This window comes from Rana temporaria, chromosome 2 (assembly GCF_905171775.1).
Source record: "Rana temporaria chromosome 2, aRanTem1.1, whole genome shotgun sequence".
NCBI classification, from domain to species: Eukaryota; Metazoa; Chordata; class Amphibia; order Anura; family Ranidae; genus Rana; species Rana temporaria.
The window spans coordinates 51,099,988-51,172,076 of NC_053490.1; positions in this window are offsets into that span (position 1 = coordinate 51,099,988).

Consider the following 72,089-nt stretch of genomic DNA (forward strand, 5'->3'; position numbering starts at 1 on the left):
CACGCTGTACCGCACCACCAGGGAGAGCCACGCTGTACGGCACCACCAGGGAGAGCCACGCTGTACCGCACCACCAGGGTGAGCCACGCTGTACCGCACCACCAGGGAGAGCCACGCTGTACCGCACCACCAGGGAGAGCCACGCTGTACCGCACCACCAGGGAGAGCCACGCTGTACCGCACCACCAGTGAGAGCCACGCTGTACCGCACCACCAGGGAGAGCCACGCTGTACCGCACCACCAGAGAGAGCCACGCTGTACCCACACCACCAGAGAGCCACGCTGTACCCACACCACCAGAGAACCACGCTGTACCCACACCACCAGAGAACCATGCTGTGCAGTACCACACCACCAGAGAGAGAGCCACACTGTTCCTGCACCACCAGAGAGAGAGCCACACTGTTCCTGCACCACCAGAGAGAGAGAGAGCCACGCTGTACCGCACCACCAAAAAGAGAGCAGGTCAGTGTCACTGGGCAGTGTGGGCACAATAGGAGACAGACAGTACTAGCATTGCATGGCCACAATAGGACTGGGACAGTGTAATATAAAGGGGACTGCACTGTAATCATTGCAGTGCCCCTTTACAATGCAGTTCCCGTTATATTACAGTGTTTCCTGTACATTACAGTGTGGAGGGCAGGGCCGACACCAGCCACCCACGAATGTCTACCGCGCCCCCCTCCCCCCACCCGGGGCCCTGGAAAAATTGGCTGCTCAGTCTAAAATGCCCGGGCCTATTTTTTGTCCCAGTCCGGGCCTGCTCACGACCAAACATGTCTGCTGAAACTGGTCCGCAGACCAGTTTCAGCAGACATGTTTGGCCGTGTGTTGGCCCGAGCGGACCATTTTGGGACGGATCAGACAGGTTTCCAGCGGACAACTGTTTCCCGGACTTGTTTTAAAACAGTCCGCTGGAAACCTGTCCGCCCGGACATGTACGGTCGTCTGTACAGACCTACCGTACATGTCCTGCCGCCCGCATCCCTCGCATGCGTCGAATGACTTCGACGCATGCGTGGAAGCATTTTTAAGGCGGCCCGCCCACGTCGCCGCGTCATTGTCGCGGCGACACCGCGTCATCGACGCGGCGACACCGCGGACACGCCCCGCGTAATGTTTACGCGCGGGCTTCTGTTCGATGGTGTGTATAGCCATCGAACAGAAGTCCCCGGGCAGTCCCCGGCCAGACATGTCCGATGGAAACGGTCTGCAGACCGTTTTCATCGGACATGTCCTGCCGTGAGTACTCGGCCTCAAGCTGATTTCTACGTGTTGGGACAACCTTCCATATTATAAGCTGGCCAAGCATAGTGTTGTAATGGGAAAAGCTACAAAGAAGTAGACATGTGCACACTGAAATATTTTGTTTCGGAATTTTGTTTTCGTCCGAAAAATACATTTATTTGGTTACTCCCGAAATTTGTTTTTATTTATTTTGTCTCGTCCTAAAATCCGAATTAATTAAGGTTGAATCTGTCATTGAAGGCTTATGGTGTCTGTCGAATGTTCTAAGGAGATTCAAGAGGAATGGAGGAGCTCAGCTATGAGGAAAGATTAGAAGAACTAAATCTATTCACTCTTGAGAAGAGGAGAATAAGGGGGGATATGATCAACATGTACAAATATATAAGAGGTCCATACAGTGAACTTGGTGTTGAGTTATTCACTTTACGGTCAATACTGAGGACAAGGGGGCACTCTTTACGTCTAGAGGAAAAGAGATTTCACCTCCAAATACGGAAAGGTTTCTTCACAGTAAGAGCTGTGAAAATGTGGAACAGAATCCCTCCAGAGGTGGTTCTGGCCAGCTCAGTAGATTGCTTTAAGAAAGGCCTGGATTCTTTCCTAAATGTACAGAATATAACTGAGTACTAAGATTTGTAGGTAAAGTTGATCCAGGGTAAATCCGATTGCCTCTCGGGGGATCAGGAAGGAATTTTTTCCCCTGCTGTAGCAAATTGGATCATGCTCTGCTGTTTTTTTTTTCCTTCCTCTGGATCAACTGTGGGTATGGAGTTGGGTGTATGGGATTGTACTGTGTTTTTTATTTTGTTTTTTTATTTTTTGTGGTTGAACTGGATGGACTTGTGTCTTTTTTCAACCTGACTAACTATGTAACTATGTAACTGAGCAGCTAAACTGGGCGACGCCGCAATTGTACATTTCCGGTCAAATGTATGCGCGTACGTCACTTCCGGGTCAGTGTTAGGTGGTTGTAGTTGGAGCGCACGCTTTGTACCCATACAGCCACTTAGTGATTACACTCTGGCGAACTCTTTTTGTTTGATTATCTGTCTCTGTTTGTTTTCGTTTTGTTTTAACATTTCATAGCCACCCTTTTGGAGACTGGTATTTCTGTACCACTGGCTATATTAGAGATTGTTTTAATAAATTTTAATTTAAAAACGTTATACTATTGGAGTCCCCCTCTTTTTTCTGAGGCACGGAGGGAACTGGGCGGTGTGTACTGTCCGCTGGACATCCGATACGTCAAGCATCACTTGGGAAGCAGCAGATCGTGTGAGCAGAGGAGAGGAGCAGTGAACCAAGGAACCCGTGCTATACACCTGTTACCCCAAGCGGGAAGTACCATCTGGTGAGTGGGGAACCCTGAGGGGAGCACCGGGACCACTTCGCATTAACATACATAGGACCACTCCCTCCACATGAAGTAACCCTCCTGGATTCCATCTATACCGCAACATATTGATGCTCATAGACGTTTATGTTTTGTATGGTTTCGGTGGATATGGACTGATTATCCCTTTACAGCAGTTTTTATACAGACTTGGTAATATTGCTACTGGACTTTAACTGGAAGTGCAGCCTGCTGTTACCAACTTTCTACGTGATTTGTCACATGTATATGCTATTTATATGTCATTCATGGTAGAGGGCAGCCACTTTCTAATTGCAATATATCATATCATCATAGTTTGGTATTCATACTAACACTCACAGTATTTATCAATTGTGTAATTTTGTTTATTTTTGCTTTTACCCCATTGCTGGGCTCTTTCAGTGACTCATAGCCTATTGGGTTGCACTAAGGGTCCTTTCACACAGAGCGGACCGTTTCTGTGTCCGCTCCGTGTGTCCGCCAAAGCTCAGCGGGGATCCCCGCTGAGCTGTCGGCGGATAGGGCGGTCCCCGCACACAGTGCAGAGACCACCCTGTCTCTGCTCCGCTCTCCCCTATGGGGGATCGGATGCAGACGGACCGTCTGTCCGACTGCATCCGATCCGTTCCGCCGAACGGAAGAAAAATAGTGTTTCTTCCGTTCGCAAAAGCGGATCCCGACGGACACGGACGCTAGCGGATGCTCCATCCGCTAACGGACGCGATCCCATAGGGATTCATTACAAGTCCATTAACGGACTTGTAATGAACGGACGAACGGTCCGCTCGTGTGAAAGGACCCTAAGACAGATCACATTTTGGTCTATTTAGCTTATAGCTCCAGGTTGTGAGGTATCCACACTGCTTGTATTTGCACCTAGGCAGCGCCACCACCCCTACTTTCATCTTTACTTACTCTTTATCTGCCTCCTTTTTAGGGGACAGACACAGGGGGGCAGCAGCCTATCATTTACAGTCCCAGCACAGGCTATCACTATATTATTTCAATACCAAGTGTGCCACCCTTTGGGCTCCTTCTGCTAATCTCATGTTAGTAGAAGTTTGGTGAGCGACGATTCACGTTCATTACTGCTCTTCAGTTTATGCTTGTGGGTTCGTATCTGTTTTTCAGTACGTGTAGTCAGTTCGTATCTGTTTTTCAGTACGTGTAGTCAGTTCGTATCTGGTTTTCAGTACGTGTAGTCAGTTCGTATCTGGTTTTCAGTACGTGTAGTCAGTTCGTATCTGTTTTTCAGTACGTGTAGTAAGTTCGTATTTGGTTTTCAGTGCGTTCTTGTCCGCTCGTTTCTGATTTTCAGCTCGCTCTGCTTTGCATCGTGAAGGAATGCACTGACAAGGGGTAGGATCGCTTTCTAATTACTGATCTCCATTATGAACGCTAGTTTTACCAGACTGAGCGCTTCCATCTCATACTTGATTCAGAGCATGCGTGGAATTTTGTGCGTTGGAATTGTCTACACACGCTCGGAATTTACGAGAACAGATTTTGTTGTTGGAAAATTTGAGATCCAGCTCTCAAATTTTTTTTGTCGGAAATTCCGACACCAAATGTTCGATGGAGCCTACACATGGTCGGAATTTCCGACAACAAGCTCCCATCGAACATTTGTTGGCGGAAATTCTGAGCATGTGTACGCGTCATAAGGCCTTTATAAAGGGATAGGAAACAGCCATCTGAATTTCACAAGCAAGGTGAGGTTGGAAAATCTAAATTTATTTTTTATCATATTAAATTACTTTAGTAAGATTTTTTTTTTGTTTTTAATATTTCCTGGAACATGTTTCTAATTGTTTATTTCCAAGTAATCATTGGAACTCCAGTTAACAGTACCATAAATCAGTGCAGCCAATTATCTCCTTTGGTGTCAAGTGGATTGAGACCCAGCTGCCAGTTATTTCATCACGTCAATGCCAACAAATTCAAACATTATTAGCACTTAGAGTGATCTTAGTATGCTTGGAGGTATTTTGTATACAATAAATAATGGGTGGAAATGTGCAGTGACAGAAAAATAATCTAACTAAGGGAATTTCTGCTCAAACCAACTTGTTTTGAAGGCTAAGATTATTGAGTATTTCGTTAAGTATTTATTAAGTATTTCGAGTGACACAAAGGCACTGAGACGAAAGTGATACAGTGCCTTGCAAAAGTATTCACCCCCCTTGGCATTTTTTTGCGTTTTTTTTGCCTCACAACCTGGAATTAACATTGATTGTTTGAGTATTTGCATCATTTAATTTACAGATTGTGTATGTGTATATATATATATATATATATATATATATTAGGGCTGTGCGTTAAACGCGATATTAACGGCGTTAACGCAAACCCATGTTAACGCCGTCAATATTTTTATCGCGCGATTAACGCGGGAGCGCTCGGGGTGGACGTGCAGAGTGTGCAGCGGCGCGGCTTACCTTCTCGCTGGATTCACAGGCAAGTTACTCACCTTGTCCCTGGATCCAGCGATGCCACCCCACTGTGTGATCGGCGATGCCACCCCGCTGTGTGATCGAGCGGGTCCTCCTCGCTTGGCGGGTCCTCCTCGCTCGATTCACAGTGTCTGTGTGCCGCCGATCTCCGTTCCCTGCGACGTTACGACGCACGGGAGCGGAGAACGGCGCCAAATTCAAAAACGTAAACAAACACAATACACACAGTATACTGTAATCTTATAGATTACAGTACTGTATGTAAAAAATACACACCCCCCTTGTCCCTAGTGGTCTGCCCAGTGTTCTACATGTACTTTTATAAAATAAAAACTATTCTTTCTGCCTGAAAACTGTAGATTGTCCAAAAGTGTCCCTTTATGTCAAAAATGGTTTTAGATCAGCTAGAAAACAGCGAAATTAAATAAATAAATTAGATAGATTAATCGTGAGTTAACTATGACATTAATGCGATTAATCGCAATTAAAAATGTTAATCGTTTGACAGCACTAATATATATATATATATATATATATATATATATATATATATATATATATATATATATATATACACACACGTATATTATATACATGTGTATGTCCGCCCAAATGTATGACTTTCTTTACTTTGCTGCTCTAGCCCGAGATCTTTTTTAGACCCAGCAACAACCCTGGTGGGGGCCCTTCATGGTTTCTTGCACCGGGGCCCTGAAGATTCTAGTTACGCCTCTGGCAGAGACTAATGTGAATGTACAATATATATGCAAAATGATCTGTAAATAAATAAATCTAAATAATGCACTGTATTTTTTATTTTTTTATCACTTTTATTTATGTCAAAAGGAATGTAAACATCCCTTGTGACAACAATAGTCAAATGTCAGGTATTTTTTTGCAACCTAAAAAACATAAAACATTATTTTGGAAATGTATCAAGGGATGGAAATTCAATAGTGGGTGAGTTTTTCCAGTGGCCTACACTGCACCCCAATAGAGCCATTCTGTAGATATCACTGTCCATCATTGGCAGCTGATTAAGGTCTCCAAGTACCACCATGGCAGGGTCATCAGGCATCATTTTAATAGGGGTTGCAAATTTGAAAACATTGGAAATGTGCTTTAGCACTTTAAAGTTTACACGCCGTGATTGGGATTGAAACTGTTTTAAAGTGTAATTGTATGTAAAGCCATTTAGTTTTTAAAGTAAGCAATACAACTCCTATTAGTTTGTTTCTTTTTTTGCCATGAGGAAACTTGTAACATGGGAAAATCTCACCAAAGTGAAATTATTTCCTATCAATAAACTGTTGGATTTCCCCTCATTTTATTTAGGTTTGATATAATAATGGTCCTTGGCTCTTGGATGATTCTTCTGAGAATTTTTTTTCACTCATCTGTCAGCAAGGAGCACCTAGTCGTGGCCGGTTTATGGTGAAATTATGTTCTTTACACTCCCGGATTATGGCTCCAACAGTGCTCACTGGAACATTTAGAAGTTTAAAAATCCTTCTGTAACCAATTGCATCAGTATGTTTTGCAACAGTAAGGTTGCAAAGGTCTTGAGAGAGCTCTTTTGCTTCTTGTGTGACACCTTGGTAATGAGACACTTTTTTTTTATAATCCATCAGTTGAGACTGAACCAGCTGATATTAATTTGCACTGACAAGGGGCTAGATTGCTTTGTAATTACTGATAGATTTCAGCTGGTGTCTTGGCTTTCCATGCCTTTTCGCACCTCCCTCTTCATGTGTTCAATACTTTTTCCCTGTGTCATTCCATTTTATCACACATAACTTCCTTTCTGAACTTGTTTTGGTTTCTTTTGGCCAGATTCAGAAACAGTTACGCCGGCGTATAAGTAGATACGCCGTCGTAACTCTGAATCTACGCCGTCGTAAATTTAAGCGTATTCTGGAAACCAGATATGCTTAAATTAGGCTAAGATACGAGCGGCGTAAGTCTCCTACGCCGTCGTATATTAGGGTGCATATTTACGCTGGCCGCTAGGTGGCGCTTCCGTTGAGTTTGGCGTAGAATATGCAAATGACTAGATACGCCGATTCACGAACGTACGTGCACCCGTCGCAGTAAAGATACACTGTTTACGTAAGGCGTTTTCCGGCGTAAAGTTATTCCAACAAATAGCTGGCCTAGCAAATGTTAAGTATGGCCGTCGTTCCCGCGTCGAAATTTGAAAATTTTACGTCGTTTGCGTAACTCGTCCGTGAATGGGGCTGGACGTAATTTACATTCACGTCGAAACCAATACGTCCTTGCGGCGTACTTTGGAGCAATGCACACTGGGATATGTCCACGGACGGCGCATGCGCCGTTCGTAAAAACGTCAATCACGTCAGGTCACATAACATTTACATAAAACACGCCCCCTCATCCTCATTTGAATTAGGTGCGCTTACGCCGGCCCCATTTACGCTACGCCGCCGTAACTTAGGAGGCAAGTGCTTTGTGAATACAGCACTTGCCTCTCTGACTTACGGCGGCGTAGCGTAAATACGATACTCTACGCCACCTCAAAAATGCGCCCGGCTACCTGAATCCAGCTATTTGAATGCATTGATTGCATGGGTTGTTACTGACACGTGGTGAAAGTTTCTTGACAATAGCACTTTTACAAATATGTATATCTAGAAAAATGGTGCATTTTCAATACTTATTTTACCCACGGTATATATTAACATCTGCTTTAAAGGGGTGGTTCACCCTAAAAACGACTTTTTCTTATTCCACTGCCCCCCCCACATTACAATCCGATTAAGGCTCTTATTATTTTTTCCATGCTGTACATACCTTTGTACAGCATATTCACCCGTGCATCCGAGTTGCGAGTCCCGCGGGAGTGGGCGTTCCGCACATGTGTGTGATTGACGTTTTGCCCAAAAACGAGCTCCCCCCCGTCGCGTAAGCCGCGTCACGGTTGGCGAAAGGAGCCGAACGGCGAGTCGGCGCTATACTGCGCATGCGCATCGCCGTTCGGCTCCTTTCACCAATCGTGACGCGGCTTACGCAACGGGGGGGAGCTCGTTTTTGGGCAAAACGTCAATCACACACATGTGAGGAACGCCCACTCCCGCGGGACTCGCAACCCGGATGCACGGGTGAATATGCTGTACTAAGGTATGTACAGCATGAAAAAAATAATAAGAGCCTTAATCGTATTGTAATGTGGGGGGGCAGTGGAATAAGAAAAAGTCGTTTTTAGGGTGAACCACCGCTTTAATTACCAGATATGAAGTTTGTTTCACAAAGACAATTTTTGACATGTATAAATAAATTCCAGGAAATGGCCTACTGAATTTAATTTCAGAAACTTTTACCAGTGGCAAGAGTGCATTTGAGTCTGTTCATTAAGATGACATCAGTATTGAACATTTGGTTTGTAATTTGTTTTCTGATGCTGAGCTGTAAAATTGAAAACCATCCTTGGTTTAAATGCGGAAAATAAATTAATATGTAAACATTTTTGGCTCTCTTCAATTGCAAAAAGTCTGTAGACTGTCCCAGAAGTTGTATTACATTTGTATAATGAGTATTCCCTCCACCAGTGAGTTTTTGGATGCCTTTTCTGAACACACAAGTGACAACAATTAGATTGTCAATCAGAAAAACTGCATAATGGTAAATGGGATGAAATTCTTCAGTGAGAACAGAAACAGTGACAGCAGACATAAAAATATGTGTTAGAAAAGTATATACATAGGCAACAGTATTTATTTTATTTCTATTTATTACAGCTATTTATATAGCACAGACAATTTACTTAATACTTTCACACACACGCAGATATAGCGAGAATATTTTTTACAAAGACTAATGCCGCGTACACGTGAGTGTAAACACACAGCTCCGGTCCTCTCAGGGGAGAAATGCCTGATTGTCTGTTCATACAATGTATGAACAACGATCTGTCATTTCCCCTAGTCAGTCCCACCCCCCCTGCAGTTAGAACACACCTAGGGAACATACTTAACCCCTTCCTCGCCCCCTAGTGTTAACCCCTTCCCTGCCAGTGACATTTTTACAGTAATCAATGCATTTTTATAGCACTGATCGCTACAAAAACGCCAATGGTCCCAAAAATGTGTCAAAAGTGTCCGAAGTGTCCGCCATAAGGTCGCAGTACTGATAAAAATGGCAGATCGCCGCAATTACTAGTAAAAAAAAAAATATTAATAAAAATGGCATAAAACTATCCCCTATTTTGTAGACAATATGGCCCAGATTCAAAAAAGCATTTACGCCGACATATAACAAGATACGCCGACGTAAGTGCAAATGTGCGCCGTCGTATCTGTGCGCAGGACCCACAAACTAAGATGCGCCTAAAAACAGGCTTCATCCCGCCGACGTAACTTGCGCACATTTAGGCTGGACGCATGGTGGCACTCCCATTGATTAGCCATTCAAATATGCAAATGAGTGAAATACGGCGATTCACGAATATACGTGCGCCCGACGCAGTGCGCGCAAGTTGTACGTCCGGCATAAAGTTATTCCCCATAAAGGAGGTGTAACCCAGCAGCAGACAAGCAAAGGTCTGCACCAGGGAACACAAGCCGGCGTATTTTACGTTGGACGTGTCTGGCTGGGCGTAGGTTACGTTCACGCCGTACGCAGTGATCAGGCGTAGTTTAGGCAGTTGTTCCGACGTGGTTGTGAGCATGCGCAGGGGGATGCGTCCACGTCTCGGCGCATGTGCAGTTCGTGATACGTATCTGTCTGGCGCTCGGCCCATCATTTGCATGGCTCACGCCCACTTCCACCTACGCCAGTGTACGCCTTTGAAACCCAGCGCAGCATTGGGAGCACTGGCTTGGTGAATTCCATGCTTGCCTCTCTGCACTGCGTTGGTGTAGCGTACATTGTTTGCGCTACGGTGGCGTAATGTGCGCCCGCTCTCTGTGAATCTGGGCCTATAACTTTTGCGCAAACCAAGCAATAAACGCTTATTGCGTTTTTTTTTTTACGTAAAATATGTAGAATACGTATCGGTCTAAATTGAGGAAAATTATTTTTTTTTAAAATATTTTTGGGGGATATTTATTTTAGCAAAAAGTAAAAAATATTATTTTTTTTTTAAAAATTTCGCTCTATTTTTGTTTATAGCGCAAAAAATAAAAACTGCAGAGGTGATCAAATACCACCAAAGAAAGCTATATTTATGAGGAAAAAAAGATGCCAATTTTGTTTGGGAGCTACCAGGGGTCAAGTCCTGGGAAAAAAAGTGTGGGAACTCCCACCCAAGATCCACTCCCCCACAAAAAAAAATTATACGCTCATATGCATAATTACTAAACCGCAAGTTCTTTCTAAATCCTGCAATAACTCGCGGCAGACCTCCACAATGTCTCCTCGGAACAATGACAAAAGTTCCCAGGAGACATTGTGGCATCTAGGAAGTGACATAATACCTGATGAATCCAAATACAGGAAGCGGCCAGTAACAAAGGATTACTAAGATTCGCCTGCCCCTGACAGTGACTCGAGCTGGGCATCGCCGCTTAGTAAAGGATTGGCATGGGTGGCTCGGCTGCTCTAGTCCTGCAAAGGGAACAGAGTTCCTGCTGTGAAAAAAGTGCAGGAACTCCGTTCCCATGCTCGAGCAAAGCATAGGCAGGCTTGAGAGGAATCGCATTGAGAAAAACTTCCTCCCATGCAGCCCCAGTGTGAAACCATGAATCCATGTAATTTACAATCTTGTTGGGGACAGGTGAGTATAAAGGCCCGTACACACGATCGGATTTTCAGAAATTGTGTGATGGTAGGCTGTTGTCGGAAAATCCAACCGTTTGTATGCTCCATCAGACAATTGTTGTCAGATTTTCCACTAAACAAATGTTGGATAGCGTGCTTTAAAATCTTCCGACAACAAATGTGTGTTGTCGGATTATCCGATCATGTGTACAGACAAGTACAAACACGCATGCTCGGAAGCAATAACATAACACAACATTAGCAGAAGTTGCCCAAAGAGTGGCGCTAAAGAGCTGAAAAAAATCATAGTTTTGAGTTTGTTGGCTGGCAATTATTTGCCGTTTGTATGCAAGACAAGTCCTACGCTTTGTCCGCAGACAATCCGATCGTGTGTACCAAGCTTAAGAGTGGCAGGGTGCTGGAGGTGGGGAAAACTATATCAAAAGTGTAAATTCACCAAAAGTTTCTCACAGGTATAGTGATCGTCATTGACAAGGGTAGACAGAAACTGACACAAAAACACAGACTGGCTTTGCTCAATTGTTAAAATATAAATGGACCGACGCTGTTACTGATGGAAAAACTGATTACAGAAGAGGTATTGACATGCACAGGCAGACATCGACAGGCTGGCTGATTAGTATTGAAGTGTACATTGACCAGCATGGATCAGTAGCCTGGAAATGTTGGGGACAGAAGGTAAAGTTTGACATCCAACAATAACTATAACCAAAAATTGGTTGTCAGCCTTCTTGGTGATAATACAGAAATACACAGACAGACTTTAAAAAAGGGTTTGTAAAGGAATTTTTTTTTTAATCTTAATAGCTTCCTTTACCTTAACGCAGTGCTGTTTTCATGTCCTCATTGTTCGTTTTTGCTCTCAAGTTGCTGTAATTCTTCTCTGATCTCCACACTTCCTGGTTGTCTGTTTCCTGATGACCACAGTATTGGGAGCTTTCTCTCTGTGGTCACTAATCAAGGTGGTGTGATTACTGTGGGCTAGATTCACATAGATTAGCAGATCTTTAGATCCGCGTAATCTATGTGATTTACGATCCGCCGGCGCACTTTTGCAAGGCTAGTGCAGTATTCACAAAGCACTTACCTCCAAACTTGCGCCGGTGGATCGTAACTCCCCCGGCGGAATTCAAATTCCGCGGCTAGGGGGAGTGTATAATTTAAATCAGACGCGTTCCCGCGCCGATTTAACTGCGCATGCGCCGCCGGTGATATTTCCCAGTGCGCATGCTCCAAATGACGTCGCTAGGACGTCATTGTTTTCGGCGGCAAAGTAAATTCCGGCCATCCGTATTCCCGACCGACTTACGCAAACGACGTAAAAATTTGAAACTCGGCGCGGGATCGACGGCCATACTTAACATTAGCTACCCCTCATATAGCAGGGGTAACTATCCGCCGGAAAAAGCCGAACGCAAACGACGTAAAAAAAAAGCGACGGGCGGGCGTTTGTTTCTGAATCGGTGGAAATAGGAATTTGCATATTTCTCGCGTAAAAAACCGAAGCGACACCTAGCGGCCGGCGGGATATTGCAGCCTAAGATCCAACGGTGTAAGTCACTTACACCAGTCGGATCTAAGGGAGATCTATGCGTAACTGATTCTTATGAATCAGTCGCATTGATCCGACCGTCGGATCTCAGAGATACGACGGCGTATCAGGAGATACGCCGTCGTATCTCTTTGTGAATCTGGCCCTGTGTGTCTAAAACCCCACAGCACCAATCAGTTTCATTTTCCAAACCATCACTGCCCTGTATTGGCTCTGTGGCTCTGTACATCACAGAAGCAGGAAACAGCATGCAAAAACGAAACTAGAAACTGCAGGTACATTATATGATTGATTTTTATCTATTTTTAATCATTTTTAAAAGGAATCTGTTAACATTATGTCTCTATACCCTGTAAACAGTCATTTCAGCAAAAAAAATGTTTTCCTTTACAACTCCTTTAAAGCGGAGTTCCGGCCACAATTTCACTTTTTAAATATAAATACCCCTGTAATACACAAGCTTAATGTATTCTAGTAAAGTTAGTCTGTAAACTAAGGTCCGTTTTGTTAGGTTGTTACAGCATTTAGACACTTTATAAAATAGAAATTGACTGGGGCCATCTTAAGTGTGGGCATCATGAAGCCAGACTGTATGACTTCCTGGATTTCAGCCTTGCAGATCTCGCACATGCTCAGTGCTGCACACGCAGTGTCAGATCAGGTTTCAGCACCTGTGCTGTCCAAGTCACATGATTCTTTGAGACTGGGGAGTGCACAGACTCCTGGAAAGTTACACCCACTACATTCCCAGGAGTCTGTGCGGTGTAGGTTAGGAAGCATTAAGCACCTAGGTGCAGGAAGAGGGAAGATTAACTATTCTGCCTAGCAACAACACTTTGAAGGCATCTAATAAAAAAAAAAAAATTTGTAAAGGACTAATGACATTTTTTTAAAACTACTGATGTAATGTTATATTTATGGGTGGAACTCCACTTTAAGGGCAATACCAGAAAAGCGCTGTTTCTGCTTCTGCTGGGGGATACTTTTTTGGTGGGGCTGCTGGGGGGATAATCTTTTCTAACGCTGGTGGTGGGGGAGATTTTTTTGGTGCTGCAATGGGAGATATAACTATGGTTCAAGAGGTGGGGGATATTATTATGATGCCAGTGATGTGGGATATAATCATTAGGGCTGTAGGCAAGTAATAGTTTTGGGCCCTCCCACCTCACATTAACCATATTTCTGCTCCAGGAATGACCATAAATAAGCAAAAAAAACTGAGCAGGCACAACCAGGCATGCAAGAACTGTCAGCATAATAAGCTCATGACCTCTGTGACAGACCATACATCTTTCCTAAGCCTTTGCCGCTCTGCTCAACCAAACACCAGGCTGGGATGTAGTTTTCTTCTTATGGGATTATGGTATGGGCTGATTACTATATCTGTAGAAGAGTCAAGGTGAGTGCTCAGTCATGTCCCAAGGTGGGAAATGGGAAAACATTGCACATCTAGGGGGTTGCTGTAAAACATAAAATGAATATTAATCATGTAGCACTACCCCCGAAGGAGCTGCTGGTTTAGATTTGGGCTTGCCGTTACCTTATGCCGCGTACACACGATAATTTTTCAGGTTGTAAAAAACAAAGTTTTTCAGGCTCTAGAAAAAACTATGGCCCGGATTCACAAAGCACTTACGCCGACGTATCTCGAGATACGCCATGTAAGTGTAAATGTGCGCCGTTGTATCTGTGCGCCGTGCCCACAAAACTAGATACGCCTGAAAATAGGCTTCATCCGACCGACGTAACTTTCCTACGCCATCGTATCGTGGGCGCATATTTACGCTGGGCGCATTTGCCGCTCCCATTGATTTTCTATGCACATATGCAAATGAGGGAGATACGCCGATTTACGAACATACTTGCGCCCGGCGCATAATATACGCGGTTTGCGTAAGTCGCACGTCCGGCGTAAAGTTATTCCCCATATAGGAAGCGCAACTCATGCAAAGGTATGGACCAGGGAACGCAAGCCGTCGTATCTTGTCGTTTACGTTGTACGTGAATATGACTAGGCGTAGGTTACGTTCACGTCGTAGGCAGTGATTCAACGTATCTTAGGCAGTTGTTTCGACGTGATTCTGAGCATGCGCACAGGGATGCGGCCACGGGACGGCGCATGCGCCGTTCATTTTAAGTACTTCTATGACGCTTGGCCCATCATTTACATGGGGTCACGCCTCATTAGCATTGCTAACGCCCACTTCCACCTACGCTGGCTTACGCAGAGGAAACCCATCGTATCTTTAACAGCGAGTGGGAGCAAGTGCTTTGTGAATCCAGTGCTTGCCTCTGTGCGCTGCGCCGGCGTAGCGTAAAAGAGATATGCTACGGCGGCATATGCGCCGATGTATGTGAATCCGGGCCTATGTTTTTTTCAACCCGATCATTAAAACGTTCAGTGATCGTCATAGACAAGGGTAGACAGAAACTGACACAAAACTATAATTTTAACATATAGCACCCACTCATTGGGTGCAGGGTGCTACAATCATAAACAATATTAATACAAATATTAATATTTCAAATGTGACACCGGGTGGGGGGAGGGTTCCGAAAAGCAGAAGTTCCACTTTTGGGTGGAACTCCGCTTTAAGAACTGTAATTCCTGAACCCTTCATCTGATTTTGATGTACATACCCTCAAATTAAACCCTCGGAGTGTGCACTTTGAGCCCATATCCATTATATAACTATAGCTTGAATATGTTTTGGTAAATACCTGAGAAAAACTAAAATTGTGCTATGGGGCTAACTGTGTATATATATATATATAGTGGCAGGGCGTGTCTGTGCCACTGTTTAATATAGCGGTCTGGGCAAGGTTTTCTTGGAAACAGGTGCACTAATGATGCAGGTGTGTGCTGGGATTATGTTAGAGTGCCCTACCCTCCTGAGGGGGTCAGCGTGGCAAAAGAGATGTGAGAGGTTGCACCATATTGTTGAGGACAGACTAGGGCCCCATACACACGATAGAATCCATCCGCAGATAAATCCCAGCAAATGGGTTTCTGCGGATAGATTCTATGGTGTGTACACGCCAGCGGATCTGTTTCCGCGGAGAAATCTCCTCTGGGATGGATTCCAGCAGATCGGATATTTGCTGAGATGCACAACAAATCCATCTGCTGGAATCCATTCCAACGGATGGATCCGCTCGTCTGTACAGACTTACCGGATCCATCCGTCCAAAGGGATTCCCCGCACGCGTCGTAATGATTTGACGCATGCGTGGAATTCCTTATATGACAGCGTCGCGCCCGTCGCCGCGTCATAATCGCGGCGACGGCGCGACACGTCATCGCCAGAGGATTTCCGCGCGGATTTCAATGCGATGGTGTGTACACTCCATCACATGGAAATCTGCGGAAATCTTTGAGAGGATTTATCCGTGGAAACGGTCCGCTGGACCGTATCCGCGGATAAATCCTCTCGTGTGTATGGGGCCTAAGACATGAGCCAGAGAGAGATCCACAGCTTGGGACAAACGGAGCAGCTTATCATATTAACTACTTAAGGACCGCCTCCTGCATATATACGTCGGCAGAATGGCACGGCTGAGCACAAGCACGTACCTGTACATCCTCTTTAAGCGCCCTGCCGTGGCTCGCGGGCCCGCGACCCGGTCCGAAGCTCCGTGACCGCGGCCCCGATCGCCGCTGGAGTCCCGCGATCGGTCCCCAGAGCTGAAGAACGGGGAGAGCTGTGTGTAAACACAGCTTCCCCGTTCTTCACTGTGGCGCTGTCATCGATGGTGTGTTCCCTGATATAGGGAAAAAAATAAAAACCGCAGAGGCGATCAAATACCACCAAAAGAAAGCTCTATTTGTGGGAAAAAAAGGACGCCAATTTTGTTTGGGAGCCACGTCGTACGACCGCGCAATTGTCTGTTAAAGCGAAGCAGTGCCGAATCGCAAAACCTGGCCTGGGCATTTAGCAACAAAATGGTCCGGGGCTTAAGTGGTTAAAGTGTTGAGTCAGCTACCTTGGATCAAGGAGTGTTAGTTTAGGAGAATCTGTGCGTTCAGTTCTTTTGCAGGGAAAATTCTATGGCCAACCAATGTCTGGACAAGGAATAGTTAACAGACATTACACGGTGTGCACGACCGCGCAATTGACAGTTAAAGAGACGCAGTGCCGAATCGCAAAAACTGGCCAGGTCCTTTACCTACCTGAAGGTCCGGGTCTTAAGTGGTTAAGAGTGAGAACCCCCTGCATGGGAAGATATTCATGTGAATTTTGTGTTACCTTTAAAGCATAATTCCACTTTTGTTGAGAAAAAAACATTCCCCTCTGGGTGATATATGTACATTACAAGGATTATAACAAACTGTGTTGCAGATTCCTACCTTTTGTTATTCTAAAGAAATCCACATGTGTTTCTCTGTGCCTCTGTTCTGAGTAGGTCTAATGGGAGTGGTTTCATAATTAACTATCAGGTGTTGAGCTACAGGGCACTAATGAGGAAATCTGCTGGGCCTGCATCCCTTTAGACATTGAAAGTATCTCTCCAAAAATGAAATTTTTGTTGCAAGGGATGACTTATATCTTAGGCAGACTTCTGGGAAAATTGGTGAGCCAATCACACAAGCAGAAAATGATGTCTCGGGGGAGTGGTCAGTACACATCCTGTGTACAGAACAACTCCGGGTAGCCAGATTGCAATGTATTCTCAGAAAATTACATTGGCTGCAGATTGAAAAGGAAAGATAATTTTTAATAACATTCAATTACAAAATGATAAGTATCGCAATTATATGCGCTATATTATTTTTTCTTTATTTGCTATTTTTTTTCCTCATCAAAGTGGAGTCACCCTTTAGTGGTTAAAGGGTACCTTTAGGCAGCTAAATGCCCAGGCCAGGTTTTGCGATTCGGCACTGCGTCGTTTTAACAGACAATTGCGCGGTCGTGCAATGTGGCTCCCAAACAAAATTGGCGTCCTTTTTTCCCCACAAATAGAGCTTTCTTTTGGTGGTATTTGATCACCTCTGCGGTTTTTATTTTTTGCGCTATAAACAAAAATAGAGCGACAATTTAAAAAAAAAATCAATATTTTTTACTTTTTGCTATAATAAATATCCCCCAAAAACATATATACATTTTTTCCCTCAGTTTAGGCCGATACGTATTCTTCTACCTATTTTTGGTAAAAAAAATCTCAATAAGCGTTTATCGATTGGTTTGCGCAAAATTTATAGCGTTTACAAAATAGGGGAATAGTTTTATTATTTTTTTTTTTTACTACTAATGGCGGCGATCAGCGATTTTTTTTCGTTACTGCGACATTATGGCGGACACTTCGGACAATTTTGACACATTTTTGGGACCATTGTCATTTTCACAGCAAAAAATGCATTTAAATTGCATTGTTTATTGTGAAAATGACAGTTGCAGTTTGGGAGTTAACCACAGGGGGCGCTGAAGGAGTTAGGGTTCACCTAGTGTGTTTAGTTTACAGCTGTAGGGGGGTGTGGCTGTAGGTGTGACGTCATCGATCGAGTCTCCCTATAAAAGGGATGACACGATCGATGCAGCCGCCACAGTGAAGCACGGGGAAGCCGTGTTTACATACGGCTCTCCCCGTTCTTCAGCTCCAGGGATCGATCGCGAGGGGGCGGCTAGAAACGAGTAGCCGCGCCCTCGTCCCGGATCGCTCCCCGTGGGTAACGGAGGGGGGTCCCGATCGGACCCCCGACCCGCGGAAAGGCGGGGACGTACATGTACATATGCCTGTACATGCCATTCTGTGGACGTATATGTACATGTATACTTCCCGCCCAAGGATGTCATATGACGTCCTGGACTTTCAGTGGGGATATCTGAAAGATGCCTGCAGCTACAGACATCATTCAGATATCCATCTCTTCAGCCGGCGATCCTGTGCACTATAAGAATGATCATAGCGGCAGTTCCGCCGCTTGATCCTTCTTATAGACGGCAGGAGGTCGCTTCTCCGGGCTCTCCCTTGCCATCGGAGACCCGGAGAAACGATCCGCCGGCGTCGGATGGAAAGCATAGAGATGACTGGTGACCAGATGGTCACCAGTCATCTCTATGATCGTCGGAGGCCCGGGCGCGATGTTATGACGTCACGCCCGGGTACCGAAATGTAAACACAGCCGCAATCGCAGCTGAAAGCATTAGATCTGTGAATTTTTTTCACGATCTAATGCTTTCCAGCCTGGAGGAGAGATGTGGGGGCTTATTGACCCCGCATCTCTCCATAAACAGTACCTGTCACGAACCATTCCTATTACAAGGGATGTTTACATTCCTTGTAATAGGAATTAAAGTGATACAAAAAAAGTGTAAAAATAAAATAAATTGAGTAAAATAAAAAATAAAATATATTTTTTTTTAAACGCCCCTATCCCCGGTAGCTCGCGCTCAGAAGCGAATACACACGTAAGTCCCACCCACATATGTAAACGTCGTTCAAACCACACATGTGAGGTATTGCCGCGTGCGTAAAAGTGCCAGCAACAATTCTAGCACTAGACCTCCTCTGTAACTCTAAATTGGTAACTTGTAAAAAAAATAAGCGATGCCTATGGAGATTTTTAAGTACTGAAGTTTGGCGCCATTCCATGAGTGTGCGCAATTTTAAAGCGTGACATTTTAGGTATCTATTTACTCAGCGTAACTTCATCTTTCACATTATACAAAAAAATAGATTCATGAAACTGTTTTTTCCCCCAAAAAAAGGCGTTTGAAAAATTATTGCGCAAATACCATGCAAGATAAAAAGTTGCAATGACCGGCATTTTTTTCCCTAGGGTGTCTGATAAAAAACATATATAGGTAGATTCAGGTACGTTGGCGTAACTTTGCGGCATCGTAGCTTAAGGAATTTAAGCTACGCCGCCGTAAGTTAGCGAGGCAAGTACATGATTCACAATGTACTTGCCTGCTAAGTTACGGCGGCGTAGCCTAAAGCGGGCGGGCGTAAGGGCGCCGAATTCTAATGTGTGTAAGGGGGAGTGTTGTATGTTAATTGTGCTTGACCTTACGTTTTTCACATTTTTTTTTACTGCGCATGCGCCTACATTACCCAGTGTGCATTTTGGCTAAGTACGCCGTACGGGCCTATTGATTTCGACGTGGACGTAAACAACGTAAATTGCTATTCGCAGACGACTTACGCAAACAACGTAAAAATTTCTAATCTCGAAGCGGGAACGGCGGCCATACTTTAACATTGTTATTCCACCTAATAGATGGAATAGTTTTAGGCCTGAAAATGCCTTACGGAAACGGCGTAAATCGACTGCGGCGGCCGGGCGTACATTCGTGAATCGGCGTATCTACTAATTTACATATTCTACTCCGACCGCAATGGAAGCGCCACCTAGCGGCCATCCGAAATATTGCAATCTAAGATAGGACGGCGCAAGCCGTCGTATCTTAGATATGTTTAAGCGTATCTCTGTTTGAGCATACGCTTAAACATAAGTCGGTGTAGAATCTGAGTCAGGTCGACTTATCTACTGATAAGCCGGCCTAACTCTTACTGAATCTACCTAATAGTGTTTGGGGGTTCTGAATAATTTTCTAGAAAAAAAATTATGATTTTTGCACGTAGGAGAGAAGTGCCAAAATAGGCCCGGTATGGAAGTGGTTAAATAAAAGTGGGAAGAAAAAGCCCTAAAACGTACTTCTGCCATGAAGTAAACTCACTGGCTCAGATTCAGTAAGCAATTGCGCCTGCGTAACCATAGTTACGCAGCGCAATTGCTGACTTGCGCCAGCGTAACGAGTTCTCCTGATTCAGAGAACTCGTTACGCCGACTGCAGCCTAAAATCTGCGTGGCATAAGGCTCTTATGCCACGCAGATTTTAGGCTGCATTCTTACGTTGACCGCTAGGGGGCGCTCCCATTGTGGTCAGTGTATAGTATGCAAATTGCATACTTACGCCGATTTACAATGTTGCGCGGGCCCTGCGTACGCAAGTTACGGAGTTTCCGTACGGCGTCTTTAGCATAAGGCTGCCCCTTCTAATAGTAGGGGCAGCCAATGCTAAAGTATACCCTCCGTTCCCGTGTCGTGAAATTTGAATTTCACGCCGTTTGCGTAAGTGATACGTGAATGGCGCTGGACGCCATTCACGTTCACTTTGAAGCAAATGACGTCCTTGCGATATCATTTGCCGCAATGCACGTCGGGAAAGTTTCCCGACGGCGCATGCGCTTTACGATCGGCGCGGGAACGCGCCTAATTTAAATGATTCCCGCCCCCGGCGGGATCATTTACATTGCGCGCGCTTACGCCGGGCAATTTTGCCGGCACGCCCTCGCAATTTACGGAGCTACTGCTCCGTGAATCGAGGGCAGCGCAAAATATGTGCGGGGGCGCAGGGCAAAATCGTTGCCCTGCGCCTCCGCAAATAGAGCGCAGATCTCTTTGAATCCGGGCCACTGTTTCCCCAATTTGTCACACTATATACTGTATATATCTACAATATACTATACCAACTATTCAGAAGGGTTTTACTAATGGAACCATTAGTTGTACCTTTCACCTTTTCTGTAATGACTCACTAATTTTAGTAGGGCTGCAGATACACAAGTCTTTTCTGAACAGTGTGTGCAGGTTTTATAACAAAAAGGTTAATTGCTATTGCGTTCAGCAAAAGCATCAGGTTTGACGAGCATAAATCAGGTTCTTAAATTTATAAAAGAGCTGATAAGTACCAATCTGTAATCACAGCCAATTACAAGCTTGAGCTTAAATATCCAACTTAAAAAAAACAGTACAGCATTCCTTAAAATAAAAAATTTATTTGAGCGTCTCATTTCCATCACAAATCCAAAAAAATGGGGTTGATTTCTTATTTTAACACAGTGTGCCAAGCAGAGACGTGATCTTATACCCTATACAAAGCATTATGGCCCGTACATTACGGTCCCAACATCGTACGAAAAATTTAGTCCGAGGAAGAATCGGATGATAATCGGATCGTTAGTACAGAGCTTTCAAAAGCCGATCATGACAGTTCATCCGATATTATTTTATCGGACATGCACGAAAATGTTTCACGTTCTGTCGTCATTCGATCCCCCATAGGGGAGAGTGGCGCTCTGACAGGTCAGTCCCTGCACAGTGTCGGTCCCTGCACAGTCCCTGCACAGGTCGGTCCCTACACAGTGTGCAGAGACAGACCTGTCATCTGCTGGCTCAGCGGGGATCGACGGAGTGACCGCGTGAAAGAGGCCTTAATGAGAAAGCATGCAGGCTGCCATTATTGATGTCTATTCTGTAAATTCTAGTTGCCAGACTATCATGCTGACCCTTTTCTTCAATACATTTGGTAAATCACCTAGAGCAAATATACAAATAATGATTTGTCTCTGATTCTCCTGATCTGAACAATGTTTCTAGGTCAAAATTGAAATATTGAATAGAGAAGGTTAGCATGACATACAGGTAATATGCACTTTTCAGAAGATAAAGCAATGGCAACCTCTTTCCTATGACAGGTAACATCAATGGTTAAGTGTTAGTGGGAGGTTACAGTTAACATGTACCAACATATTTATATATTTTAAACAAGTAGTAAACAAGCACTTTAGAACAAACCCACATCCACCTCTGTAGCTACAGACATTGTGGATAAATCCATCCTCAAAGTTTACAAAAGAAACAAGAGCAAACTATTGCCAACCTTCCAGCCCTCTAAAGTCCTGTAAACATACAGTGGGTGTTTCTAAGGGACATAAAGTGGTTGTTAACCCCCAGAAAAAAATGGATCCTGCTACTTTAAAACATTTTATACAGCACAAGCACTGTAGTGCTTGTGCTGTGTAATTTGGTCCTCTTTAACACCTATAAAACCTGGCGGATCCTGACAGTTTCTGCCCTCCCCTATGTAAACTGACCACAGTGTATCATGGCTGCTGAGCCCTGACACTGTGGTCAGTTTACGTGCCTCCGTTATCCGCAGCCTGCTATCTGCTCTCCTCTCAGCTCCTGAAGGATATCACATTGCTTTGTCATGTATCTCTGTTGTGATGTATTTCCAGTTGTTCATATCATGTTTATTCCATGTTTCCAATTTTAATACATTTTCTATCAATAAATAAATGTTATGAATACTTCACTGTACTACTACTGAGTGCCTTCAAAGTCCCACCCCTAGGGGTTTTCTTGTTTTCTAGTGTAACAGGCGCTCCTCGCGTCCTTTCGTCCTGTAAGGCGTTCCGTGCTGGAACGCATTACAACGGCCACGTGATGATGTCATTGCACGGCACCCTGTGCTTTCCACCGCGGAACGCAGAAGTACACCGTACTATCCGGCGCTCCTTTTGAATCACCGCCAATGCACTACAGCTGTCTGGTACCTGTCTCCTGCCTATAAAGGCATTCACCTGATATACAGACAGCGTTCTATTATTGTCAGCCGTAGCTCTGCCACGCTACTCCTATTGGTGCCATCGCTCCCCATGCTGTAACACCGCTCTACGCTAAAACTGCTCCTTTAGCGCTGTTACATCTACTGCAACACAGAGCCATTGCTGGGGACAACCTTGAGGCCTTCCTTGCTGAACACCTTACACCACGGAATCCCTGCTTACTACACTGAAGCCTGCAAACGGATAAGTAGCTGTTGTGTCACTTGTAGTGCCATAGGAAGATCTGCTGCTTTGTCCTATTTAATACTACTGCTATTACTTATTATGCCTTATGAATACCAACACACTATTTGGGATATATTATTGTGCTAAGGACTGTTTGCTAAGGAATACCTTAAAGAGCCAACTACCTTCAAATTACCTGAGTATAATGCTTTTCATATGCAACTATAATTACCTGAGTTATATCGCTTCTCATACGCAACTATAATTACCAGAGTTATATTGCTTCTCATATGCAACTATAATTACCTGAGCTATATTGCTTCCCATATGCAACTATAAGTATCTAAGCTATATTGCCTTCTTACATGCAACTACTATTACCTAAGCTATACTGCCTCTCATACGCAAACTACTAGTTGTCACTACAACTTCTATTACTACGAGCTTGACATAAGTACAAATCACTTATAGGCCTAGTCCTAAATTATTGAACATGTTCACTCTAACCTTTCTATGCTTTCTATGCTGCTTGCAGTGTGTGATTAATAAATATAAATGCTGCAAATACCTAATTTCAGAGCCAAGATTGCGATCACATGACCGGCCAGAAATCTCCTCCTCCCCTCCAGACTGATGTCAGCAGGGGAATCTCAGCCCCTCCAGCTGAATCTGTCAGAGGAGGAAAGGAGAAAGCTGGCTGGTCATGTTATCGTGATCTCGGCTCTGAAATTAGGTATTTGCAGCATTTATTTTTTATAAATCACACACAGAGGGGGAAACTGCAATAGAAGGCAGTGCCAGTGGTGTATACAGGTTAGAGTGGCTTAACAACCACTTTAAATAAAAGGTCAGTCTTTGGTGTGTTTTTTAAACTCTAAATTTTGTCAAAAAGTTTTTGGGGGAAAACCGCCACAGCCAGTAGAAAAGCTGTAAAGAAGGGAACTTGCACTGTGTGGAAACAGTGGTTTCTCTTTAGACTTGCAACACGTCTCCTACCAAGTCAGGCTGACTGGAGAGCTCTAGGTCTAACTCAGGAGGGTGTTAAAACTCTGAAGAGACAACTGATTCCATACGGAGAGCAAGGGTCTTTCTCTACAGCATGTTGGCATGGGACAGGCTATTCTACTCAGGCTGTGTTTTCTTTCTAAGGAAACTGAATATTCAGTTGGTATTTTAACCCACTGATTTAACTGTTTACCAAAACAGGTGAGTGCAAGGTATACCGTGAACGATAAGGCTTCATTTCCATGGACGTTTTTACAGCCACTTTTCTGAGCGTTTTTTGCAGCTTAAAAACGGCTCTCCATGTTAGTCTATGGCCTCATGCCCACCATGACGTTTTTGAGCTGTAGATGGCTGAGCCGTTTTTAAGCTGCAAAAAAAACCAGGACCATTGCGTTCTGAAGCTCCAGCGTTAGAGCTGTAAAAATGCCAGACGTTAAAAACGCGCAAAAACGCTCAACAACGCGTTTTTGAGCTCCAGCTCATAAAAAAAAAACATGGACAGGCAAATTTAAGCTGTAAAAAAGGCTAAACAAAGTGGCTGTAAAAATGTCCATGGAAATGAAGCCTAAGTATCCCATTTGCTTTTGCCATCAACCAAACTGTCAAGCCATCTAATGGATGGTGTCATAACTGATTTAATGGTCAGCACCATGGCATCAAACAGAGGCTAGGATGGCTGCTTCCTTGGCTGTAAAGCATAGGAGGGTTAAGTTCTACTTTAACTTTCTTTTACATTTAACTTTGAATCATTTACATTTGAATTTAACATACTTTTCTCAAGCCTGTTTAGGATGAATGACCTAGATGTACTTACGAAGGGTAGACTAGTCCATCATAATGACTACAGTATGCTATTTATATTATCTCCGCAAATGTATTCACCTCTGTTTTTTTTTTTGTTAAAAGCCTCAGCCCCATCATCTCCATCTGCTGTTCCGACCACAGAGAGCCATTCGTAAAACATCAGAAAGGACATTCAGCTACAAGAGAAATCGCCCCAAATCATTTTCTCTGTGGGAAAACACGCAAAAGAGGATCGCGAGGCTGTTCACATTGAAAAACCAGCATAACGAGGAGATAAAACTCATTAGTAACAAAACACAGTTCATTAATTCTAATTTGGGACTTTTTAATAATGCTATCAATTCATTCTAGGTGGTGGTCAGGAGGCAGTTAAGCATTTTCATGCATAGCAAACTGCAAGAAACTAAGCCCGGGGCAACTTCTGTCAATTGGAAACACAATATCACACTGTCTGAAAAAAAGTACTTGAAGATGTGGAATTGAATGCACTATCAAAGACGAAAGATGGTCAAATCCACATGAGACACAAAAAGCCTGAAGGAGGGGGACATAATAATAGAATAACCTTATATTATTTTGTGTGTGTGTGTATTAGGTATACGTGTGTATTTCCCCTGAGGAATGCAGTTAAATGAGGATATTACTCTCTTTTCTTGGGAAAATCCCACGATGCTTTGGAATATTTCATGGTATGCTATTATGTGATAAGGGACGTTGATTTCATGGGTGGAGCATAACAAATGCATGTAAACATTTGAAGAGTAGCAGGCCCACTCAAAACTGACTCAGGCAAGATCTCCAATTGCATAAAATCTTATAGTAAGATTTTAAACTTAAGGTTGATTTACACTTAACCGCTTCAGCCCCGGACTATTTTGGTGGTCAATGACCGGGCCACTTTTTGGGATTCGGCACTGCGTCGCTTCAACTGACAATTGCGCGGCCGTGTCACGTGGCTCCCAAACAAAATTTACGTCCTTTTTTTCCCACAAATAGAGCTTTCATTTGGTGGCAATAAACAAAAAAAGTGCGACAATTTTGAAAACAATTCAATATTTTTTACTTTTTGCTATAAAAAAAATATCCCCAAAAAATATATAAAACATTTTTTTCCCCACAGTTTAGGCCGATACATATTCTTCTACATATTTTTGGAAAAAAAAACTCAATAAGCGTTTATTGATTGGTTTGCGCAAAAGTTATAGCTTCTACAAAATAGGGGACTGTATTATGGAATTGTTATTAATAGGGTTGTCCCGATACCGATACTAGTATCGGTATCGGGACCGATTCCGAGTATTTGCGGGAGTACTCATACTCCCGCAAATACCCCCGATACCGAAATAAAATACTCCCCCCCCCGCCGCCACCGCCGACGCATCCCGCCGCTACGCCGCATCCCCGCTTGGTTAGTACGGGCGGGGAACATTACAGCTTTCATTTGAATAGCTGTAGTGTTTCCCGCCGCGCCGCGTATAGACACTCCCCCTTGCTCGGGTGAACTGTCCAATCCCGAGCAAGGGGGAGTGTCTATACGCATCGCGGCGCGAAAGACTACAGCTATTCAAATGAAAGCTGTAATGTTGCCCGCCCGTATTAACCAAGCGGCGGCACGGCGGTGTGGCAGCATGTACGGTAAGGGGGACATGGCTGCATATATGGGGGGGACATGGCTGGATATGGGGGGGACAGGGCTGGATATGGGGGGGGACATGGCTGCATATGGGGGGGACATGGCTGCATATGGGGGCGCATGGCTGCATATGGGGGGGGACATGGCTGCCTATGGGGGGACATGGCTGCATATGGGGGGGACATGGCTGCATATGGGGGGGGACATGGCTGCTTATGGGGGGGACATGGATGCATATGGGGGCGCATGACTGCATATGGGGGGGACATGGCTGCATATGGGGGGGATATGGCTGCATATGGGGGCGCTTGGCTACATATGGGGGGGACAAGGCTGGATATGGGGGGGACATGGCTGGATATGGGGGGGACATGGCTGGATATGGGGGGAAATGGCTGCATATGGGAGGGACATGGCTGGATATGGGGGGGACATGGCTCGATATGGGGGGACATGGCTGGATATGGGGGGGACATGGCTGCATATGGGGGGGACATGGCTGCATATGGGGGGGACATGGCTGGATATGGGGGGGACATGGCTGCATCTGTGGGGGGACATGGCTGCATATGTGGGGGGACATGGCTGCATATATGGGGGGGACATGGCTGCATTTGTGGGGGGACATGGCTGCATTTGGGACACATTTAAAAAAAAGTATCGGTATTCGGTATCGGCGAGTACTTGAAAAAAAGTATCGGTACTTGTACTCAGTCCTAAAAAAGTGGTATCGGGACAACCCTAGTTATTAATAATTTTTTTTTTAGTTATGGCGGCGATCAGCGATTTTTATTGTGACTGCTACATTATGGTGGACACATCGGACTTTGCACATGCGATATGCAAACTGATTTGGGGGTGTCATTAACTTTCTATTGACACTCCCAGCAGTTCGCATAGTGCAGTGTGAACTGCCACCGGGAGACACGAGATGCAGGAACCCACAGTGGATTTGCGGGGTTCCTGCATTAAGTAAATAGCACAACATTGTGCTTCATTCACACTTGACACCCAACCAGTGGTGGTCTGCTCATTAAGGGCGCCACCTCTTTAATCCATACGCCTATTATTATACAGGATTTATATAGCGCTAACAGTTTGCGCAGCGCTTTACATCAGGGAAGACAGTACAGTCACAATACAAATCGATACAGGGGGGATCAGAGGGCCCTGCTTGTTAGAGCTTACAATCTAGAAGGGAGAGCCTAGCCCCTAATCTCCATGCAGGGCGCCAGACGCATTGATTTCAATGTTTTTTTTTTTAGTTTTTTTGGGAGGACATGATTAGAGTCTGAGGCTCTAATTGGCCTCAAAAGGGTGGGCAGTGCTCTGCATCCATAACCCGTTCACTTGTGAAATGTGGCAGCAGTGGTTGGAGCAGATAAGCAGCAGAAAAGAGTAGAGGAGCAGAGGAGGAGGCGGGGGGAGCTGGCGGCAGCCAATGAGCATACAGTCTCCAGTGGTGACATATGCAGAGGCAGAAATGTCATACAGCCTGAGCTGGGAGAAGAAAGATGGCGGTGTCTGTTGTTGGAGTGTGCCGTAGCCTGGCAATGTCCTGGCTGCTCTCCTACTTCTTTGTCCATCTGCTGTGTATGGACTTCATGTGGCCGAGAAGGAGGGGAAGCCATGACCATGGATGGCCGTGCAGGCCCGGCGGAGGGGGGGGGGGGGTTGTTTGCCGCCTCCCCATAAAAATGAAGCACCAGCTGCCACTGCACCCAACATCATTCATGGACCTTTTTTGGGCTGACCACCCAAGCTGAATTTTGGCTTTAAAATAAGAACTTTAGCAAAAAGGGAACTAAAGTACATAGAGTTAACAGCCCTTCTAAATGTTATTTGTTATTGCAGGCAGATTGAACATTTCACATTCTAGGCAGCACTGTAACTTTTTTAAAGTTTGTCATAATTACCTGTAATCTTTATAATTAACTGCAATCATCATCTGTACATGAAAAGAGCACTGCTTTCATAAATGAGAAAAGAGGCAGAGGATAAGAGTTGGAGACACACATTAAAATCTGCTATAAGCCAGGGAATGGTATGAGACAAGCTGGATCCAGTATTGTGAGTCAATGGACACCTTTCCTGCTCCAGCCTCACGTACGGTCATGGTATTCAGACTGTGCCTGCACTTGCGCCCTAAACCTGAATTCCAGGCAAACAGCTAAATGAACAGCTAAAATGCATATACTGTATAAATAAATTAAAGAGAAAGTAAACCCAAACATTTTTTTCCTGTAAAAAAAAAACCTGCAAGAAAAAGGCATAATGAGCTAGTATGCATAGCAAGCACTGGCCGGAACGGTCGATGACGTCACTCCCGCGCATGCGCGTGGGACAGGCACGATCCCCGCGCATGCGTGGGTTTGCGGCATTATCCCATTCAGAAAACCGGCACGCTCAGCGCGCCTGCGTCGTTGTCTATGGCGCGCATGCGCCGTAGACATCGGTGCAGTGTTTTCTGCAAATATATCCTTAACCGTGTAGGTTAAGGAGATATTTCTTGCACCTACAGGTAAGCCTTAATTTGGGCTTACATGTAGCTGCAAGTTGTCTGGTTGGGTTTACAACCACTTTAAGAATGTTAATAGTCTCTTTTTATCAATTAACAAAATATATAGTAAATGAACAGAAGAGAAATTCAAATCAAATCAATATTTGGTGTGCCTTCAAAACACCATCAGTTCTTCAATTCTTCTGGGTTAGGGATAGGCAACCTGGGGCCCTCCAGCTGTTGTGGAACTACATTTCCCACGAGGCATTGTAGGCTGGCAGTTATAATTACTCCCAGAGGCATGATGGGACTTGCTGTTCTGCAACAGCTGGAGGGCGCCAGGTTGCTTACCCCTCTTGGTACACTTGCACACAGTCTTTGAAGGAACTCAGCAGGTAGGTTGTCCCTAACATCTTGGAGAACTAACCACAGATCTTCTGTGGATGTAGGCTGCCTCATAACCCTCTCTTTCTGTAATCCCAGATAGACTCAATGATGTTGAGATCAAGGTTCTGTGAGGGCCAAACCCTCACCCCCAAGACTGGAAGAAATTGTATAAAATGTTTGCAGGTCGTGCTTTATTTCATTTTGTTAAATTAATTCAATGACATTGTCCTTTTAAAAATAAATTCTGATATTTTTGAATTGATTCATAATTAATGCTTTTATTGCTGTGTTTTTTTTTTATATATATCTGGCAGGAATTCAGTTCTCCTGTGGGTAATATCAATCACTGCAACACAATTTTTTTTCAAGCTCCGTTTTGCATTAGTATAGGCACACCCTGTACGGTCGGGAATCTCGTCAGGAAAAAAACTTCAGTTTTCCTGACGAGATTCCTGGCAAGCTTTCTTGCTCACCATTCAAAAGAACGGCGGTTCTTTTGAATGGTGTGTGTGTACACTCGGTGAGCAAGAAAGCTTGCCAGGAATCTCGTCAGGAAAACTGAAGTTTTTTTCCTGACGAGATTCCCGACCGTAAAGCGCGGTGACATACAACACGTACGACGGCACTATAAAGGGGAATTACCATTCGGATGGCACCACCCTTGGGGCTGCTTTTGCTGGTTTTGTGTTAGTAAAAGTTTGGTGAGAGACGATTCACGCTTTTCAGTCTGTTACAGTGTGATGATAATGCTATCTCCATTACGAACGCTAGTTTTACCAGAACGAGCGCTTCCGTCTCATAACTTGCTTCTGAGCATGCGCGTTATTTTCACGTCGTTAAAGCCCACACACAACCATTTTTTACGACGTTAAAAACGACACAAAAATTTAGAGCATGTTCTAAATTTTTAATGGCCATTTTTAAAGTCGCGAAAAATGCTCTGGAGCCCACACACGATCGTTTTTAATGACTTTAACCACTTGCTTACTGGGCACATATACCCCCCTCCTGCCCAGGTGAAATTTCAGCTTCCGGCACTGCGTCGCTTTAAATAACAATTGCGCGGTCGTGCGACGTGGCTCCCAAACAAAATTGACGTCCTTTTTTCCCCACAAATAAAGCTTTCTTTTGGTGGTATTTGATTTGATTTTTATTGGGACTGCGACGTTATGGCGGACACATCGGACACTTTTGACACATTTTTGGCGCCATTCACATTTATACTGCGATCAGTGCTATAAATATGCACTAATTACAGTATAAATGTGACTGGCATTGAAGGGGTTAACACTAGGGGGTGAGGAAGGGGTTAAATGTATCCCTGCATAGTGTTCTAACTGTAGGTGGAGGGGGGTGACTGGGGGAGGTGACCGATCTATGTCCCTATGTACAAGCGACACAGATCGGTCTCCTCTCCAGAGTCAGGACGCTGTCTCGGTGTGAAACGGCAATGAGAGATGATCTCATATGTTTACATATGAGATCATCTCTCATTGGCCGCACAGATCGCATCGCAAACGGCCACTCTGATTGGCCGTTCGCGGCGATCTGTAATTGGCTGTGTCCAAGGGACACGGCCAACACAGAGTTTCCCCGATGCGCGCTCTGGAGCGCGCGCGGGGAACGCGCAAAGGGGCGGACGTCAATTGACGTCCACTTGGATTTTGGGATCCGCTGTAGCCGTCATTTGACTATAGCGCGGGTCCCAAGCGGCGTATCCCTTTTGTGGATTACCCCCATTAATTTTATTCAAAAAAGGTAAAAAAAGGTGATACATATCACAATGCAAATGGAAATATGACAATCCGATATTGCCCACAAACAGGGGCGGACTGGGCCAGGGGACAGGGATGCGTTTTCCCCCTGGGCTGCTCTGATATGCTCTGCAAAGGCTGCCTTGTCGCCAGCTCAGGACCACACATGCGCAGTATTTGAGCTGGCCGAGTGCGGCAGCTATATCCAGCACTGTGAGCAGCGATGTCTTCTGTCTCACAGCCGCTCCCACCCTCCTCCACACAATTGGCTGGCAGAGGCTGCTCACTCTTTCCCCGCCCACACTATGGCCAGCCTGTGTGCTGACTGTGAAGAAGATGTGTGGGCGGGAAGTTCAATCTGAGCAGTCGGCTCGAATGCAGTGAGTCACCTGGGACCATACAAGTAAAGTAAGTTAGCTTCTCCACCCTCCCCCTCTCTGCAGCTAAAACGTTTTTTGTTTTTTTTTCCCCTAGCAGCCTGTGACAGACACTACCCAGGTGTTATGATGTGGGCTCACACTGGTATCCTGCAGTTTGTCTTCCTGCATGTTGCCCCTATTCCCATATAGAGGTTGCACATTTTTATTGCATGTTCTGAAAGTGCACAACATGTCCTGAATGCTGCATCTTTGGTGCAATTTCAGAAAATGCAGCAAAAATGTGCAACCTGGGGGACTATGACTGTGGAAAACTGGCAGTACCTCAGTGTGAGCCCAAAAACTTGTATTCACTTGAAGCAGGAACTGCCACTTCACTGAAAAGGTGATATCACATTTCCTCCCTGCCTGTTTTAACCCCCTAAATGTCAATTCCTCCAGGTAATGGCACGGCTCACTTTTGAATTCCACCTTGTTTCCATTACTCTCAGTAGGTATTAGATGTGCTCTCACCTTATTGTTTGCACATCTAATAGCTAAAGAGTTCTGGAAATAAGGTGGAGTAAAAAATTAATTTCTACACCCAAGTGGAGCATTTCTTTCACAAGATTTGAGGGTATTATTAAACCCAAAGGCTGGTTGACTTAGGCCACCATAGGCAGATTGAAATTCTGCTGATTCAGCAGAAAGTTCAATCCATCTATGTGCAGAATGTGGTTGTACAGAATTCAATCTATCAATTGACTTCAGTACAACCAGCGTTTTTTGGCAATCACTGCTGGCTGCTATAGCTGCCAGCAGTGATCACTGTATTCTGATGGCTGGAAAACTTTCAACCCCACAGAGAGTGACCCCTTTGCACTGCCCCCACAGAGAGTGACCGCTTAACACTGCGGGCAATTCGGAGCAGTCTCATTCTCTGTGCAGGCAGTGTCAAGCGGTCTCTCTCTGTGTGCAGGAAGTGTCAAGCGGTCTCTCTCTCTGTGCAGGCAGTGTCAAATGGTCTCTCTCTCTGTGCAGGCAGTGTCAAGCGGTCTCTCTGTGCAGGCAGTGTCAAGCGGTCTCTCTCTCTCTGTGCAGGCAGTGTCAAGCGGTCTCTCTCTCTCTGTGCAGGCAGTGTCAAGCGGTCTCTCTCTCTGTGCAGGCAGTGTCAAGCGGTCTCTCTCTCTCTGTGCAGGAAGGGTCAAGCGGTCTCTCTCTCTCTGTGCAGGAAGGGTCAAGCGGTCTCTCTCTCTGTGCAGGCAGTGTCAAGCGGTCTCTCTCTCTCTGTGCAGGAAGGGTCAAGCGGTCTCTCTCTCTCTGTGCAGGAAGGGTCAAGCGGTCTCTCTCTCTCTGTGCAGGAAGGGTCAAGCGGTCTCTCTCTCTCTGTGCAGGAAGGGTCAAGCGGTCTCTCTCTCTCTGTGCAGGAAGGGTCAAGCGGTCTCTCTCTCTGTGCAGGCAGTGTCAAGCGGTCTCTCTCTCTCTGTGCAGGAAGGGTCAAGCGGTCTCTCTCTCTCTGTGCAGGAAGGGTCAAGCGGTCTCTCTCTCTCTGTGCAGGAAGGGTCAAGCGGTCTCTCTCTCTCTGTGCAGGAAGGGTCAAGCGGTCTCTCTCTCTCTGTGCAGGCAGTGTCAAGCGGTCTCTCTCTCTCTGTGCAGGAAGGGTCAAGCGGTCTCTCTCTCTCTGTGCAGGAAGGGTCAAGCGGTCTCTCTCTCTCTGTGCAGGCAGTGTCAAGCGGTCTCTCTCTCTGTGCAGGCAGTGTCAAGCGGTCTCTCTCTCTGTGCAGGCAGTGTCAAGCGGTCTCTCTCTCTGTGCAGGCAGTGTCAAGCGGTCTCTCTCTCTCTGTGCAGGAAGGGTCAAGTGGTCTCTCTCTCTCTGTGCAGGAAGTTTCAAACGGTCTCTCTCTCTCTCTGTGCAGGAAGTTTCAAGCGGTCTCTCTCTCTGTGCAGGAAGTGTCAAGCGGTCTCTCTCTCTCTCTGGGCAAGCAGTGTCAAAATGTCTCTCCCTTTCGGGGACAATATGGAGCAGTCTCCCCCTCTCTCTCTCTGTGGGGGGAATGTGGTGTAGATGGATGGTGAGCCAATTCGGTGGTTCAATGGGCCACGTGACTGGACTTGCCCCCCAGGCCTAAGGCTGCCAGCCCTCCCCTGCCCACAAATACCATACATTCAAAGTGAAGGAACCCTGGATGGGTCTATTGGAAGTATAAATACCCAAGCATGGGATTCACATTGACATGTTTCGGAAAATACAAATAAATTAGTAAGTAATCAATTATAAATCTCATACATCACAATTCTTGTAAATACAAATTTCACATTTGATTTCCAACTTTCAAGGGGGTGTCCATCGATTTTTACCTCCGATCTGTCATGTTTAGTTCTGAAAAAAAGCAAAAGGACAGATTTTTTTTTTTTGATTTTTTTTGGACTTCCGGGGGAATCGCAGAGAGACTTGGAGGTAGTCGGATGTAAATGCCTGCCCATAGACTAACATTGAACTTTCACTCCTGTGAAAGGACCCTGATGCTGGCAGGGGTTGTTTAATTGGTTTATATTTATTTTAAACTTGCTAAATTAGTTAATAAAGTTTTATGTACAATAGGTCATTCATGCATTTGGTAAACCAATAAAGTGCTGTGGCCTTTTGCCAAGTATTTTAGGGTCTGTGATTGATTTATTTACCACTTAAGGACCGCCCAACGTATATGTACTGTGGCAGGAATATCCTTAAGCGCAAAATCACATACCTGTACATGATCATCTTCTTCGGCTCTAGGATGAACGCTGCCAGAGCCCCTCTCTCACTGTGATTGGACACAGCAGGAGCCATTTAGTGGGTCCAGCGGTCGATCGTTCGTAGAGAGTCAGAACGACGATCTGCCTATGTAAACAAGGCAGACCGTCATTCTGCTAGAGAGGAAAATGGAGATCTCGTGTTTCTGCCTAGCAGAAACACAGATCTCTGTTTTCTTTTAGTCAAAGCACTCCCCCTACAGTTGGAAAGCACACACAGGGAACACATTTAACCCTTTCATTGCCCCTGAAGTTAACCCCTTCCCTGCCAGTGTCATGTATACAGTGACAGTGCTTTTTATTAGCACTGATCACTGTATTGGTGTCACTGGTCCCCAAAAAGTGTCACTTAGTGTCAGATTTGTCTGCCGCAATGTCGCAGTCCTGCTAAAAATCTCTGATTGCCACCATTACTAGTTATAAAATAAAGGAAAAAGTCCATAAATGTATCCCATGGTTTGTAGACACTATGGGCCAGATACACGAAGCAGTTACGCTGGCGTATCTATTGATACGCCGCGTAACTTGTATTTTGCTCCGGCGTATCTTTGTTTTGTATCCACAAAACAAGATACGCCTGAAGCTGGGCTAGATCCAACTAGCGTAAGTATTAGTACGCTGTCGGATCTAAGGTGCATATTTACGCTGGCCGCTAGGTGGCGCTTCCGTCGATTTCCGCGTCGAGTATGCAAATTAGCTAGATAGGCAAATCCACAAACATACGTCCAGCCGGCGCATTTTTTTACATCGTTTCCATAAGGCTTTTTTCGGCGTAACGTTACCCCTGCTATATGAGGCGTAGCCAATGTTAAGTATGGACGTCGGGCCAGCGTCTAATTTTCCGTTGTGTACGTCGTTTGCGTAAAACGTTCGAGAATAGGGCTTTGCGTAGAATGACGTTCATTTGAAAGCATCGGCTTGTTGCGGGTTAATTTTGAGCATGCGCATTGGGATACCCCCACGGACGGCGCATGCGCCGTTGAGAAAAAACGTCATTTACATCGGGTCAAGTAAAATTAACATAAAACACGCCCACATCTTTATCGTTTGAATTCCGCGCCCTTGCGCCGGCTGATTTACGATACGCCGCCGTAACTTTAGAGGCAAGTGCTTTGTGAATACAGCACTTGTCTCTCAAAGTTGCGGCGGCGTAGCGTTACTACGATACGCTACGCCTGCCTAAACTTACGATGCGCTACGTGGATCTGGCCCTATAACTTTTGCGTAAACCAATCAATATATGATTATTGAGATTTGTAGCAGAATACATATTGGCCTAAATTTATGAAGAAATTTTACTTTAAAACATTTTTTATTAGATATATTTTATAGCAGAAAATTAAAAATATTGTCTGTTTTTCAAAATTGTCAGTCTTTTTTTTTTGTTTTTTAGCACAAAAAATAAAAACCGCAGAGGTGATCAAATACCATCAAAGGAAAGCTCTATTTCTGGGGAAAAAAAGAACATTGATTTTATTTTGGTACTGTACAGTGTCACTCTATTTTTTGGGAAAAAAAGAACATCGATTTTATTTTGATAGTGTCGCATGACTGCACAATTGTCAGTTAAAGCACCGCAGTGCCGTATCGCGAAATGGCCTGGTCATTAAAAGGGGGATTTTTGTAGTTGTACATGCAATCTTCAATCCCATGAAGTATCCCATAATATCAACACCTCAGAGGAATTGAATTCCAGGTTTTAAAATTCACATGAAGGCCAAAAGTTTTTACAGATTATGGCCACTAACCACTTGAAACATAACTAGGGAGAAAGAACTGTAAATGATAAGAACTTTCTAGAAGTAGGGAAATATTCAGTACATTTGAAGGTCTGACGCTTGAAATCGACAAGATAAGCAACATGATGGAAACATAACCACAGGGTGTAGCTGGAGATCTCATACACAAACATACTCAGTGCCGTATCCCCAGGTCTCCCTTTCTGCTCATTTCTCTGTGCTCCCAAACCATCCTCCCCTTCACATGACAGGTGCAATGGCTGATTTTATCCTGATGGATAGGAGCAAAGAAATAAGACAGACACACAACGCAACATTGGCATGAGTGGTCCCGGTGTGTCCAGACACGTGAAGGCAGATTAAAGGAAAGACACCCAGTCAGGGCCAACACAGCATGCCATAAGAACACCATGCTTCTCTGATGGGTTTTACATCTTTTCATTTGTCATTGCGTGACATGAAATATTACAGTATGCAGCTCAACATCGCCTGTGCTGAGTTGATTAAAGGAGCAGTTCTATTGTCATGAGCTCCATTGGGAGATCCATACCAAAGCAGCCACAGAAGAGACAGATAAAAATCAAACAGGCTTTGCGTATTGCAATATTTTCCTCTCTTGGACATTTCTTTATAAAGAGAGGCTTTCTGAGCCAAGCCGGAGACAAATACAAATGAACAGTTTGAAGAGCAACAGGAAAAGTTACGTTTTCAGACAAAAGTGAAATTCGTTTTCACTGGCTAGGGTACTGCATTGCAAACTGTGCTGAAAGGATTAGAGGCAAAGGGATACTTTAAGTCAGGGGTGGCCAACCAGTGGCCTGGGGGCCACATGTGGCCCGCGGAGCCCTCTGATGTGGCCCGTGACCTCCTACTCTGGAATGGCGGGTTGGCAAGCCCAGATTCACAGGTTGCCGACATGCCATACTGCAACATCAGTGTTGTAAATGAAGCTGGTGGTAGAGAAAGAAAGCGGCTGCGGAGCAGAGCCCTATAAACCGATGCGTTCTCTACAGCGCTGGCTTTTACCACAGGTGGAGTCTATGGCAAAGTTCAGCTAACCCGCAGGCTAGATACAGGTGCACTACGCTGCACCCGCGGTGTGGGTAAACCGCAGCACATCAGTGTGAAAGCAGTCTTGGGCCCTTTTCAAAAGGTTAGTCTGACCAAATGGGACCCTCAATTCACCTCTACAGAGTGACAGATGTCCGTTTATGGCCGCCTACCTCCAATCCAAAAAACAAAAGGGAATTTGTATCCTTCCATCTGGGCAGATCGGAAGGAACTATAGAGTAGCCGTGACCTGTCATCCGCCTGCTCTGCTCATTGTGGCCCGCAACTGGTTACCAAGTTGCTTAAGTGGCCCTCACTCTTCAAAAGGTTGGGCACCCCTGCTTTAAGTGAATGAGTAATTGCCAAATGGCCAGACAGGGGGTAACTGTACCTTGCAGTTTCAGCAATAATGCAAAACAGGTTAAGGAAGACAAAGGCCGCGTACACACGGTTGGTCTATCCGATGAGAACGGTCTGAAGGACCGTTGTCATCGGTTAACCGATGAAGCTGATTGATGGTCTGATGTGCCTACACACCATCAGTTAAAAAAAAACGATCGAGTCCAACGCGGTGACGTAAAACACAACGACGTGCAGAGAAAAATGAAGTTCAATGCTTCAAAGCATGCGTCGACTTGATTCTGAGCATGCACGGGTTTTTAACCGATGCTTTTGCATACTAACCATCGGTTTTGACCTATCGGTTAGACGTCTATCGGTTAAATTTTAAAGCAAGTTCTAACATTTTTGACCGAAGGATAACTGACCGATGGGGCCCACACACGATCGGTTTGGACCGATGAAAAGGTCCTTCAGTCCGTTTTCATCGGTTTGGACTGACCGTGTGTAGAGGGCTAAAGAGTATGCATAAACTGCAGAATAATTCACAACAGTTTATGAAAGCTGCACAAACATGGGCTCTTCACGGCAATGTCTCCTTGGCTCAGTGAGGGTAACATGGCTGCATAGCATAGAACTCTATAAAGCCCCATACACACGGTCAGACTTTTTGACAACAAACTTAAAAATTAGCAGGTTTTCAAAAAAATCTGACCGTGTGTACGCTGGACAAACTTTTTCGGTTTTCATCGGACCAAAGTTCACTCTGCAAACGGACAAACTTTTCGGGCAACAAAAGTCCTACGGTGCAAAGTCCTATTGTGTGTACAGAAGTCCATCGGACTTTTGTCCAAAGTGCAAACACGTATGCTCAGAACCAATGCTAAAATCAAGCAACAATAGAGAAGTTGACGAAAGGTTGGAGGTAAAGAGCAGAAAAGAGCTGAAAAAACAGGTAATTTTGGGAAAGTTTGCTGAAAAAGTCCTGCCGTGTGTATGCATATCAAGTTCACGGCCAACGCCCTTCAAACAAAAATCCACGGAAAAGTTTGTTTGGCATCCGACCGTGTGTAAGTGGCTTAAGACTCTATAACAGAGAGCCTAGCTGAGAATTACTACTTCACTTAAACTGTTCAGAACACAAACATGTAGGAGGGTGGTAGTGCATTGCCTCATTCGGCACTCTTGCTGCCCATAGAATATATATGTATATATACGAGGTGTGTCAAAAAAGAATGGTGATGGTCCGATATCTCAACGGGAACATGGGCCCGGTGCACATGGCTATCCAGAGACACATCAAGAAGCGCCACCTAGCCCGGAGTACACGTGATCAGTATAAACCCGCTGCAGGCAGTCAAACATAGTCAGTGTGAGAGGAAGTGTCACAGTACAATGGAGCAAAGAGTGAACATCAAGTTCTGCTAAAAAATTGGGAAAATGGTAACGCATGAAATGTTGGTGCAAGTGTACAGGACGGAAGCCATGAGCAGTACCTGGGGTGGGGGTCTGCCTGTAAAGTGGCACAGCTATACCATATATAGAATCTGCTGCAGTAAAACTAACATGTATAAAGAAAATTACATTTAAATTGCCGGCAATGGTATGGTGTTGAAAAATTGAAAAAACAAAATATGGCGTGAGGTCCCCCAATCAATACCAGGTCCTTCGGGTCTGGTATAAATTTTAAGGGGAACCCCATGCCAAAATGTAAATAAAAAAAAACGACATGAGCCCCCCCCTTAATCCATACCAGACCTTTATCCGAGTATGCAGCCTGGCAGGCCAGGAAAGAGGGGGGACAAGTGAGCGCCCCAAACTCATGAACCCTATCAGGCCACATGCCTTTAACATGGGGTGATTTGGGACAGGGGGGGCTCTTCCTGACAACCCCGGGCTGCAGTTGTGGGGGTCTGCGGGTGGAGAGTTAACAAGGGGGGCCCCAGATCCCGCCCCTCCATGTGAAGGAGTCTGGGGTACATATTACCCCTATCCATTCACCAAAAAAGTGTCCAAAGTTAATGAAAACACAGAGACAGTTTTTGACAATTTCTTTATTAAAAATTAAAAAACAATGTCCTCCGATGGAGATCCATCATCAATCACGACATCGCAACCACCGCCGGACCCGGAAAAAACAAACGATCTACCGTCAACGAAGGCTAACTGCCTACTGCAGGCTCCTCCATTTGACAGTTCTTATATAGGTAAGGGGGGACGCCACCTAGCGTTGCCACCTGGTAGCACCGCCCCCTTGTGACATCACCGACCCAGCATGTACCTATATGAGAAACGTCAAATGGCAGAGCCTGCAGTAGGCAGTTAGCCTTCGTTGACAGCAGAGGTTTTTTTTCCCTTTTTATGGGTAAGCAGTGGCAGCGGCGGCGTGATTCACAATCGGACCTACACCAGGGGATATTGTTTTTTTATTTTTTAATAAAACAATTGTCAAAAGTCCATGTACTGTTTTCATTCAATTTAACATTTTTTTTGTGAATGGGTACTTCATACTCCTCCCCAATATCTATGCGAAAAACTAAAAGCTCACAACACCAATCGCGTCCTGCGATCCACCAACCAAAATCTACTCCAGATTCCCAAAACCAGATACAAGTCCAAAGGAGAACGAAGATTTGCGGTCCAAGGACCCAGACTATGGAACGCTGTACCAACCAGCATTCGGTTGGAGGTAAACCACTTGGCCTTCAGGAGAAAGATCAAAATCCATCTCTTCTGAGGGCCCAGGGAATGGACACCAAGCGCCCAGAGGCGATTCAGTTTGCATGTGTTGCGCTATATAAGTTTCTCACTCACTCACATGGGGGGAAAAAGGGCTTCCACAACCACCACCCAGGGTTGTCAGGAAGAGGCTTTTGTCCCCCTAAACATGGGGACAAGGTGCTTTGGTTCAGGAAAGAAGGCGCTCGCTTGTCCCCTCCTTCCCTAGCTTCCCTGTCTGCGTGCTCAGATAAGGGCCTGGTATGGATTTGGGGGGGCACACTTTTTTAAAACCCTTTGGTGTTTTTTTTACTGCCATTTTTTTCTCTTTCAGCTGTCAGTGGGGAAGCCCGCTGACAGCTGATGACTCATCCATTGTTAAGGACGCGGTGGCCGTCAACAACATATTGACTGTGCGTTTGGCGGCTGAACAGGGCGAAGTTTGGGCTGAACTTTTGAACCGTTTGCCCAACACTAGTAAAGAATAGATCTGTGGTGCCCAGTGATGTTACTCCGTGCCAAGGTCTGGTTGTACCTGCTTTCTAACAGTCATTTGCAATTATCCAAGGAAAAGGACCACCCCCTAGAACTGGAGTACTCTGGTAGTAACTGGGCAGGTTCTCCTCACAGTAGCTGAGTCTTTCAGAAGCTGTATGCTACGAAGTTCTGGTTCAACTGCCTGGATGCCGGTTCTGACAGTTACGGGCTACTCAACTACATATGCCTCATCAAGTGTGGCCCCTCTGAGCTTATCAGGAAGAGAAACAGAGAAATTTACTTTCTCTGGGCATGTCCAGTGACCCAGGGGAATGGGAGTTAAGGGGTCCTGTTCCTGTATGTGAGCATAGTAAGTAGATTGGCAAGCAATCTGTGAGGGGCTGAGGGCTAGCAACCTGGGAGAACAATCAGTCTTAATGGCTACTGTAACATTAACCTGTAACAACCTTGATTCATTTTAATGCTACATACACACAACCGTTTTTCATGATGTGAAAAATAAAAAAAAATTAAATGGTCATTAAAAACGACCATGTGTAGGCTCCAGAGCATTTTTCTCGACGTGAAAAATGGGCATTAAAAATTTAGAACATGCTTTTACGTTGTGTAAAACGGTCGCGTGTAGGCTTTAACGACGTGAAAAAAACGCGCATGCTCAGAAGCAAGTTATGAGATGGAAACACTCGTTCTGGTAAAACTAGCGTTTGTAATGGAGATAGCACATTCGTCACGCTGTAACAGACTGAAAAGCACGAAGACTGAAAATCGCGTATCGCCTCTCACCAAACTTTTACTAACACAAAATCAGCAAAAGCAGCCAAAAGGATGGTGCCATCTGAATGGAACTTCCCCTTTATAATGTTGTTGTACGTGTAGGAAAGTAGACATTCCAAGGTATGGCAAGTTTTTTTGAAAGTTGTAATTTTTTGTATTTTTTTAAATAAAGAAATAAAAAAAAAAGCATTTTACCTAAAAAAAATCATATTGTCACTAGGTCAATACAGCATCTTTATATAACTGGTGTGGCGGTTACTATAGTAACATTGTACTACTCTGGGGAAGTGATCAGGATTTTATTTACACATTATGATTCCTTATAGCAGTGAATTTCATTACTATAAGCAAGCATTTTACTGAATGAAATCGATTCATTCAGTTTGTTTTGTTGTGATTAGCTGTGATTGGGCAGAGCTAATCACATTTGGAGAACAAGCAGAACTTGATTTTTTTGGTTGGAGTAGAGAAGGATTGGGTGCTGGCTCACACTTGTGCAAAATCTCATGACAAGGCAAATCACATTATTTTCAGGGAAGGGTGTGTGAGGGAGCCTGGTATACAATAGATATTGGGGGTCCTCCACAAAAAAAGAAAAACATTATAGGGTTTCCCCAAAAAGTATAAGCCAAAATCTTACCCTTGGTGAGGATCTGGCATCTGGCAAAAAAACATGCCCCCCCAAAAATGCATATTCCAGACCCACATCAAAGCATGCAGCCTTCACCCTCCCTGCTGTAAGCTAACAGACTGGCTTAGGACAGCACTGGTCACTAATAACTATTTCCTGTTTGCCAAATACAGCCAATCATGTGTAAACAGACTTGCCCGTTATCGGCAGTCCTTTACTCACGCGATGTGTCTGTGTGAGAAAAGGAGTGCTGATAACTGCCCGGCAAGCCTGACAGTACATTCACTGATTATCAGTGCAGCCCCATCAGTGCCCATCGGTGCAGCTTATGAGTGCCCACCAGTGCTGTCTCATCAGTGCCGCCTCATCAGTGCAGCTTATCAGTGCCCATCAGTGCCGCCTCATCAGTGCAGCCTTATCAGTGTCCATCAGTGCAGCCTCATCAGTGCCCACCAATGCAGCCTCATTAGTGCCCACCAGTGCAGCCTCATCAGTGCAGCCTCATCAATGTCCATCACTGAAGACTCATTAGTGCCCATCAGTGCCACCTCATCAGTGCAGCCTCATCAGTGCCACGTCTTCAGTGCCTGTCAGCACAGCCACATCAGTGAAAAAAAATACTTATTTACAAAAAAAATTAACAGAAACGAATAATCTTTTTTGTTTGTTTAGCAAAAACTTAAAAACCCATTAGTGATTTATTACCACCAAAAGAAATCTCTATCTAGCTGAAAGCTGAAAATTAGCATGGGCAGGAAAGGGGTGAAAGTGCCCGGTATTGAAGTGGTTAAGCTAATTATATTTACATATACAATATACATACATAATTACCTTACATATATCTGATTTACAAATATCCAAACGATATCAAATATTCATTATATTGAGTTTCCCTTTTTCCTTATTTTAATAACAAAGGTTAAAAAAATATTGCAAGTTTACTCACATTAGTGTTTAAAAAAATACTACTTAAATCATATTTGTTCAGCCCTCCTCTGGGTATCCTCTTGTTAAAAAAAAAGTACTTTTCTTACAAATGATCGCGCCACTGCATCATTTCTGCGAATCCTCCCCTGTTTATGAATTACTGCCTTTGTCCTAGGGCTTGAAATCATTAGCTTCTACTAGATATGATCAGAGATTTCAACTTAATTCATTTTCTGGGTATGACAAGGCGTCATCGCTTACCAGTAATTTGAAACAACTATAATTTATCTAATTTTAGCTTAACTGCCAACATTATCTTTCCGTTTGTGCACTCACTGTCAAGGGCACTTGATTTGCCAGTATTATTTACAAGGGTTCAGCTAGTGATGGACTTGTTAGGCTGGCATTGTCACTCTGGTTATTTTACCAACAGAAACCGATATGGCTTAATAATGGAAAACATATGAGGTCTTGCAGACTGCAGTAATTTAAAAAAAAAAAGCTTCTTATATCATGATACGTGAGAAATATGAAATTTTATTACATTTTATCAACAAGGTTTGATCAAGCAGTTAAAGTAATAATGGCGTTTGTCATGGAGCAAAAAAATATCTATAGACACATGTGCTTATACTAGATCAGAGGTTCTCAACTCCTGTCCTCGGGACCCACCAACAGGCCAGGTTTGCAAGTTAAAGGGTTTGTAAAGGAAACATTTTTTTTATCTTAACCTCCCTGGCGGTATGATTATTTCAGAAAAAAGATGCTGAAAGCGGTACCATTATTTGCAAGGAAATTTGGTGTTTTATACTGTAGGACTGGAATTCTTAGGAATAACTCACTTAAATCTGACCAAACAAGAGTCTAGTAGGCATCCCGGGTATGAATTTTTTTTTAAAAACAAAATTATAAATTATAATATAATAAATAATTATAAATAATTATAACAAATAATAATATAATTATAATAAAAATTATTCAATAATGTAATCAACTCAAAATCACTGAAATTTGCTCAGTTGCAGAATTGTTGCTGTCATTATTATTTTTTTTATGACTAATTTCCCCACAAATCGCTATCGCTCAATTCTGCAAGTGATTATAATTTATTATCGCTGTTTTCTAGCTGATCTAAAACCATTTTTGACATAAAGGGACACTTTTAGTTGCTATGGACAATCTACAGTTTGCAGGCAGAAAGAACCGTTTTTATTATATAAAAGAACATGCAGGGCACTGGGCAGACCACTAGGGACAAGGGGGGGGGGGTGTATTTTTTACATACAGTACTGTAATCTATAAGATTACAGTATACTGTATGTATAGTGTTTGTTTACCTTTTTGAATTTGGCGCCGATCTCCGCCCCCGTGCGTCGTAACGTCGCAGGGAACGGAGATCGGCGGCACAGGAGGACACTGTGTGAATCGAGCGAGGTCCCGCTCGCTCACACAGTGCGGTGGCATCGCTGGATCCAGGAACAAGGTAAGCCAGCGAGCGCTGCAGGCTCTGCATAGCTACCCTGAGCGTGACTCGGGGATACCGATTTCAGCACAAAAAATCCACCCCGAGTCACGCTCGGGAATACCGCCAGGAGGGTCAATAGCTTCCTTTACCTTAATGCAGTGCTGTTTTCATGTCCTCATTGTCTGTTTTTGCTCTCAAGTTGCTGTAATTCTTCTCTGATCTCCACACTTCCTGGTTGTCTGTTTCCTGATAACCACAGTACTGGGAGCTTTCTCTCTGTGGTCACTTATCAAGGAGGTGTGATTACTGTGTGTCTAAAACCCCACAGCACCAATCAGTTTCGTTTTCCAAACCATCACTGCCCTGTATTGGCTCTGTGGCTCTGTACTTCACAGAAGCATGAAAAAGCATGCATTTACGAAACTGAAACTACAGGTACATTAAATGATTGATTTTTATCTGTTTTTAATAATTTTTAAAAGGAATCAGTTAACTACTATGTCTCTATACCCTGTAAACAGTCATTTCAGCAAAAAAATCTGGCCTGTTAGTGGGTCCTGAGGACAGGAGTTGAGAACCACTACTAGATATTTATTGGTTGCTTTGCTGTAAAACCTAACTGAATGATATTGAAGTATATGTAAACCATGAGGCCTCATTTACATGGACAAACTGATCCATACACTGTACACCAGGGGTGCTCAGCCTTTTGAAGAGCAAGGGACACTTAAGTGATTTGGTAACCAGTTGCGGGCCACAAAAAATAATTTTTTATTATTTTGAATGGCATAATAAGCATTTTCCTCCTGCAGAAACTGAATGCTGGCAGGAGGGAGAGCAGGAGAGGCCGGCTTTCAGAAGTTGCAGGAGGAACATGGAGAGAACATGTTCCTTTATATGCTGCCCCTCCTGTTCAAGTGTTAAACAGAATGTAACAGGGAAGCCGCATGGGCCCCCTGAAGCATTGGGTGGGTTCGCCCGTGTGACCGCTGATGTAAAAAATACATCTCATCTATGGGGTTTTATCACTCCAAAAAACGCAAATGTAAACAAGCCCTTACTGTCCTGAGCCCCCTATAAGGTTGCATTTACACTGATGAGCTGCAGATTAACTGGATGTGGTACACTTTCTGAAAGAGCACCCAATCTCTTGAATATCTCTTCTAAATGTAGGAGTTTTGGTGCACTTTCTGCACCACACTAGCAAGATATAATAGAAGCCTAAGGCAAAGTGCAGCCAACTCGTAGCATAACTGCAGGTGCACTGCACTACACCCATGAATCGGTGTAAAAGCAGCCTAATAGTTAGCCCTTTTACAGGTGCTAAAATGCCCATTGCAAAAAAAGCAGTGCACAGTATGTGTCGTTTAATACACTGAATTTTTTTTTCTCTTCCAGCCTCTGCTTGTGTCGCTCTCCAGGGTGCTAGTAAGGACACAGGTGAGATGCACTTACTATTATTTTGCCTGGGACAGAGGAGGCTCGATCCTCTGGGATGGCGGGTTGGCAAGCCCAAATTGCGATCAACAGCTTGCGAGTGCTTCCCTGGTTTGAGGTTGAGGGCCACATCAGAGGGCTCTACGGGCTACAGGTTGAGCAACCCTGCTGTACACATTTACATACACTGTATGTGATATTAAACCCTTCATTTTTAAGCCTTTTTGGTAGCTGATTTAAAACCCAACTCAGGGCAAATAAAACTGTAGCACTCTCCTAGGTAAATGCTAGAGAGCATATATAGTTTTTGTTTGTTCTGCTTAACAGAGAATCAGACAGGCAAATGTAGGTGCTGTCTGCTTAACAGAGAGAAATGATTGATTAGTGAGGTCTGCTCAGTATGCTCTGATGCTGCTGATACTGTATTGATGTTTCCCACTGATCCAATAGCAAGAAGGTTAATTGGACAGTGGGAGGAAACCCTGCAGGTGAGAGCATGGATGTAGATACGGTACTGGCCAATTAGAGGAGAACGTGTCCCATTGCATGCTGGGTGATTGCATTTATATTGAAAGAGCACATGGGCTTGGGTTTCCAGCCCACCTCTGAGGAAAGAGGTTCAGGTGTGGAGTAGGCGGCTGCCTCTCCCCAGCATAGGCTGTCATTCGGCCTCAGGGGCTTGACCTGAGGGCCTGAAGCCTGAAAGCTACAACCCAGGGTTCCTGTGCAAGCTGACTAAGGGAGGAACTCTATGGATCTGGTCTTACATCACTGGTATAGAGTGTTGCTTGGAAGTTGGAAGGAGGCTAGCTGTCCCTGGACATTTTGTGAGTACAGACCTCTGAAGGGATCCCTGGGACTGAATGTGTTTAGCTAAAATCACCCTCTGGTCCTAGAAGTCAGCATACTGATTGTGTGAGCTAAAGGAGACACTGGCTTAAGACTTAAGTCCATTAACAAAGTCCACTGAGTTGTCCTAACTTATGCATAGTTAATTTGGAGTATCCTACTAATTCCCTTCTCCTATCTAAGTTCTCCAAATAAAACATAAAAACAAATCCCCTAGACTGGTCATTGGAGGCAGTGGCATAGCAGGGGGGGGGGGCAGGGCCGCACCCGGGAGACACCGGCTAGAGGGGTGACACACGTCATCAGCGCCCAGGGCAACACCACTGCACTGACGATCTGCAACTCTCGCGGCCGCGGGCTGTCTGAGCTGTACCTTCTGTCTCACACACAGCTGAGCAGACTGAAGCCACCTCCCCCTTCTCTCTGTTTACATCTACACAGGAGGAGGGGCACTGCTGTGCATGTACCATGCTGATCTGAGGTATGTACATTATGTGTTTCTACTGAATGGGGGGGTCTGTACTGAAGGGGGATTTGCACTGAATGGGGGGTCTGTACTGAAGGAGGTTCTGTGCTGAAGGGAGGGTTTGTACTGACAGAGGGTCTGTACTGAGGGGGAGTCTGCACCGAAAAGTCATTTATGAATGGAGGAGTTGGACCTTTCACTCATTCTCTTGACCATTCATAGATTTATCTTCATTCTTGGAAACTTTAGTACAGCTTCTATAAATGGAAGTGGAGGGGGGGGGGGGGTAAAAGGGACCGGTATAGTTGGCACTCTTAAACTCTTAAACTAAAGCAGCAGCCATTAGCACAAGTGAAACTTTGCATTAATTCTAAATATTATCTCTTGTGCTGATTTAAAAAAAAATAACAAGTTTGATTAAACTTAGGCTTTAACGTGCTGGTATTAAGGTGATTAAGTAATAAAGTTGTTGCGGGACCAGTAGGTCCATAGCGGAAAAATAAAAATTGCTCCGGTCAATGTGGAGTATAGAGGTGTGAGAGCTGAAATAAAGACCAACAATGTAATATATTGTATTTGTTTTAAGAAATTGTCAATGAAAGTTATTTTCTGGCAATTTAAACTGTAGATTTTTTTTTTCTTTGGAAATGTATTTTTTTTAAAAAAAAGGCCCTCCCAAAGATTTTAACCATGGGAGGATTTGCCTCTTTATTGACCAGGCCATTTTTTGCCATATGGCACTGCGTCGCTTTAACTGACAATTGTGCGGTTGTGCGATGTTGTACCCAAACTAAATGTACGTCCTTTTTTTCCCACGAATAGAGCTTTCTTTATGTGGTATTGTATCATCTATGCGTTCTTATTTTTTTTTTTGCTATAAACAAAAAAAGACCTACAATTTTGAAAAAAAAAAAATCTTACTTTGTGCTACAAAAAATATCCCCAAAAAATGTAAATGTAAAAAAATAAATACATTTTCCTCAGTTTAGGCCAATACATATTCTTCTATATATTTGTAGTGAAAAAAATAGCAAAAGGGTATATTGATTGGTTTGCACAAAAGTTTTAGCGTCTACCAAATAGTTGATAGATTTAGGCATTTTTATTATTCGTTTTTGTAACTAGTAATGGCGGTGATCAGAGAACTGCGACATTGGGGTGGACAGATCAGACACTTTTGACACTTTTTTGGGACCATTGACATTTATACAGCGATTAGTGCCAAAAATAGCCACTGATTACTGTATAAATATCACTGATAGGGAAGGGGTTAACCCTAGGGGGCGATCAAGGGGATAAGTGTTCCCTAGGGAGGTGTTTCTAACTGTGGGAACAGTGTAGTGACTGGGGGAGGAGACGGATCGTTGTTCCTAATCAGTAGGAACAGACAATCTGTCTCTCCTCGCCTGACAAAAGGGGGATCTGTCTGCTTACATTGACAGATCCCCATTCTCTCTCTCTCAGAGGCGATTACAGGTGGCCGGCGGACATCGCGGCCAATGGACACGCGTCATCAGCTCCAGTGCACGCGCCCCCTATTGGTCTTAAAGAGGCTGGTCCTTAAAAGGGTTGTAAAGGTAAAAAAGTAGAAAACAGAAGAACAGGAAGTGAGGATTTCTCAGAAGAAATAAGGACATTTAAAAGCAAAATCGAAGGATGAGGTAAGTGAAGGAGGACTGCACTAAGGTAAAGCTATTTAGGAAAACAAAATGTACCCTTACAACCCCTTTAACTAGATAAGGGGTGCCTTACAAAAAATAAAAATGTGTGAGGTCCCCCAGGAAATCCATACTGAGTCTGGTATTGATTAAAGGGGGACTCCATTCAAAATAAAAATAAATATGCAAAGCACCTTTGTTTCCCTTGTTGATGAGGACACAATAAGAGGTATAGCCTAGAAATAGAGACACCCAAATGTTTGAAAGCCCTTTAAAAAAAACTAAATAAGAATCCCAACCATTTGGCGTTCTGAACATCCAATCAGCCAGAAGGTAAGTTCGGATCGAGCAAAAACGTCTATGTTAAAGCTAACAATAGACTGTATCATATAGTTGTGCTCATAAGTTTACATACCCTGGCAGAATTTATGATTTCTTGGCCATTTTTCAGAGACTGAGGGCTAGATTCTTAAAAGGCTTACGACGGCGCAACGCCATTTGCGCCGTCGTAAGTCCTAATCTGGCCCGGCCTATCTATGCGACTGATTCTTAGAATCAGTTATGCATAGATATCCCTTAGATCTGACAGGCGTAAGGCTCTTACGCTGTCAGATCTTAAATGCAATTTTTTTTCCCGCCACTAGGTGTCGCATCGTCGTTTTCCCCGTCGTCTATGCAAATTAGCTAGTTACGCGAGATTCCCGAACGTACGCGCGGACGACGCAGTGATTTTACGACGTTTCCGTAAGCGTAAACTTGCCCCTGCTATATGAGGGGCAAGTTTACGTAGGTCCGTCGTATGCCATGTTAAGTATGGCGTTGGGTCAGTGTCGGCTTTTTCCGCCGGGCTATTTTTCTGCCCGGCGCATGCGCAGTTCAATCGTCGCGGGGGCGCGCTTAATTTAAATACAAGCCGCCCCCTTTGAATTACGCGGCCTTACGCCGGGCCATTTACACTACGCCGCCGCAAATTACAGAGCAAGTGCTTGGAGAATACGGCACTTGCTCCAGTAATTTGTGGCGGCGTAGTGTAAATGGCTTACGCTACGCCGACGCCGAATATACAAGAATCTGGCCCTATGAATGATAACACAAAAACATTTCTTTCACTCATGGTTAGTATTTGGCTGAAGCCATTTAATATCAATCAACTGTGTTTACTCTTTTTAAATCATAATGGCAACAGAAACTACCCAAATGACCCTGATCACATACCCTGGTGATTTTGGCCTGATAACATGCACACAAGTTAACACAAAGAGGTTTGAATGGCTATTAAAGGTAATGATCCTCACCTGTGATCTGTTTTCTTGTAATTAGTGTGTGTGTATAAAAGATCAATGAGTTTCTGGACTCCTGACAGACCCTTGGATCTTTCATCCAATGCTGCACTGATGTTTCTGGATTCTGAGTCGTAAAGAAAGCAAAAGAATTGTCAAAGGATCTGCAGGAAAAGGGAGTTGAACTGTATAAAACAGGAAAGGGATATAAAAAGATATCCAAGGAATTGAGAATGGCAATCAGCAATGTGCAAACTCTAATCAAGAAGTGGAAAATGAGGGGTTCTGTTGAAACCAAATCGCAACATTTGAGCCACAACTGCCAGGAAAAATTGTTTGAGATGCAAAGAAAAACCCACAACTAACTTTAGGGGAAATACGAGACTCTCTGAAAACATGTGGTGTGGCTGTTTCAAGATGCGCAATAAGGAGCCAGAAGAAATAAATTACTGAAGAAATATGGGCTGCATGGTCGAGTCACCAGAAGAAATCATTTACTAAGAAAATGCACAAAGTATCCGGCTTACAATATGCCAAATATCAAAGAGACAAGCCTCAAACCTGGCACAAAGTCATTTGGAGTGTTGAGACCAAAATCAAGCTTTTTGGCCACAAGCCATAAATGCTACATTTGGAGAGGAGTCAACAAGGCCTATGATGAATGATACACCATTCCTACTGTGAAACACGGAAGTGGATCGCTGATGTTTTGGGGTTGTGTGAGCTACAAAGTCTCAGGAAATTTGGTCAAAATTGATGGCCAGATGAATGCAGTATGTTATCAAAAAAACTGGCGGAAAATTCATTAGGCAGAAAGCTGCGCATGGGACATACTTGGACATTCCAACATGACAATGATCCAAAACACAAGGCCAAGTCCACCTGTCATTGGCTACAGCAGAATGAAGTGAAGGTTCTGGAGTGGCCATCTCAGTCTCCTGACCTGAAAATCATTGAGCCAATCTGGGGAGATCTCAAACGTGCAGTTCATGCAAGACAGACCAAGAATTTACAGGAACTGGAGGCTTTTTGCCAAGAGGAATGGGCAGCTTTACCACCAAAGAAGATAAATAACCTCATCCACAAATACTACAAAAGACTTCAAGCTGTCATTGATGTAAAAAGGGTCAATACACAGTATTAAGAACCGGGGTATGTAAACTTTTCATCAGGGTCACTTGGGTAGTTTCTGTTGCCATTATGATTTAAAAAGAGTAAACCCAGTTGATTGATGATAATAAATGGCTTCAGCCAAACACTAACCATGAGTGAGAGAAAAGTTTTTGTGTTATTCATATTCTCTGAAAAATAGCCAAGAAATCATAAATTCTGCCAGGGTATGTAGACTTATGAGCACAACTGTATATGTCATTTTTTATGTTGTCCATAATTCCACTATGAAAAATGCATCTCTGTTCAACTAAAATAGTGCTTTTTCCAACAGGACCCCCACTAGGAAAATTTGGTAGATGGAACCAAAAGTCACACCCGTGCTGGATGCATTTTTGCATTTAAGCTCACGAGTACACGTCCTAATAGAGTTTTTTACAACCTTCTGGCATGTAGTGTGAAAATAAAATTAATATTATTCATATAATTTACTCCTCTGTAGTATTCCAGCATAAACGTACCAGTAAATCATAACGCAAGGCAGCAAGTGCTGTAACCTATGAAATACCAACCCATATGTTCAGTTTGTCAAACACATAAATTAAGCTTAAAAAAACATGTAAGCATTTTATAATTACTGGGTTCCCAGCACTTCATTTGAAAGCATGCTGTTTTGAATCCTAATACTTTTTAATTGGGGCAGATGTTATCATGGAATTAGTAAATTGTAGTATGGCTTTGCCTTTATATTTGATTGTATCTCAATGCTGCGTTAATGAAGCTAGAATTTTTACTTAATTTAACGGAGTGCATATCTAATTAGTAGATGTAATTAATCAATCATAAGGAACATGGCTCTAATAAATGGGGTTATGCAGTTTTTTTTCTCTTGCAATAATAAATGTCAGGATAAAGTATATTACAGAAACAATTACTTTGCCATCAGTATGGATTTTCCAAAAAATGCATTAACAATATCGCTCCACTTATAATTAAAACAAGATGTGACAAGGTCCCCTGCAGGGAAAAAGATTGTTTAATCTGGATAACAACTTATACACAACTTGATTAAAATAATATTATAGATCAAAATAGGTCAAGTGTGCAACTGGTCATTGTACACTGCTAATACAAGCATGTAGAAATATGTCACTCGGTACGGATGAGGACTATAAATTTGTAGCTCAAAGGATAAAATGACTTATATATACAGTACAGACCAAAAGTTTGGACACACCTTCTCATTCAAAGAGTTTTCTTTATTTTCATGACTATGAAAATTGTAGATTCACACTGAAGGCATCAAAATTATGAATTAACACATGTGGAATTATACATAACAAAAAAGTGTGAAACAACTGAAAATATATTTCATATTCTAGGTTCTTCAAAGTAGCCACCTTTTGCTTTGATTACTGCTTGGCACACTCTTGGCATTCTCTTGATGAGCTTCAAGAGGTAGTCACCTGGCGCAGCACCCCATCACTCACCTTCTTGGTCAAATATCCCTTACACAGCCTGGAGGTGTGTCTGGGGTCATTGTCCTGTTGAAAAATAAATGATGGTCCAACTAAACGCAAACCGGATGGAATAGCATGCCGCTGCAAGATGCTGTGGTAGCCATGCTGGTTCAGTATGCCTTCAATTTTGAATAAATCCCCAACAGTGTCACCAGCAAAGCACCCCCACACCATCACACCTCCTCCTCCATGCTTCACGGTGGGAACCAGGCATGTAGAGTCCATCCGTTCACCTTTTCTGCGTCGCACAAGGACACGGGGGTTGGAACCAAAGATCTCAAGTTTGGACTCATCAGACCAAAGCACAGATATCCACTGGTCTAATGTCCATTCCTTGTGTTCTTTAGCCCAAACAAGTCTCTTCTGCTTGTTGCCTTTCTTTAGCAGTGGTTTCCTAGCAGATATTCTACCATGAAGGCCTGATTCACACAGTCTCCTCCTAACAGTTCTAGAGATGTGTCTGCTGCAAAAGGTGGCTACTTTGAAGAACCTAGAATATGAAATATATTTTCAGTTGTTTCACACTTTTTTGTTATGTATAATTCCACATGTGTTAATTCATAGTTTTAATGCCTTCAGTGTGAATCTACAATTTTCATAGTCATGAAAATAAAGAAAACTCTTTGAATGAGAAGGTGTGTCCAAACTTTTGGTCTGTACTGTACATATATAAGTCTATAAACGTTTTTTACATCTGTCAGTAAAGTGAACCCGTTGCTTTGCCCTGAATGAACAAAGCAACATGTTTCTAATTGGACGCATGGCCTCACTAAAGGCAACACGGAGTGCCTGGCAATACCTATTTAGCATTCCTTTGTGTACATAGTTGTTTAGCTAAATTTAGTTGGGCTCCACTGTAGCCAGTGGAGCCAGTTAGCTGGCAGGCTCTGCAGGCTGAGTCTTGATCACCACCCCCTGGATTCTAGAAGCTCCCTGAAGGTTCTAGAACAGGGGTGGGCAAGCTCTGCACTCCAGCTGAGGTCAAAACTATAAATCCCATCATGCCTCTGCCTCTAGGAGTCATGCCTGTGATTTTCAGAGTCTTGCAGTGTCTCATGGGACTTGTAGTTTCAAAACAGCTGGAGGACCGAGGTTGCCTACCGCTGTTCTAGAACTTAGTGGGCGGAATCAGGGCCTGAATTTTCAAGGGATCTCTGTCAATCCCTGGGTAAGGACATCCCAGAAGGTGGGTAGATGACCCTTAAATATTGTGGAGGCTAGCCATGTCAATAGAGATTCCAGCATCCAATGGCCTGGAGGGGACTCCTGTGCTGGGGGGCTCTGCCTCTTGCCAGAGAGAGACGGCCCCCTTCAGCACCACCCCCCACTATCCACCACAAGGCAGGCATCCAAGTGCAGAACCCCGAACATTGGCAGGACTTTTAACAAGCTCTCTGAGCCAGAGGGGAGAGATACACACCAATGCCATTCCACACTGACAGCTTTGTAATCCACAAGCCTATGTACTGCTGAAACATGCTGACAGCCCTGCGGTGCTCCTATCAAGTTTCCATGCTGACTATCATTCGTTTATTATGTAAGTGTACTATTTTTCTTGTTGATTAAATTGTTATCATTTTACTAATGAGGATCCCGCATTGCTATCTGTTTGTCATTAGAGAGAGAATGAGTGATAAGGAAGGAAGTTAAGAGGAATCCTCACCCCCTTCAGCCCCAGTCAGTCAACCTGGAAGCACATGGAACCTGTTCAGCAGGAGGCCTGACCAGAAGTTACCGATGAACGGATTTTCCCAGGTGGGGTTATTAGGCAGCTAGTGTAGAAGAATATAATACCATGTAGTAAAAAATTATATTTATTCACATGATAAAAAAAATCGGGCAAGAATGAAATAGCAAAAGTGGATAGAATATGAGCTATGACAAGTACACAGTCAGTGTTTACATAGATATGCAATACAGTACACAAATAGTGTTTATACAGCCAAAAATATGTATTGTAGCATAAACAATCTAACGAACGTTTCGACCTACAAGGTCTTCTTCAGAGAATTGTGTAACTAAAAGGGAACACATATTGATTAGACATCTCATAGTCATTCAAATAATAGGAGGTACACTTTTAGAATTTGCGTCTACTTTTACAAAAAACCTATGAAATAGGAAAACAATATATGAAAAAGAGACAGTATGTTCTATATTTATATACAAAACAATAATAATGAAATAAAATGATTTTTTTTTGTCTTTTTACCTTGGTAAGGTGTCTCAGTGTTAATACTGTGAGCCTGTAGAGCAGCACCGCATCGCCCACTCAAAGATGATCCACAACCCAGGCAATAAATCGGATCTCCACGCCGAATAAGACCCCTCGCTCGACACCACAGGGGGTCACCCCCAAACAGGGCCGGGTCAAAGATGGAAAGACCATGCAAAAACCCAGGAGGGGTGTGGAATTGTTGGCAGAAGGGAAGAAGTTTAATAAAGAGGCCTGTAAGCAGAATAGCAACATTGGTACTCTGAATTGTATATTTGTACATACATATACAGGCGTATATTAAGGGATATAGTTGTTAAGGCTCTGGAGTGGAAGGTAGAAGTTGACAGAGTAAACCTTATGAGGCTTAAAAAGAATAAGAAATAAATGCTCAGGAGTGCTAGATTGCAAATTTAAAATAATATGTCTCAAAAAAAATATGTCTCTCTTATTGATAACCTCAATTTTTCTACCATAGAGGGAACCTCTCTGTCTGTAACTGCTGTCATTTACAAACCCACAGCATTTTGATCAGACAATGCTATCCCCGCTCAGGAAGTTCTCTTTTAACTTATTAAACATATGCTCTACATTTTAAAGGTACTGCTCTCCATGTCCTTTTTCATTTTTTTTGTAACTGTTTTTCGCTATCCTATCCTGTCATCCCCTGTGAACTGCCGCATAGGCACTTCTATTTTTGCACCTTTCACTCCTCACTACTTTCCCCCCTTTCTTTTTCACAATAAATTTTAGGCATTTCCACTTTTTTTTTTTTTTTTCCCTTTTTCTCTTCCCCTCGTTTTCCGTTGATCATTTCATCCCTCTGTTTCTGTTTTTGTCTCTTTTTCTTTTTCTATCTATGATAGACTGTTTTATCTCCTTTTTTCCTTTTTCCTTTTTTTTTTTTCTTCTTTCCCTCTTCCTTTCCCCTTTTCCCCTTTCTCATCACTCCCTCCCTTCCTCCTCCCTTCCTTAGCTGTTCACCATCACTTCATATCTTTCCCTCACCTTTTTTCCCCCCTTTCCCCCTCTTGTTTCCTTACCTCACACTATCACTTCCATTTTTCCTTCACTTCCTCTTTCTTTCTTTCTCTCTTATTTTTTTTCCGCCCCCCTCCTTCCTTTTTTGCTATTTCATATTCCACCCCACCTGTTTTGTACCATCCTCTTTCTTTCTTAATTTCCAATCACACTTTCACTTGTTCACAACTTTCACTCCCCACTTTTTCACTCACACCCCTTTTTTCTACCTAATATACACCGCCACTTTCCTCCCCCCCCCCCCCCCCCCACTCTCACATTCTTCCTCCCCTTTTTCTTTCTCCCCCCTTTTTTTTTTTTCTTTTTTTCTTTTTTTTCTTTTCCTTTTTTTTTCTTTTTCTTTTTCCTTCCTTCTCCTCCATTTTCTTCATCTTTTTTCGTTATTTCCCTTCACATTTGATTTCACTGCACCTCCTTCAGGTATCACTTTTTTCACTTTTTTCACTATTTCCCCCCTCCTATTTCTTTTTCCTTCCTTTTGTTTCTTCCACATCTTCCTTTGCACTTGGCTTATATACATATTATCCCTAAAGCGGGTAAAGACCTGGGACTCTGTGCTAACTATCGCCCTATTTCTTTAATTAACTCGGACTTGAAAATAATGACAAAAATTTTGGCCTCGAGACTTAATTCTTTTTTGTTTCAATATATACACCCAGACCAGGCGGGATTTGTCCCGGGTAGACAGACTACCGATCAAATTAGAAGGGTTATAGATGTTATATCTGCGGTCCATTCTAATTGGGATGCTGGGGGACCACGGAAGGGCATGCTTTTGTCATTAGATATGCACAAGGCATTCGATTCCCTATCTTGGGATTATCTTTTCTATATTTTACATAAATTTGGTTTTGAGTCACGATTTTTGACTATTCTTCAAATGCTGTATAACTCCCCTTCGGCATCCTTGATGGTTGGTGGATATTCCTCCGATCCCATTCTGATTCATAGGGGAACGAGACAGGGTTGTCCTTTGTCGCCACTACTCTTTGTCCTGGCCCTGGAACCACTAGCAATCAAAATTCGATCTTCTCCAGATATTTTGGGTATTAAATGTGGTATCAGTGAGCATAAATGTGTCCTTTTTGCAGATGACATCCTAATGCTGATATCTTCACCAATCACTACTCTTCCAAATTTGAATATTATTCTTGCATTATTTTCCTCTATTTCTGGCCTAACTGTTAATCAGGAAAAATCTCAAGCCTTGAATATTTCATTGGACGATGCCACGATCTCCTCACTTAAGCAATCATTCTCCTTTAATTGGCATACGGATTCCCTCCCATATTTGGGGATCAACATCACTCCATCAATACGCACGTTGTATTCCCAGAACTACCCTGCTCTATTTAAAAAACTTAGGGCTGATTTGGACAAATGGTTATTTCATCCACCGTCATGGCTGGGTAGATTATTTTCTATCAAGATGAATATCCTCCCAAAATTATTATACTATTTCCTCTCACTTCCGGTGGCATTAGTTCAATCAGACCTCAAAGCTTTTCAATCCAGAGTTATTTCGTATATATGGGGGAATAAGAAACCTAGAGTAGATAAACATACCCTACTTACTCCCAAGGCTTATGGGGGTCTGGGTGCTCCTGATTTAATAAAATATTACTATGCTGCAATACTGGCACAATTGACTAGATCACACTCTTCACGCCCCGGTCCTATCTGGATGGAATTGGAAAGCCACGCATGTAGAGGTATGTCTTCATCACACATGCTTTGGTTGCCACCTGGTGATAGGCCGCCGATATTATGCCCAACTTTATCGCTATCTCTTAATATCTGGGATAGATTGTCCAGAACATATAAATTTAGATCTCTTCACTCCCCGATGGCGCCTATTTTTGGGAACAGAAAATTTGCCCCGGGGCTTGTTCACAATAATTTTGAATGGTGGAAAAATAAAGGTCTGATACGCATTGCGGACGTCTGTGACACTGGTGGAATGCTACGTTATAATATCCTGGAGGAACGTTTTCATATTCCAATTTCTGAAAGATGTAATTATGATCTAATAAAACGTTTTTTGGAAACCTTGCCATGTGATTCAAATTTAACGTCACTGTCAAAAATGGAATATTTATGTCGTAAATTCGACAGTATGCAAGGTCTTATTTCAAATATTTACTCTATTTTGACAGCTTCTTCAGTTAGATTGAAATATATGGTAAAATGGGATGAGGATATCCAGGAAAGTATTGAGCTTTCGGACTGGTTAAAATTGGCTCAGGGAGCTTCACGTTCGCTTATGAACACTTCAATAATTGAAGCAAATTACAAAATACTCTTGAGGTGGTACATGGTTCCCTTTAGACTGGCTTCCTTTGTACCTGATGCTTCTCCTCTTTGCTTCCGTGGATGTGGACTTGAGGGAACAATGTACCACATATGGTGGAAATGCCCCAGAGTGAGGCGCTTTTGGATCAGAGTTTATAATTTTATATATACTCTTACTCAAATTAATTTAATTAAATCTCCGAAACAATCGCTGCTGGGGTGTGATGTGAAAAACGCCTCTAGACCTCAAAAATGCCTTATAACATTTATATTTATTTCAGCTAGAATGGTTATAGCAAAATCGTGGAGGTCGGCCATGCTCCCATTGGACCACCTTAAAAACAAACTCTCCTGGATCATGCTCAACGAACATATGACTGCTATCCTTCATGACAAACTAGATTTCTTCAAAGCTGTCTGGGATCCATGGATCAACTATTTGTCATATGATCCTAGGTCTCTTCTGATCTAGATATCGGATGTTTCATTGGCTGGCACAGAGATACTTTCCCCCTCATACCATTTATGGTTTTTTTTTTTTTTTCTTCTTCTTTTGATTTTACTACGTTTATTTTCCTTGCTTAACTTATAGTAATAGGTTTGGAATACCTGTATCTTTGACACGCGGTCCCAATACCTAACCTGATATTCTATATATTGGGAATGGTGTTGGGCCCCTGAAATTCGTTTTAATTTATTCATTTTTATCGATGATAATGCCTTTCCACGCATTTGATTGTTCAATTACTGCCTTGAATTTCGTTGGCCTTGACATGTGTTTTGTTAACTGACTTCTGATTGATTGGCATACTACTGTGTATGCCGAATGGTGAAATCTACTGAGAATTCTACATTGTATACGTAGATTACCACCATATATATTACAGTCGAGGATACGTTCTGTGTATGTTTTATACTGCTTTTGATAATATGGCTTCCTTATACGATTTTACTTGTTCCGTTTTGTTGTGTGGAGATTGAAAATGCCTTAATAAAAATATTGAAACAAAAAAAAAAAAAAAAAAATATAGAACATACTGTCTCTTTTTCATATATTATTTTCCTATTTCATAGGTTTTTTGTAAAAGTAGACGCAAATTCTAAAAGTGTACCTCCTATTATTTGAATGACTATGAGATGTCTAATCAATATGTGTTCCCTTTTAGTTACACAATTCTCTGAAGAAGACCTTGTAGGTCGAAACGTTCGTTAGATTGTTTATGCTACAATACATATATTTGGCTGTATAAACACTATTTGTGTACTGTATTGCATATCTATGTAAACGCTGACTGTGTACTTGTCATAGCTCATATTCTATCCACTTTTGCTATTTCATTCTTGCCCGATTTTTTTTTATCATGTGAATAAATATAATTTTTTACTACATGGTATTATATTCTTCTACACTAGCTGCCTAATAACCCCACCTGGGAAAATCCGTTCATCATTCATATCGGGGTGAGCAGCCATTTTTCACTCCACGTTAGTGTCCATGTCCCTTCTATGACCAGAAGTTACCATCCCTGCTACAGGACCTTGAGGACTGAATGAGTAACCTCTGTTCATTCATCACCCATAGCCTATAAGGGAAGGTAGCCAGGTGCAATACCAAGCTAGTCATACAGGAGGGACAGCTATTGCCCAACCTTCACCCACCCCCCCCCCCCCCGCCCCACCCGATTGGGAAGATTTGCTGCAGAAATACCAGTGCTGGGAACAGTGTTGGAATTGTCTGTTTGGAAGTAGTCGCCCACAGGAGTGGGACTAATAAGACAGAGTAGCTGCAGTTGTCCTCAAAAATTATTTTTTCAAGTCAGTTCTGTGCATCTCATACCTCCCTATGAGGGAGTTATGGGATGGGAAACATACAAGTTGTTTACCCCTATACAAATAAAAAACAAAGCTCTTGGACTGGTTTTCTAATGTTGTGTGCCTTCCGAAAACGCATGTTGCCTGGCTGTTCAGAAGGAGGGGGACCCAAAAGCCAGCTTCCATTTAGGGGTAGCGCTACACCTGTATTGTGCCCTTGGATCCTGAGATCACAGTTCTAGAAATATGCAATAAAACCTCACTTGACTGAGAGTTCTGTTACCCCATAACCCCCTCCCCACAATACAACATTGCTCAAACAGGGTGCCTTATTGGCCAACAGAAAGGTGTCAGTGTGTATTGTCCAATGGTAGGGCTGTTAAATCAATCAGTATGCAGCTTTCCAAGTGTTCAGGCCAAAAGCTGCTTTCAGGTGGCAGTACTCATTATGCTCTGTACCGCCTGAAAAACTCCTCAGTGTAAAAGGGGCCTAAGGCCACAGGGGGTGGGAATAAACTGTTTGTGAGGGCAGATATACTTCTGACTGAGGGGTATGCTGCTGATTAGTCTAAAGAGGGTAAATCACTGCTTAGCCACTTCACCTTTTACACCTGTACACCTTCTATGGGCCAGAGCATTTTTTAAATTTCTGCTGATCTGATAATAACTTTGTCTTTATTTGAAGAGGAGCTCCAGTCTGGGAAAAAATACAAATAAAAGTCAGCAGCTACAAATTCTATAGCTCCTTTTAAGAACACTTACCTGTCCAGGGATCAGGCGATGTCTGCACCACAAGCTGATTTGTCAATCGGCTTTGGTTGCAGGTGGCGGCATTGTAAGTAATGCTGCGTACACACGATTGGAAATTCCGACAAGAAAACTGTGAATTTTTCTGACAGAATGTTGGCTCAAACTTGTGTTGCATACACGCGGGCACACAAATCTTGTCGGAAATTCCGACCATCAAGAACACAGTGACTAAGGATGAGCTCCAGCGTGTTCGCATGGTACACGTGCAGAGCCCGCCAGGAAGTCTGCACAGTGCTAATCACAGCCAGGGAGACATTGTCCCGATGCTCGGCTGCAGAGATTGGGAAATGTCTCCCTGGCTGTGATTAGCGCAGCGCCGTGCAGACTTGCATTAGCTGGAGCTCATCCTTAACGGTGACATACAAGACATAGGACAAGCCAACATCAATGAAGTTCAATAGGCACTTTGGATCTTCTGCTTCAACCTGAGCATGCATGTTTTTTTTGTGCATCGGAATTGCATACAGAAGAACGGATTTTTCGACCAAAAGCTCACATCGGACTTTTCTTGTCGTAATTTCCGATCGTGTGTAGCGGCATTAGGGAAACCAACAGTGAAGCCTTCAGGCTTTACAGCTGGTTTCCTACAGCGCATGCGCAAGTGCTGTGCTTTCTGAATGGTCTCGCTGTCTTCTGGGACCCGTGTGTTTCCCAGAAGGCAGCTGGGGAAAGGAGGAGGGTCCGGAAATGTTTGTAGTTCGCTGCAGCGATCCTACCTGGCAGTGGGACTGTCAAAACCAGGTACCCGCTCCCCTCAAAAAACTGCCAAACGTGGCAGTGGAGAGGGAGGAGGGTGCGAACAAACTGAGCTTTCCTTTTTGGGTGGAGCTCCGTTTTAAGATAACAAAGTAATACATATATTGCTTTTTTTTTTTTTTTTTTTAACAACAAACAATACTTCCTTTTCCTGATGTTGTCTTGCAAATTTTTTATTTATTTAGTTAATCCTCAGAAAAGTAACAAAATGAAAAAACATGTTCTTTTTTGACCAGTGTTAATTAAAAAAAAAAAGTAATTTTAGAAAAAGGGTACATTTTATTCTGTGATTGACACTAAAATTATTATTCTGGTACAAAGCATTGCAAATTGATTTTCAAATGAAATAAAGCTTTCTTTTCTTTCAATTTCAATTTTGTACTTTTTTAATCGTGACACAAAAAATAAATACAAAACAAATAAAAACAAAAAATATATTAATGGTTATTAGTTGATGGAGAAGAAGAGATAGTAGGTGTGGCGCTGTTCTATGTGATGCCATAAATAATAAAAAAAAATGAAAAAACATCATGCTATATAAATATAAAAAATAAATATCCAAAATATAAATAGTCCAAAAGTGCATGCGTGCTTGGTGCAACTGATGCAAGTTTGCAATATAACAAGGTGTGCAATGAATATAAAATTAGTGCACCTGTGCTGATTAAACTGTGCAATCAATAAGTTCAATAAACCTGTGCAAATCAAGAATAATAATAATAATCTGCTGCAATCAATACAAAACAGTTGGTGCAGACATATTAAAGTGCATATGAAATCCTGTGTAACAAATTTTAAACGACTATGAAAAAGTCCATCGTGCTGGATATTTATAGATGCGTGCTTGGTGAAAGTGACACTTTTAATTGTACCCTCTGCTACGTCACTGGGGAAGCCCAGAGTCTTTCCTCTTCCTGGGCTTCCCCAGTGACATAGCAGAGGGTACGTCCGAGGGTGCAGGGGGGACGGGTGGCCCTGCCTCCCCTATATAAGTAATGTCACAGCTCCAGCGCGTCATCCGCTGGGCTGTGTCCAGCGGTGAGAGGAGGTCGGGGATGCTGCAAACCGGATGGATCTTCTCATCGCTGGAGCGGAGATCACCCGGCCATCGCAGGATCTTCTCATCGCTGGAGATCACCCACAGCCGTCGCAGGATCGGGACAACGTTGGAGCAGGAAGCCGGGAACGAGTGGATTATCACCGCTGGAGTTTTTTTATTTATTTTTTTTATTAATAAAGGACTTTATTCCACGGTGTGTGTGTGTGTTTTTTTTTACAAGACTTTACACTTCCTTCATGAAATGGTAGGGGTACAATGTACCCCATTACCATTTCACACAGGAGGGGGGATCAGGATCTGGGGGTCCCCTTTGTTAAAGGGGTCTTCCAGATTCTGATAAGCCTCCCGCCCGCATACCCCCACAACCACCGGGCAAGGGTTGTTGGGATGAGACCCTTGTCCCCATCAACATGGGGACATCCTCCCCATGTTGAGGGCATGTGGCCTGGTGCGGTTCATGAGAGGGGGGGCCGCACTCTGTCCCCCCCTCTTTTCTGCGGCCGGCCAGGTCAACGTGCTCGGATAACGGTTCTGGTTATGGATATTTAGGGGGAACCGCACGTCATTTTTTTTTTAAATTGACAGCGGGGTTCCCCTTAATATCCATAACAGACCTAAAGGGTCTGGTTATTGAATTTGCGGGGACCTCCGTGCATTTTTTTTTCTAAAAGTCCGTGTCCCATTGACTACAATGGGGTTCGGAGTTCGGGTTCGGGTTCCCGAACCCGAACTTTTTTTTTAGAGTTCGGGTTCGGACCCGAACCCGAACATCCAGGTGTCCGCTCAACTATAGTCAGGATTAACCACTTTAGCCCCGAGCCTGTTTTTCAGATTCAGTGTTTACGAGACTAAAACATTTTTTTTTGCTATAAAATTACTTAAAACCCCCAAACATTATATATATTTTTTTTCTAACACCCTAGAGAATAAAATGGCAGTCATTGCAATACTTTTTGTCACACCGTATTTGCGCAGCGGTCTTACAAGTGCACTTTTTTTGGAAAAAAATCACTTTTTTAAATTAAAAAATAAGACAACAATAAATTTGGCCCAATTTTTTTACATATTGTGAAAGATAATGTTACGCCGAGTAAAATGATACCCAACATGTCACGCTTACAAATTGCGCCCGCTCGTGGCTAGAATTATTGCTCTTGCTCTAACGATCGTGGCGATACCTCACTTGTGTGGTTTGAACACCGTTTCCATATGCGGGCGCTACTTGTGTATGCGTTCGCTTCTGCTTGCGAGCTCGTCGGGACGGGGCACTTTAAAAAAAAATTTGGGGGGTTTTCGGATTTATTTTTATTTCTTTTACAATTTTTAACACTGAAATAAAATAAAAAAATTATCACTTTTATTCCTATTACAAGGAATGTAAACATCCCTTGTAATAGAAAAAAGCATGACAGGTCCTCTTAAATATGAGATCTGGGGTCAAAAAGACCTCAGATCTCATATTTAGGCTTAAATGCAAAAAAAATAAAAAATTTGAAACTGTCATTTTTTCAAATGACAAAAAAAAAAATGTTGCTTTAAGAGGTTTTGACGTCACTTCCGCCCAGCAGAGCTATGGGGACGGGTGAAGGAGATTTTTCCTTCACTCGTAACCCCGCTCAGCTGCCGAATGGTCCCGATCTCCTCCGCCGCTACCGACGGCTACGGTAAACGGCGGAGGACGTGGGAGAGCGGCGGGAGGGGGGGTTCCCTCTCCCGCCACCGATAACAGCGATCTCGCGGCGAATCCGCCGCGGAGACCGCCGTTATCGTTTACACGGCCGCCCACTGAAGAGATGAATATCTCGGTTGTGGCAGCAGCTGCTGCCGTTACCGAGATATTCATCTTTAAAGTGCCGACGTAGAATGACGGTGGGCGGTCGGTAACTAGTTAAGTAATGCAGAGTTCATTATCGGTGGGGAAGTTAGTTTCCCGGTAAGAGGCCTCCTAAAACAGGGACTGTCTCCAGGAAACAGGGACAAATGGTAAACATTTGGGCAAAATAAAGAGTTACATATGATGCAATTTATCAATAGCATTTAGATGGCATATTTGGTTTTAAGAGTCCCCTGCAACATATTTGTATTACCCGTTGAACCTGGTGGTAGATCTGTTATTTTCTTACCTCCTGTAATGGGCCAGGCTGTCCAACAAAACTTATAGTTATAGCTACGGGAAGTCTCAGTCCCAGCTGCTAAATGGTTACAGGAGTCATTCAACAAGCAGACGCCATTGACTGCAGGGGATTGCTACAACTGCTTTATAGAGAGCAGAAACTGGCAGGATAAACAGTTAACAAGACACACAGGTATTTATCAAGCATTTATTTAAATTGAATAAATTTGTATATACAGTTGTGCTCGTAAGTTTACATACCCTGGCAGAATTTATGATTTCTTGGCCCTTTTTCAAAGCATATAAATGATAACACGAAAAATTTTCTTTCACTCATGGTTAGTGTTTGGCTGAAGCCATTTATTATCAGTCAACTGTGTTTACTGTTTTTAAATCATAAAGACAACAGAAACTACCCAAATGACCCTGTTTAAAAGTTTACATACCCCAGTTCTTAATACCATGTATTGCCCTCTTTATCATCAATGATAGCTTGAAGTCTTTTGTGGTATTTGTGGATGAGTCTCTTTATCTTCTCTGATGGTAAAGCTGCCCATTCCTCTTGACAAAAAGACTCCAGTTCCTGTAAATTCTTGGGCTGAACTGCACGTTTGAGATCTCCCCAGAGTGGCTCAATGATACTGAGGTCAGGAGACTGAGATGGCCACTCCAGAACCTTCACTTTATTCCGCTGTAGCCAATGACAGGTCAACTTGTGTTTTGGATCATTGTCATGTTGCAATGTCCAAGTACGTTCCATGCGCAGATTCCTGCCTGATGAATGCAAATGATTCTCCAGTATCTTTTGATAACATACTGCATTCATCTTGCCATTAATTTTGACCAAATTTCCTGTGCCTTTGTAGCTCACACATCCCTAAAACATCAGTGATCCACCACCGTGTTTCACAGTAGGAATGGTGTACCTTTCATCATAGGTCTTGTTGGCTCCTCTCCAAATGTAGCGTTTATGAAAAAAAGTTGTTTATTCAAGAGCTTGAAAAATAAAAAAATTTAGAACCCGAAAAATGATCGTGTGTACATGGCATAAGAGTACATATGGAAATATGAATCTTCCACTAGAATTGGATACAAAAGTTAGATTGCTTCAAAAACGATAAGACGCATTCCTAAAAGCACAAAACATAAACAGATACTTATTTGAATTAAATAATAGATTTTGGGCAGAAGTTACCTGATTTTTTTTAAGGGCCAGGAAGGAAATGTATGCTCTTAAAAGAAGGTTGACCAATTATAAGTGTTTTTTCCTTCCTAGAGTTAAAACACTTTTATTTTTGGAGTTTCACTGGATGGCCCGGTATCTATATTTGACAACATAAATGTGTTTTTCTACTGACAAGCACAGAACAAGCTCAGGAAAGTTGGCACCCGCTAAAATGCTAAGTGTATTGACTGCCTGGCATCTGGGATTAGTCCAGCAGTAAAATACAATTTAAAATAACAAAAAATAATTGTAGCACTTTCACCTGAACATCTTAAGTTCATTTAGGCCATGCAAATATTTTACTGAATACCTCTAAGGTTGCAGTTCAGATGTCTTTATAAGAGTGGAATTAATCATTGCAGTGTGCTTGTCATTCAGTCAATCTCTTTTTATTTGATATTGTGGAAGAGAAGTTCCCAAGAGAGCAGATCGCAAATTACATTTAGCAGTGGCAACGAATTTGAACGTATTAACTATGTGCATAGCAAAAAGCTGACATCCCTTGATGACGGATGGGGATTTTTCTTATAAAGAAAGTGTCAGACCTCTATAAAATGAGTGGCCATGTAATAGTGCCATAATTCCTCTCTTTGCCACTACTTCTCCCATGTTAGAATTTACATTATGTGATATATATATATATATATATATATATATATATATATATATATACCGTATTTATTCGAGTATAACGCGCACACGTGTATAACGCGCACCCCTAATTTTCGATTAAAAATCGGTATAAAATCATTGTAATTGCCAAAAATCATTTATTGTATTTATTGTATGTCCAGCCATGTCCCGCCATGTCCCCCGTATGTCCAGCCATGTCCCCCGTATGTCCAGCCATGTCCCCCGTATGTCCAGCCATGTCCCCTGTATGTCCAGCCATGTCCCCCGTATGTCCAGCCATGTCCCCTGTATGTCCAGCCATGTCCCCCGTATGTGCAGCCATGTCCCCTGTATAACCAGCCATGTCCCCCGTATGTGCAGCCATGTCCCCTGTATATGCAGCCACCTACTGTTAATCACCACGGCGCGGGAACATTACAGACAGCGTTCGTTTGAACAGCTGTTTTCCCTGCCGCGCATATACACTTGCTCGCGATTGGACAGATCCGTCCAAGGGGGAGTGTCTATGCGCAGCGGGGAAAACAGCTATTCAAACGAAAGCTGTCTGTAATGTTCCCCGCGCCGCGGGGATTAACGTTGTAGCGGCGTTGGTGGCGGCGGCGGTAGCAGCGGCGGTAGCAGCGGGGGGAGGGGGGAAGTATTCTAGTATCGGCGGTATTAGCGGGAGTACGAGTACTCCCGCTAATACTCGGTATTGGTCCGCCACTGCCATCCCACCCCAGTCCACGTTTATAACGCGCACCCAAAACTTTGATTTTTTTTTGGTATAAAATTTTGCGCGTTATACTCGAATAAATACGGTATATAGACACACATACAAGGCTTTCTTTTCTCAAACAATAGGTGCTGGAACTCAACCATGACCCCCCAAAAGCCCTCCACCCAGACACACCGTCCAAATCACATCAAATAGTGGATGTGGTCAGTAAAATTTCACAAACAGTAGGAGGGTCTTAAAGGGGCATTAAATACCAGGATTGCATTACATACAAAGTGCAGAGTTCGGGGGTTTACACAGGGTGCAGAGCTGTCACTTGTAAACACAGAAACCGGACAAAGTGGTACATAATTGTGTAAGGAAAATTATAAATGGTTTTCAAAACATTTTACAAATAAATATGTGAAAACTGTGGGGTATATTTGTATTCTGCCCCCCCCCCCCCGAGTCAATACTTTGTAGAAACACCTTTTGCTGCAATTACAGCTGCAAGTCTTTTTGGGGATGTCTCTACCAGCTTTGCACATTTAGAGAGTGACATTTTTGCCCATTCTTCTTTGCAAAATTTGTCATGTGTCAGATTGGATGGAGAGTGTCTGTGAACAGCAATTTTCAAGTCTTGCCACAGATTCTCAATTGGATTTAGGTCTGGACTTTGACTGGGCCATTCTAACGCATGAATATGCTTTGATCAAAACCATTCCATTGTAGCTCTGGCTGTATGTTTAGGGTCGTGGTCCTGTTGGAAAGTCAACCTCCGTCCCAGTCTCAAGTCTTTTGCAGACTCTAATGCCGCGTACACACGATCAGTTTGTCTGATGAAAACGGTCTGATGGACCGTTTTCATCAGACTAACCGATCGTGTGTTGGCACCATTATTTATCAATCGGTTAAAAAAACTAGGAACTTGTTTTAAAATTATCTGATGGTTAACTAACCGATAGAAAAAAACGATTGTCTGTGGGCACGTCCATCGGTTAAAAATCCACGCATGCTCAGAATCAAGTCGACACATGCTCGGAAGCATTGAACTTCATTTTTCTCAGCACGTCATTGTGTTTTACGTCACAGCGTTCTGAAACGATCATTTTTTTAACTGTTGGTGTGTAGGCACGACTGATGAAAGTCAGCTTCATCGGATATCTGATGAAAAAATCCATCAGACCGTTTTCATTGGATGAACCAATTGTGTACAGGGCATAACAGGTTTTCTTCTAAGATGTCCCTATATTTGTCTCCATCCATCTTTCCATCAACTCTGACCAGCTTCCATGTCCCTGCTGAAGAAAAGGCGATGTCCAGTGTCAATTTACTGCCATACATAGCGTTTTGCTTGTAGGCCAAAAAGATAAATTTTGGTCTCATCTGACCAGTGCACCTTCTTACACATGATTGCGGTGTCCCCCACATGGCTTCTCACAAACTGAAAACAATACTTTTTATGGCTTTGTTTCAACAATGGCTTTTCTCTTGCTTCTGTTACATAAAGGCCAGATTTGTGGATGTCTGCAGCTCCTCCAGAGTTACCATGGGCTTCTTGGCTGCTTCTCTGATTAATGCTCCCCTTGCCTGGTGATAGGAAAACCAGTTTCTGTTTTAGCCTTATCCCCTGTCAGTTTAGGTGGACGGCCATGTCTTGGTAGATTTGCAGTTGTGCCATACTCTTTTAATTTTCGAATGATGGATTGAACAGTGCTCTGTGAGATGTTCAAAGTTCAATGTATTTTTTCAAAACCTAACCCTGCTTTAAACTTCTCCTCAACTTTATCCCTGACCTGTCTAGTGTGTTCCTTGGCCTTCATGATGCTGTTTGTTTACCAAGGTTCTCTACAAACCTCTGAGGGCTTCACAGAACTGATAAATGGACTATTAATTTAGTGACTTCTGACAGCAATTGGCTCCACTAGATTTTAGTTGGGGTATCAGAGTAAAGGGGGCTAAATATAAATGCATGCCACACTGTGGCGTTGGTGTATCACATAAAATCCCAATAAAATACATTTATGTTTTTTTTGGTTGTAACATAACAAAATGTGGAAAATTTCAAGGCACTGTTTATACACTATAGGCCAGATTCACAAATGAGATACAACGGCGTTTCTCCTGATACTCCGTCGTATCTCTGTTTCTATCTATGCAACTGATTCATAGAATCAGTTACGCATAGATATCCCTAAGATCCGACAGGTGTAATTGTTTTACACTGTCGGATCTTAGGATGCAGTACCGCAGCCGCCGCTGGGGGGAGTTTGCGTCGTAAACCAGAGTCGGGTATGCAAATTAGGAGTTACAGCCGATCCACGACGGTTTTTCGCGTTCGCTACGTCGCCCGTAGTCAAGTTCCGTCACAAAGTTAGTCGTTTTTTTTGGTGTCCTAACTTTAGTCAGCAAGTGTATTGCTGTCTAAAGTATGGCTGTCGTTCCCGCGTCGAAATTCAAAATTTAACGTAGTTTGCTTAAGCCGTCCGGGAATACGGAAGTACGCTACGCGCGTCGCCATTCAAAAAAATTACATCACGGCGCGCAAAACACGGCGAGAGTTAGGAAACGGAGCATGCGCAGTAGGTCTGGCGCGGGAGCGCACCTAATTTAAATGGCACACGCCCATTTGAATTGGCCCACCTTGCGCCGGAGGCCGCGGGCGTAGTTTTCATCGCAAGTGCTTGGTGAATCAGGCACTTGCGATGAAAAATTGCAGCGGTGTAACTTATCTAGGATACGTTACGCCGCCGCGATTCTACGTGAATCTGGCCCAGTATATATATATCTAGATCAGTGTTTCTCAACTCCAGTCCTCAAGGCGCCCCAACAGGGCATGTTTTCAGGCTTTCTATTATATTGCACAGGTGATTTAATCAGTTTCACTGCCTTAGTAATTACGACAGCCATTTCATCTGAGGGAAATCCTGAAACATGACCTGTTGGTGTGCCTTGTTGAGAAGAGAAAGAGTGAGGGTGTGGCCACACAACTGTACAGAGCTATTGAGTTTGGGTGCAAACAGGTTGATGACGATCACCCGGCTGAAATGTTCCGCCATTCATTCAACATTTGAAATTTCCTCCTGTAAATCTTTTTCATTCTTTCTTCCTCCTACCTCCCAATTTTCCTAATGTTCCTATAATCTGAAAGACAACATCACTGAGCAATTGATTCAGTGATGGGGGCCAACTTGACATTCATAAAAATGAAAAAATTCTTTACATACAGTATATAACGTTACCTGCCCATAACTTTGGATGTTGTTGAAGATAACCGCTGCCTAATCATTTTTCTAAATATATACTTGGCTTTGTAAAAGGTATTCGTACATAACAATTTACCGTATTTATCGCGGTATAACGCGCTACCGCGTATACCGCGCACCCCTAAAGTTGCCCCGAATCCTGTGGAAAAAAAGTTGTTTTTGTACTTACAGTTTTGGTGTCTTGCGCGGCGTCCATCGGCGGCCTCGTCGGGTCCGGCATCCGTCTGTGGCTTCGGGTGTCCTCTTCGTCGGGTACGGGTCCTTCTGTGGCTTCCGGGGGTCCTCTTCGTCGGGTCCGGGGTCCGTCTGCGGCTTCAGGGGTCCTCTTCGTCGGGTCTGGCATCCTTCTGCGGCGTCCTCGAGTCCTCCCCGCTCGTTTCCCGCGTCTAAAGTTTTGTCTTTAGATACACTTTAACTACCGTATTTATCGGCGTATACCGCGCACTATTTTGCCCTGAAAATCATACGCAGATACCTGATTTCCCGCCACGAGTTTGAATACTGCGCCGACATATACCGAGCGCAGTATACTCGTGTATCGTCGGGCAGGCTCGGCAACTCTTGCGCTGACGTCCTGTACGCTCAGGACGTCAGCGCGAGAAGCGCTGAGACTGCCCGAAGATACACGAGTGTACTGCGCTCGGTATATGCTGGTGAAGTATTCAAACTCGAGGCGGGAAAGCGGGTATCGGCGTATACCGCGCACCCACGATTTTGCCCTGATTTTCAGGGCAAAATAGTGCGCGGTATACGCCGATAAATACGGTAGTTAAAGTGTATCTAAAGACAAAACTTTTTTTTGTTAGTCTCAGATATAACAGGGAAGAGTTAGAAACCCTATAACCTTTGTGGATATTTACCTAGTTACATAGGTTGAAAAAAGTCCACCAAGTTCAACCAAAAAAAATTAAATACAATCCCATATACCCAATCCTACACCCACAGTTGATCCAGAGGTAAGCAAAAAACACCAGCAAAGCATGATCCAATTTGCTACAGCAGGGGAAAAAATTCCTTCCTGATCCCCAAGAGGCACCTCTGTGTGTTGAACACCGGCCTCCTGTATAGAAAGGGAAATAAACAAAGTTGTTGTTATCAATACAGGGGAAGTTTTGCAAGGAAATCGCCTATTTCAGTGACTGTCAAAGCGGAGAATTATCCTTACATTGGAGACCCGCCCTTTAACTTCCTAACTTCCACGGTTCAGAAAAAATAAATAAAAAATGAAGATTTATTTTTTCTATCCATAACAGAAATACCTTAACCACGTATTTTCACCCCCTTCCTGCCCAGACCAATTTTTCGTTTTCAGCGCTGTTGCACTTTGAATGACAATTGCGCGGTCATGCAACACTGTACCTAAATGAAAGCTTTATGTTTTTTTCCCCCACAGATAGAGCCTTCCTTTGTTGGTATTTGATCATCTCTACGGTTTTTATTTTTTGCGCTATAAACAAAAGAAGAGCGACAATTTTGAAAAAAACACAATATTTTTTACTTTTTGATTTAATAAATATCACAATTTTTAAA